The following is a 72,089-nucleotide window of genomic DNA, read 5'->3' on the forward strand; positions in this document are numbered from 1 at the left end:
ATACATGTAACACTATAGGCAATTTCGCATTGCCAATTCGCCTCATCTGCACATGTTGTGGAATGTGCAAGGAAACCAGAGCACCCAGAGGAAACTCACGCAGACAGGGGAGGAACGTGCAAACTCCACACAGACAGTTACCCGAGGCTGGAATGAAACCTGCGTCTCTGGCACTGTGAGGCAGCAGTGCTAAATTGTCCTCATCCATTGTGTCCCTGAAGTATGTGTTGACTTGTTCCTTTAACTTTCAGACTTTGATTGTTCTGATTGCATTGCGAATAATTCAGCAGACAATGCTGGACTAAACATTATTGAATGAAACTGTTTTGACAATCAATGCATGCCACCAAAGTCAATCGCAAATCCTAAAGTCAAACCCATGAGGAACAATTGAAATTCAGATCAACTGTAACATGGGCTGCCATGCGCTTGTCCATGCCAATTTCCATTGATTTGTGTCATTATTCTCGCTGACCGATAGTGGCTGTCGATCTGACAAATGCTTCCAATTTTCCACTGCGTCCACATTCTCACCATTCCAGGCTTGCAACATAGAATCATTGAGGCATGCGGTCATGTAGAAGCCTTTCAGCACATCTAGTTTGTACTGACAAAATATAATAGTACTTGCAAGTGTCCCATTATCCTGCATGAGCTCAAAATACTTGCATGGTATGGCACTTCACGTTTTCCCCCCCAAATATTTTGAGAGATATTGAATTATCCCGGCTCAACTGCTCCCTCGGAGTTCATTTCAGATCTCCAACATCAACTGAGAGAAGAAAGCATTTCCTCAAATGCTGTCGATACTTTAAGTTTACATCCCTGTGATAAAGGAGACAGGTGCTTTATTACCATCCTGTCGATTTTGCTCTTGACCTGATGGACCAGTGCCAGTACTCCATCAATGTTCTCTGCTCTCAGGAAGATAAGAATCCCAGATCATGCAGCCTCTCGACAAAGCTGAAAGGCTGCATTCCAGTCTACATTCTCGTTAACCTCCCTTGTAACACATTGAGAGCAATAGTGTTCTTTATTTTGTGTGGTCACAAGATCTGCACAATGGCAGCTGTGGTGTTGCTAAAGTTTGTGCAACTCCAACATCCCCTCTGTTATCTCATAACCTATGCCACGACTGTTAACATCTCAAGTTTTAGTTTTCTTCCAGTTCGGCCCACTTGCACAGTTCGATCAAGACTCACACCATTAAAGATGGCTATGCCATTCGCTGTCGAAGACCTGGTCAATAAAATGTCATTTCTCCAGGGCCCTATCTCGAAATTCTTTTCAGGAATAATTATACTATAACTCTTTGCTGAAACATTTGATAGCATTTACTAAAATCTGATCATTTTCTTTGGTTTCGGATATATTTTATAAACTTTAGGGGAAAAGGCCAAAAATATGGGCAGTATTAATGGAAGAACTGGGCACAGATTTACCTTGTGAAAAATAACGTGAAGATAAGCAGCCAATGTTAATTTTACAAGGGGGCACTGATTCTGACTAATTAATAAAATTACAGAACGATCTGAAAAATAAAAGGCAAACGTGGAAGACAACCCAAATCCAGATTAAACATGTGAAGCATTTCTTTCTAAATTACAACATTTTCAAATGTTCACGTGATTAATTTCAGGGAGCACATTAGGAATGTTTTTTTTTTCCCCAGTGGGAAGTCATTGTGTTTTAATCATTGCACACTTGGAAAGCTGGAACTTTAAATGCTTAGAATCACTGCATGTTCAGTCTATTTATTTCAGAATTCGCATGATGATTGATGTGAAATATTTTTTGTATCAGACACAGCAATAGTCTCTGTTTACGGACTAATTTTTGTGACACTATGGCATGCTTTTTTCTAGTTAAGGGTAAGACATTAGACTGCATTGGATTAAAATCTAAACTTGTAAAGCTTTCATTTTTTAAGCACCATCGGTGGGATAGTGTTAGACACGGAGAGAAAAGAAAGCTTGAATGGGAGGGAAAATATGGTCATAAGGTCGGGGTATATCAGAATGATTAATGAAATATTCAAGAAACCGAAATAGTGATGAAAACATCAAAGGAACGAGAAATAAGTACTACAGAAAACCAGCAAGACTTTTGAACACAGAGAGTAAGATTTTGTTTTTTAAAAAAGGCATGAATAGTGAACGAGGTAACAATTTTTCCTTTTTTCATCAGTACGGGCTTATTCTCATGTAAATTGAGAAGGTGTAGATATATGATTAAGTATTTTGTATTGGTTTTCACGAGAGAAAGTAGAGAGAATATCCCAGCAAAGCTATGGCTCGGGAATAAAAAGGAGCGTGGAACTCACGAAATTCAAAAGCATCACTGATGTGGAACTGAGCAAGTTGTTGCAGTGGGGGCCAAAATGGACTGATATCATGGTAGACGTCATCCTTGGTTTTGAAAACATGCACCTCGCAGTTGATATCTCTTCTAATTTTCCAAAACTCCTTATATTCAGAGAAGGAGCAATTAGTCTGAAAGTTACCGAATGCATTTTCTTTAATCAAAATGTCAGGAAGACAGAAAACAAGAAATTCCATACCAGTTTGCTGATAAACTGTCAAAGGAGAAACATTAGAAGTTACTTATTTTTAAAAGTAGCCACATCAGGCCACTTGGGAATCTTCAAAGAAATCATATTCAAATCGGTTTTCAGAAAGGAAAATGAGATGTAAATCATGTTTTGGAATTATTTCATCAAGTGCTGCTGTTTCTAGAAACCAACTTAGATTTTCCAGAATGCACTAAATAATGTACCCCAAAATGTTTCGGTGGGAAATAAAGTTTCAGGATGTATTGGATACAGTGAACGCACGGATGCACACTGGCTGGCGGACAGGAAACAGAAGATATGTATATATGGCCACATTGGTCTTGGTGCAGCACAATAAGTCGTGTAAACATAAGTTGTGAAGGGGTCATGGATGGCCACAAAAAATAAGCCAATGCTAAAAGAGTCACGATAGAACGCAAAACTGGTAACATCATGCTTCACTTATGGGCCCTACCGGTGATACCGTATCGAAACCAGTAGATTGCAAATTGATTTAATTGAAATAATGATGTTTATAAACTGGAAGTAGTTCAGGGAATGTTTCCTGGATTTACATCTGGAGTAGACACGTTTCGTTCTGAGGAATGTTTGAAAATTATCGGCATATACGAGCTGCTACTTTGAAGATAAGCTGGTGAAATTGTGTGCACACATGTTCGACTGACATGGTGGGTGTGAAAAGTCTGTTTTGTCTTGCGGCATTATATATTACTAACGGTCACAGTTTTAAAATATGGTGTGACCCACTCAAAACGTACTTTAAGCGTTTTTTTTATTGCCATTGAATCTCTGGTGTTCGATTCTTTTCTTTTGAATATGTAGTGGAGTCAGAGCATTTTAATATTTCCAAAGATTTCAATCTTTGGAAATATTAAAATTTGGAAATATTACAGGTTATTGGAGGTCAGAGTGAATATAGAATAGGGGTTACAGCTATGTCAGTATGATCCCATGAAAAGTTAGAGCAGGCACGAGGTCCAAACAGAACACTCCTGCACCTTATTTGCAGAAGTCCTTCATTAAGAAGTTAATATTCATGCAATGCCACATATTATAATTTACATTTTAGAAAGGCAATAAATGATATAGCACAAAACAACTACAATAAAATTAAATAACATATTGTTAAGTTCCATGATTAATTTTATCACAGTGAGGCAACTTTGGGATAAGCAAAGAAAGATTAAGCAGATCTTGAAAAAGGATCAGTAAAACATGTCTTAAGAAGAAACAGCATCATAGCTATTCTTTACTTACCAGGTGCACCAATAAGAGCGAGAATGGGATAGCAAACGGCAAAAAAGAGCCCATTCGCTGGACCATGCATCGTCTTTGAGAATCTAAACGAATTTCAAATCAACAGAAAATGAATTGTTGTCAGTATCAAATCATCCTTTATTTATTCATCGTAAGAGATCTCAGAGGATCAGCAAAGTTACACCAGCCACTTTAATCAGAGTCGGTGAACAAACAAATGATCTAACTTTCCACGACACAATTACCTATTCGGCACTCGGACAGTGAAATTGAGTAATCAAATTTTCCCTGAGGGTGAACTACTGTCTGCAATTCTGTGATTAAGTGTCAGTAGAATCCATAGCTTTTGTCTCCATCAGTTGAGCTGCTGCTGATAGGGAGTCAGCTAACCACTTTTTCTGAAATGTTACTTTGCAATTTCCATTACATTAAAATAATTTCATGCTTTCACATATCATACTGGAATGATAGAATCCCAATACTCTGGCAGCAGGCCATTCAGTACATTGAGTCCGCACCATCCCTCCAAGGACACTCTTACCAGATCTACTCCCTACTTCGTAGACCAAGACGGCCATCAATTTGACTATGACAATGTAACTACTCCAAGACAAGCGAATTAAAACACACCAGAGAGTAATTGGAAGCCTGGTTTTCACTCAAAAAGGCTATCAGCAAATGCATAGAGATGGAACCAGTGTACAGGCCGCTGCAGGGAAGACCCAGAAGTGACACCACAAAAGGCCGGACCACATAAAATGCAACTGGGACAGAATAAAAGCTGTTCACAGAAACCGCACACTTAATGTTATTCAGCACTGCAAGAGAACGTCTGAATGATAATCTCGTAGCTCGCAAAGGTAACTAACTACCTCAAACAGGCAAGATGTGTGCTGAGCTGATGCTGGGAAAAAATGTTTTAACTTTTCTTTCATTTCCGAGCTGATTGTGGGTTTGAAGAGCCAGAGCTAAATCTGAAATATTTCCGACCGGGATTTGACGTAATGCTGCATCATAATCAGCCTTTCTTCAAATACTCACAGTGACAATAGCTCAAACGTGATTGTCATAACGCTAGTCCCTTTTTCACTCTAAATGCTGTCCCTTGGCTCAAGGATACTCTATCCTTGATTTTTCTCAGAGGGGAAATAAACTGGGTCAGACTCCAATCAGTCTGGTTTGGTCCGGAGTTGAAAATGATTTTGAGAGGCCTTTCGTTAATATGTGATCAGATGAGATAGGCCAAGTGGTCATGCTTTAGAAGTGACCTATATTATGAAATTGTAGTGGTAAGCTCTTTAGCTAGCTGAACTGAGCAGTTTGTAGTTGAGTTTGAACTGGCAAGTTAAAAAGGGAAATGTGCGAAACTCTCTCTCTATCTTTCCTGCCCTTCAACTTCAACCGGTGAGCATGTGTTGCATGTATACTGTGTTTTTTTTTAAAGGGAGATTGGATATTTGGACTTTTGTTTGTATTCGGAGCATCATAATTAATTCTAGCTTGATGGGTTGATTTCTGTCGGTTTCTTTGTGTTTCATTTTGCAATTGGAGGAATAAAGTTTTTTGTCTGTTTTAAAATCTAGTAGTCAACTGAGCGAAATTACTTTGGGTAATATTCATTGTACACTTACCGAAATATATCGCAAAGTTATTCTCTGGGCTGCCAGCTTAAGAATGTTTTGAGTGGTCTGGCCTAGTCCATAATACAATCAGTTTTAATCTTGTTCGTTCTCCAGCTCAGGACATGATGGAGATCATCAATAGAACAGGAGGAACAAGAATTGATGGAGACCATTTGGTCTTTCGAAAGTGTTCTTCTGTTCAATGAATTTGATGTTACCACACACCCATTTTCCTGCACTAACGCCAAATCCAATATTTCATTCATGATGAAGAATTTGTGATATGAGTCTGAAATATTCTTGGCAGCAGAATAATCACTACTATTTGGTGTAATGAATAGTGACATTAAAGGCATAATCTCCACTCCTGGCAAATTAATACAGGCTAGTTTTTTTTCTTATATTTCGGCCAGTTCTGGGTAATAGTAGACTGTTGGATCAGTGCCAGAGTCTACCACAAAAAAAAAAGAGTTACTCGCTGGCATTAAGCAATGCACAGAGAAGTGATAATGGCTACTTCATTTCGAATGACCCACAGACTGATCCAGAATTTTTAAAAAAATCTCTTCGGGCCAAGTGATATTTCTAAAGTTGTTTTGATTATATTCACAATTCATCATACGGATCAGAGATCTGATTCAGTGAAGAGACGTAGAGGTATTTTGGATGGTCTGAGAGGGGTTCTGTATCAGGTTGGATCTCAGTGCACCGTGAATGGCAGAGGTCTCAGAGACATGAGCTCTGGCGATGTATAAATGAACCACTATTTAGTCTTTCTCCATATATTCAGAAGATTGTTTCGTTAAATCTGGAGAATTATTCCCCCCCTCGTTGTTATTTCTCCTCAGTAAATATCTCGGATATACGTGACGAGGCTTGCAGCCAGCCCTTCCTGAAAACTTCATTCAGTCAGGTGGATCCGGTTAAATGGAATTTTGGAGTTTCGTTTCTGGATGAAATACACAGATTTTGTGACTTACTGGAATAAATGAATCACACTTTGGAGATTTTCAGTCGGAGTTTTTCTGTCACGACATTATATAATGTACACAGGGAACACGTTATCAAATTTAATAGCAAGCAACATCAGAACTGCCCCGTACTTTTTTTTTGGACAAACGCAGGGCAGTTCCTTGTCCTGTGCTCAGCTGAATTCTTATATCCATCGACACCAGTAGAAGAAACAATATAATTAGAGACTACATTACACGGGCTCTCTTCAACTTTGGCTCTCGATGTCATTGTCACCTACTTTCAGTTTTCACATTTTCAGGCATCCGGTCTGTTCTTGCTGTAACACATCACTTTCACTTCAGCTTTATTCTATCACCTGGAATGTGGATAATTCTCTCCCCTTGAGATGAAAAGGCAAATATTTTAAGGTTATTCTCATATCCACTTAACAAATCAATACTGGCTGAATACTCACAACGAATGTGTATTGTTAGGTAAAGTCCATAAAAGAATTGATGCATTTTTTTGCCAATTTTCGAACCAACTATGATACTCTTCCCTGAGGTTCCTTTGAGAATAGATAATGTGTGGGATGTGTCAGGCAACAGATCTAAATAATTTAACAACGAAAATTGATTAACAGAATTGCTTCATGTACGTGAATGCGTCAGATAGAATAAGGAAGCAAACCAATTGGTCTTTGGATCCTGCATTGCCGTTAAACAATATCGTAACTCATTTATCATCGACATATGCTCCTTCCTCAGTCTCTGTCATATATTGTCTGTGGGGAAGATCAAACGTTGTCTAACTCATCCGTGAATGAATTTCTGGTGAAGCCTCTGCGGATCTCCTTGAAAATAACTTCTGGGGGTCCTTAAGAGAAAGGTCGTTGCATCATATTTACAGCTAAAATGGAAAATCTGTTGAATTTAAACTTCACTGCAACGTACCTTCCTGAGTCACTTCAGTATATCAAGTGATACATCATACGAGGAATGCTTGAGCACTCTAGTTATGTTCTCGGTGGGTATAGAAGGATGAGAGACAATCTCATTGACACACATGGAATACTGAAAGGTCTGCGTAGAATGGACGTGGAGACTGTTTCTTTCCACTACTAGTCGAGCAACCAAAGGCAAAGACTCAGAACTGTGGTGAGTTATTTCCTCAGCCAGTGGCTGGGGAATCTGTGGAACCGATTGTCTTGTCAGGCCAAGTTCAGAATACTTAAGGCAACGGTAGATAGGTGACTGATTATTAAGGGGAATGTGGAGAATGCAGGAAAATAGAAACGTATCAACTATGACCAAATGGCAGAACACAATCGTTGGACGTACGGCATAATTCAACTCCCATATCCTATTGTCTTATGGTGTCAATATTAAGTACCTAAATGCAATGTGTTCTGAAATAAAAAGTAAACTTTTCTTCTAATAGGATGGTGAGTGAGCAAGGAAGAATTGAGAATAACCTGTTGTGAACCTCCACCCAGCTTTAATAAATTTGACTTTTCTAAGTTTATTTAACATGACTTAGCAGGAGAGGATTAACAGAACAGAATCTCAAGCGACAGCACAGAAACACAGATCTGAGTGCTTTTTTTTCAAATGCCTTTGCTGTGCAATTGACCTGACCAAGTTACAGTTTTGCATACTTTCACACTTATTCGCACTAATGATGTTAGTGTGGACGAGTGTTCAGCTGATCCTTGAAACCTGGAGAATTATAAGTGAATGCACAGCATCGAAGCATCATGCAAATGTAAGGAGCATGTGACTCATGACTCATTGTAATTGTTAGCTCATGAACATTGTCATTCTCGGGAGAGATCATTCTCTTGTCTTGTGTGTTAAAATAGATATAAGGCGTTTTCCATCCTTCACTTAAACCAATGGTTCACACTAATGAGACACCTTTTAAAAGCTCTGACTATGGACACTACTTAAAATATTGGAAGTTTTAATTTTAAAATGTAGCTTGTTCCCCCTGAACAGAGAACGTATGATCGTTCTCGTTGCGAAAATACAATCAGACAATCATCTTGCAACAGTCCACAGGAGCAAGTTGACAACGGTGAGAGGCAATTTACCTGCTCTTCAGATGGGAAGGGATTGACTTCTCATTCCAATCTGCTGCGAAACCTCCCTATTTCACAATGAGGTAGAAGATATTCGCCTGCTTTGCGTCAGGGAAGAGATTTCTTTTCTCAGACATCCAACCTGCTGAGTGCCAACAGGCCTCCACTAAGGAGAGATCATTCACCTATTGAAGATGTGCTAAAAAAGATTCACTTTACTTGTTGAACCACAAGTAGCTTTGCAATTGATTGTAAGTGTTGGATTCTGCTGCAGATGTCTTTTTTTTTCAAGTACTAAATAACTGGCCCTTCATCCTGAGACAGTGCCCAGGATTACCATTCCCCAGACAGAGGAAAATCCCTCTCTGTAACTATCCAGTTAAACTCATGCGCATTCTTACATGTTTCAATAAGACTATTTTTCATACTTTTATGTTCCACATTTTGTATTGAACGAAATCTCATTAATCCCCATAAGTAAGACAGTGAACGTTTACAGTACTATGTTCAATGTAAGTAAACTCATTCTTCAACCATTTTCTGCAACTATGTGCTCATAGTCAAGTCTGAACAATTGCTGCAGCTTCTAACATGAGTACGGCAAGGAATTCTAAAAAATCCCAATCACCTCTAATAGCCTACCCAACCTGCTTTTTATATTTAAAGGTTTTCCACGTGCACAATTCATCCACTGTCACAATCAAAACTCAAACCCTCCAACTCTCTCAACACGTCCGCACGCTCTCAGAGCTCACCTTTTCAGCTCTCAGAGTCCGTTCCTCATGCTGTTATATATCACCACTCCTACTTTCACAGCTGAAGCACACCCATTCTGACATGTGTCATTGAAAATGTATGCAGCAATTTTCTCAGCGATCTATTCTATTGACACACAAAATATTTCATTCACGGAAGAAATTGCCATTTGCGTCACATGACACCAGAACTGTGCAATGTTTATTCTGACAATTGGGTGTTATTTATTCTGATGTTTAAAATCTCCGTAACTAAGATAGGCATTCATATTCAGATAATGCAAATGCTGATAAATGACAGTTTGCATTTTCTTACAAACATCAGTCTTCAGTTGAAGCCGCGTTTTGAGAATATTATCAGATTGGAGACACATAATTCAACAGTGTTTTACTTGCTGTTCTTACAGTTTACTTATCGTTTTCACTGCACAAGAAACTGTCTCTTCTATATTGGAGAGAATGAGCACAGACTGATATGTTTCGGGGCCAAATTATATGCTGTCTGCAAACTACAAAAGAAAACAGTGGAGAAAGATTGAACATTTTCTATTTGGAAGAGAGAAGCAATATATTTCCACCCAGAAGAAAGACAGGTAAATTATAGAATGGGTCTCTGAACTTTGCTTTCATTACTCGCCCCAGTGGCAAAATGTGCATACTGCGCCATCACCTTTAACTTATTTAATCTCACCTACCTTCTAACAATTACAAACTCTCTCTTCTGCTTTGCACTCTTTCTCAAACTGTGCAATTTACAAAATTCTACTGAATATCTAATTTTGTCCACGTTCAAATGCAATTTCTGCAGACTGAAACGTGAACTCTTTTTGTCAAGGCAGAATCTGCACTGTCTGATCTGAACGCCCAGCAGTTTTGCTAATAGCGGAACCATAGATAGCTGTTTATGGTCACCTACTAACTGATGTCACCACTCAACATGCAAGAATGTACTGGACACTGCTTTTCAGATTTCAGGGCGTTTCATATTATTTTGAAGTGTAAAAGTCCCTAACTGGAAAGATAACGTTGAAACGGCTATGAAGGCGTATTCACAACGACTTTGGATTTCGATTTGACAGGTATGAGGCAATGGGCATCCCTTCTTTAAGAATGTGACGAGATTGGTAAAACCGCAACGGTGAATAATTAACTAACAGCTACTTGCAATCCATTCTCTCGCCTCATCTTTACCTTCCCCTTCTACAATGCTTGTCCCATAAAACCTGCCGTATAAGATTTTCCAAAAATCCAAATTTCAAAACCAGCCAGCTGTCGAATCTTCTTTTTGTATTTTCTTCTCTCTACTTTTCTTCTTCTTTGGGATTTCTGTTTTGCAGGTCATTGATCAATAAGGATACCTTTGAGATAGATATTCTCCTGGCAGTCTGCCTGTGGTGGTGGCTTGTCAGCTCTCCTCCACCTGTTCAATATGTCCCGTATTACACTCCAAAGTATCGGGTTGTTTCATTGGTTTTTAATATTGCCAATATACTAAATTCAAACTTGATTGGAGCTTGGTATTTTGGGGTATAATTAAAACATTCGATTTTTTTTGTTATCTCCAGGCAAACAGCTACACTGGCTGCTGGAACAAAGTTTACATTATATCTTGTTCAGACCTCTTGGAGTTCTATCAGGTTTTTCTGCAAGCTTTTAGCTCTCTGAAAGATTCAGTACCCCTTATACCTTCAGAAGACCTCCCGCTTAAGAGAAAAAAAAATGTCAAAATGAAAAGATGGTTTAGTGTTTTTGCCTATTCCTCATCACATGACACTAACAGACAGATAACTTTAATATAAGTTCATCTTAAATTATTCCTAGAAACCGGTATGTATAAAACGGCGACTACATAGAGACTGTATCTAAACTTTATCAGTTAAATCTACGATACCGCATCTGCGATTACATCCTCACTAGCAGCAATATGCATGATTTTTAAATTACATCGGTAACATAAGACTCCAACAAAATCGGCTCATATTGTTGTCTTTAAATGTTCCAAGAATGCAAGAGGATGGTGATCCGAATACACAACCGTTTCCAACACATTGTTTGTGACATAAACATTAACACGTTGTAAGGCCAGTACCAAACTCCATACTTGTTTTCCGATCATGGAGTATTTCCTCTGGTGGATGTTGAGCTTCTTCGAAAAGTAACCAGTTGGCAGTTCAATCAAATCCTCATCATCGTGGAGGAGTACAGTTCCAATTCTTGTGTCACGAACATCGATGATGGCTTAAAAGGTTTTGAAAAGTTTGCTGCTGAACATTGCTTTTAAATGGTCGATTGCCTCCTGACATCGTTCTTTTCACCGATACTTATTCAGCAAATCGGTTAACTGTGCCACTATAGGCCTGGTGTTTGGAACAAATGTCTGATAGTGTCCTTAGGATTGAAGCACCTCGTTATTCGAGGTTGGTCATGTAAATTCCTCGATGGCATTCATGTTTGCATTCCATAAGGACACCTTCCGTGACCGATGATCGATCGCAAGAACATCAATTCTGCTTTTGTATTTTCAGATTTATTTAAAATTATCACCATTTTTGCTTCTCGTAGTCGTTCAAAGAGTTCTGCCAACTGTAGCATGTGACCTTTGCAAGAGTTTCTAAGCATCGCTATATCGTCGAAATAGACTGTACAATTCGTTAACCCAGCACAGCTCTGTCCATGAGTGTTTGGAATGTTCGGGTGTGTTCTTCATTCCAAAGAGCATCACTTTAACCTCAAATAGTCCTTTTCTGATTACAAATACATGAATGTATTTCTCCGTCTCTGATAAAGTTACCTGCCAATAGCCAAGCTTTAAGTCCATATTCTTGATGCAACTGACTTGTCCGAATTTTTCGAAACAGTCATGCATTCTCGAAATTGGATATTAGTCTGACTTTATAAAGCTGTTGACCTTTCGATCATCCACACAGAATCAGTGAGTTCGTCTCGTTTGGGAATGAAGACAATCAACGAACTCCACTCACTCTGGCTTTGTTCGATGGTTACCTCGTAAAGCATGGATTTTTCGTCCATTTGGCCCTGTCTGAGCTTGAAAAGATTAAGCTGATAGGGATTTTGCTTTATCGAGGCAGCATTCCCTACATTTACTTCATGTACAATAGCATTCGTCCGCCCCATCTGATTCTTACATATGTGTTTAGAATGCAGAAACAATTTATTCAACAGTGTTCAATGCTCATGAGATGGATAGTTTACAAAAATATCACACTCCACAATTTACTTTCAGGCCCATCAAAATCCACATCATCTGGATTTGGTTCCTTACACTGTGGAGCAGTAACCACCATCTGTTTCTCCATTTTTTTCTCTGCCACATAATACGCTTTCAACATGTTCACATGACATACCGAGAAATTTTCTTTCTATCTGGCATTTTTCTGAATAGTTCATTGACCCAACTTTTACTCAATTTGATAGGGATCACTAAACCTGGCTTTGCAGGGATCTCCAATCACTGGTAAAAGTACTAACACGTCATCCTCTCGGGAACACGTCCGAGTTTCAGAGTTCTTATCTGCCACCTGTTTTATTCTATGTTGTGGCTTACTTAGGTGCTGTTTCAATAACTCAGTGACTCGATTTGGTCTCTCCGTTACCTATGATACATAATCTAAGCGTGAGATCTCAGACTTTGGTCCAGTCGATTTTGCTTTAATTAAATTCAAAGCTACTCTCACTTCGTGCCCAAATATTAACTTGAAGGGCATCTCGATTGGCAAGCAATACGAATGTCATACCTTTATTCCACTCATTTGGGTAATCCTGATAGTACGCTCTCATCATTGTTTTCTAGGTCTGATGTGACCTTTTTAAAGCTCCATGTGATTCAGTATGATGTGCCCTGGATTTAAAGTGCTGTAGACATCAGCTATCCATAACCATCTTATACATCCTGACAGTAAAATCTGACCCTTGCTCCAAGTCAATCTCACTGAGTAGCCCATAATGGGTGAAGAAAGCTACTAATTCCTCAACTACCTTTTTTACACTAATCCTCTCTCACGGAATTGACTCTATATCTGTGGTAGACACATCCATTATTGGTAAGAGGTACTGGTTTCCACTTTCCATTCTTGTGAGGAGGCCTACACAATTAAGTCTATCCTACATGAAAGGTGCTTCAAATACTGGAATTGGCATGAAAGCTGCTGGCTTTCTTACCACCTTTGGCTTATCTACCAATTGGCACGAATTACACAGAAGGCAAAAGTTAAACAAATCCTTGTGAATTTCAGGCCAATCAAAATGGGCGTGTACATTAGCATGACTCTGTAGTGCCCCTCAGGGACCTCCTACAGGTAGTTCATGTGCTACACATAGCAATTCGTATCTGTATGCTACCAGAAACACAATCTGGTGCACTTCAGCCGATTTCTCCTCTGCACAAACCTTCAGTGGTCTCCATTGCCGGCTGGGGGTTCTAACCTTCAGGTAATAGCCCTCCGTAACATTCTCTGCCTCCTATTCTGAGTACACATCCACGCATGTTTCCTTTGTCACCTTGCCTTGCTGTTGCAAGTCCCTTTGCCTTCAGGACGAACCACGTCTGACTGACGCTCTGCCTGTTCAGTTTTTTTCCTGCAGTATTACGTCAAACAGGGTATTCGCTAACTTAACCTCAACTCCTTCATCTTTATCTTTAGTTTTCGCTTCGTGCTTAGGACAGTGGGATCTGGTTACAAGCATATTTCTGTTTTAACTTCTCATTTCTTTGGTCTTCCTTCGGCTTCTCCACAGCAAGGGACGTCACTCCCACCTTGGATCCTGCTAAATCATTCCCAAGAACGAACTGAATTCCTGGAACGGGCGTTCTTTTAGTCACTCCCACTGTATTTTCTCCAGACTTGATTATGCACTCCAAACTGATCTCACACAGGGGAACGGTAAATTTATGTACATCTATCCAACGACTTCCGACACCATCGGATAACAGATGAGAAAGAGTTGATATTCGCTCATCTCTTACTATTAGTGACTTGTGAGAAATGTATCTCAGATTATTTTAATTTCCTGTCCTTCTCCCCATGTTCTTTGTGCGTAAACTTGACCTATAGACGTAAGTTGATTTTAGGGATTAGGTATTAACGCCATAAGCAGCCCCTTTCGATACTTAACACTCTCCTGCAGCTCCGAGCTCTTCTTTGTGCCCCGTTTACCACTTTAACGAATACCACTGGCTTAGCTTCTTTAACCACATCTTTCCCATAACACCTTTCTTTAACAACCAGCACTGTGAGTTTGTGTCCCACTTTCTGGCAGTTAAAATACCTTTTGCCAGTGTCCTTCTGACACTACAAGAGCTGCAATTTTCTGTGTTCCACGCAATTACAGCGAAAACGCCTGAAGCCTTTCACCTCCTGTCGACCTTCTTGCGCTTTTTTAGCCCGTGAAAAGTTCTTCCCAGTGCTCTCTACTTTAGCTTTCACCGTATAGGATCTCTCCTCCTCCCAATTTCTATCCCTCACAGGAATGAAATTCTGGCCAGAAGCTTTTCTTATGCATGAACATGTATTCATCTACTAATTCGGCTGCCCTTCTCACTTCCTGAAATTTCTGTTCCACCACGTGTATTGTTACCATCTTTGGAAGTGGGTTTTTTATACACCTCCAGCAGAAGAACCTCTCGTAGAGCCGTAAATGTCTTATCTATTTTTAAAGCATGCAACCCTTTCAAAATGATTCTTTTTATTCGATCTTCACTTAAGTGTGACCAGTTCCTTCATTGTGTTTTTGAACCATTGTCTGTGTGCTTCTGGTACCAAATCATAAGCACTTAAAGTAGCCTGTTTAAAGTCTTCATATTCTCTTGTTCCCTCATCTGATACTGCAGCATACCTCACGAGCTGTGACTACCTGTTAAATCTGAACTAACATTACCCAAAAATCTTCATACCCCTCCATCTGCCTAGCCAATTTTTCAAATGTAATAAAGAAGTCTTCAAACTCAGTTTCATCAAAATGTGGCAAACGTTTGACATATTTGTATGGAGCACTACCTTCCCTTTTAATCTCCACCCTCTTAACTGTAATTTGCTGACTGAGTCACAACTTCTCAAGTTCAAAGTGTCTCTTTTTGCTCAGCTAAGGACCTTCTCTCTCCTTTTCCTCTCTCTCTCTCTATCTCTCTGTCTCCCTCTCTCTATCACTTTCTTTCTTCGCTATCCTTCTCTCTGTTTCGCTCTCATTTTCTTCTCTCTGTCCTTGCATAGCTGAGAACATTTTTTCTCTCTCTGCTTGTCATCGAATTCCATTTTCCTCAAATGCAGCTTCTGTTCTTTTTTACTACCTCTCCTGCACTTGTCTGTTTCTCTGACACACCTGAGTGTTTGAGTAACTCGCTTACAATTTCAACTTTGTTTTTGTTGTTGGTTCAACCCAAATCTAATTGATTCGCTAATCGGAAAAGTGTGACCTATTTCTTTCCTGCTACACTTTCTTGGCACTTCTAAGAATCAACCTCAAATCCCAGAATTTGTTTAACAATTTTTATAGCCAATTGTCTCACTTCTAATTTTATCAAAATCAAGGCAGCGAAATTAAACAAATTATATCACCTATGTTTTATTTAAAGATCTTGGACACTAACCTGCAAGTGTTTAAATCTGATGGTATTTTTCATCCCCCCAGAACTCACCAGATCTATCTAAATCATTTCAAACACGCCGAAGAGAGTCTAAGCTGTTATGACACGGAGGAACATCCACCCCGTGCACCCCCGTTTTAAAACAGAAACAAGAAAAGATTTACCCAATGCGGTGGCCTGTGAAAACGCGACAGGCAATGAATTATCCCAAAGGTCACCATTTAAATTCGTAATGAACAAGTTTATTTATAAATTACATCAACGAATAAATAACTAATATCTTTTTAGAACTCCATTCTCTAATCGATCTTGTATTTTCCTCTTCTACATTATGAGTCCAATAAAATCTGCTGATTAAGATTTACGAAAAATTCCAGTTTCTAAATCAGCCAACAGTGGAATCTTCTCTTTACATCTTCCACTGCCTTCTTTTGTTCTTCTTCGGGATTCCTGTTTCAAAAGTCACTGATCGGTAAAGGTGAAGACAGTTGTTCTCCAGGCAGTCTGCATGTGGTGCTGGTTTGGCATGTCTCCTCCAACTGTTCGTTTTTCCAGTCTAATACCCATAGCATCGGATTGTTTCATTGGTTTTCTGATATTGTCAATATACTAAATTCATAATTGATTGATATGTCAATATACTAAATTCATAATTGATTGGTGATTGGTAATTTGGGGTTCAATTTAAACTGATTGGCCGAATTTGAATTTGTATTATCGTCTCCAGGCAACCACTTACGCTAGCTGCTGAACCAAAAGGGTACATTCTCTCTGTTCAGAACACGTGCTTCTGTATCAGCAAGTTCGGCTGGCTTTTTACTTTCTTAAAGATACAGCACTCCTCACATTTCATAAGAATAAAGAGAACCATGTGGTATGAGGAATGCAAAGCAAAGTAATCAAAAATCAAATTCCATCAAATGGAAAGAAAAAAAAACTTCTTGCATTCGGGAATTTGAGGCAGTGTTACAGATCACTCAAATTACATAACTACGTTGGAAAATTTTAGAGACTTTTGCAATTTATTAATTGAAGTGCACAGTTCCAGAATCTTGTGACCTTCTTGATTTTGGGAAGCAATCTATGGGAGTTGCAGTAAGTGTTACAGAATAATGTAAGAGAACTTATGACCAGAGAAAAGCAAAACATATATTTGTGAAATAGGTTAAGAGCTAATGTTACAAACTGATTTTTTAAAATAATGTATCCAGTCATTCGATGGACTTGCAAATGGTGTTCAGTGTATACTTTACTGCATTTTTAGAATGTCTTTGAATTTTCTCTGCTTGACTCCATAAATACACGTGTTTGTGCAACAGCTGAACAGTTTCAACATGTTTCCACATTCCTGCAAATGAAACTTGGGACATTAAACTCGCAAATAGCTAAATAACTGCTCTTTGCAAATAGCCATCGAAAATATTTATATCATAGATTATCCAGAGCAAGTTGAAACTGCCCGAAACTGACGGAAGTAAAATGATGGACATTTTCTTTCTCTCGCCCATTCTCTGGGTCACTCATTCCCTTCGTTGCCTTCGCCGTCCAGTCTCTGACATGCTGTGCTAGCCATTAGAACATCACCAACAGTGAAAACATTCAACAACACAATGAAAATAAAAGGAATATGATAGGTCAGAATACGTGTCAAAATGTCTCATGATGTCCAGCCAGGCGACGTGTAGAAACATACATTTCTGCTCCAAAATCATGACGTTATCTATTATGGAAAATGTCTTAAATATAAAATCAAATGGGATGTTTTTAATACACATCAAAGAGCACACAATTCTTCTGACTACACCAGCTCTTTTTGCAGTACAATAAATTGTTTCAGCTCCTGATAACAAATGACCGCACATCTATCAAAGTTAAATGCGACTGCCTGCCAAGTTGAGCTGTCCACGGCTGCATCAGTGACGACAATGGTACTACTGCAGCTCAGAGCGGTTATCCGGAAACCAATCAGGAAACGTATAGCACGAATCCAATTCAATATCATTGCTGCGATTACAATGCCAAGATTCGCCACTGTCATGAACAACAGGAAGGTAATGACATAGGTACAGAGACCACGTCTCCCTCCGGAAATGATAACAAGAGCCATTACATTCGCTGTATGGGAATGAAAGACCCATTTAGTCTTCTGGACTGCAAAACAATGATAGAGTTGTGCACCACAGCTAACTTCGCAGACTTCCTGCTATAACTTGACACAGTCGGCGAATGATGATAATTAACGTTGTCAGCATGGACGTGGCTTGCCATGAATTCCTATGATATCACTTTAATCCAGGGCAAAATTACCCCTTGTTTCACACGTATTAGCTCAATTAATGGATCCGCCTCCTTCCACGTTGAGCAGAGTTACAAAGATTGCTGATGATGGTATTGCACGCACTCAGAATGGTGCAATTGTCAGGGGATGGGTACAATGTCAGTAGTCCGAACTGAATTGTTGCAAATGGTTTAAGGTAAGTTATAGTAGGCAAACACCTTTTGCACATGTGTAAAAGCGACACCCAAATGGAGAGAACTTTATATATATATATATATATACATATATATATACTGTAAGTAAAATAGGGTCCAAGGACAAAACCTCACTGGTTCCACGTACCCTATGTTCCAATTGACAAAGACAGCAAAACATGATATCTGCTTGCATCTTACCTTATCTATCAACAGTTGCGCGCAACATGAACTCACCGATGTTTGGACTGATTTTGTTTTTTGAATAAGTTTCAAACAAATGTATTGAAGATTTTTGTCCTCATTGTTAAGGTCATGCAAACTTGTATAATGATAGCAATGCAGTGTCCATATGCTTGCTTGAGATAGCTAGCCTATTCAGCAATGTAACATCCAAGGAAGCCATAGGAATATGCAATGCCAGTTGATATCATGGCGTTTCAGATTATGTGAATCAAAACTCATTGAATTTACGAACTAAGCAAATTACTCACGAGTTCATCTTGAAGAGGTCCACATAAGCTCTAATAAAGGTTGCTTCTGCGGGATGTGTTATGATTTGAAGTTGGAATGCAGCTCATGAATGACATCACGTCGGTGAATGTTTGCCAAGATCGAGTGTTCTCCAAATCGTGCAAATCCATGAAAGTGTCAAACATTTTTTTATTAAAGTTTGTCTCATTTACCTTAAGTGACAGTGGAAGGTGAGGGTATCTGAAAGCTTTCAGTGATTATTTAACAGCGTGTATTTATATTATTTCTACTAACATGGATTCTAACACGATGCTGCTGGAATAACATCGAGTCTGGGACACACACGTAACCTAGAAATATCGCCATTTATGTGTCGTGAGAGATGCTTTGCATGCAAGGGTATGGCGGATCGGATCAAACATACCTTTGACAATTCGTGAATGGCAAAGTACAGAGCAGGCTCAAACTTGCAAATTCCAAAATAATAGAGTGCAATATCGGTTGCCATTACAGAGTTGAACAGGAAATGCCGAAAGAAACATGCGTGAAAAGTGCTGCTTTCAATGACGTAGAGATGTTCAGAAAGTAATGCAGTCGTGCTTATTTGATGCTACATTTTTGTCACAGTGCCCTATTACTTTCTCCGAGAAAGAATATGCTTACAATCTGCATCCGTTCTCACTTAACAATGTTTGTGTCTCCTGTCCACTATTTCATTTCTGTGGACAATGCCGTGTCCAATGAAACTTAAGTAGCCCGGTTTAATACTTTATCATGTATGTCAGGTAACATTCAGCTGTCATTGAATCAGTGTGTGATACATGGAGTCGCCTCAAATCAACAGAGACCACCCGTGGACTAATTTAGGACTGTCCTCTCATACAGTGTAACTGCTGCTTTCCAGTGTCAGAGTATTTCGGGAGAATGGTGCTGATTACTTCAAAATGAGAATCTTTGAATTATACCTGCATTTAAAGAGCAAGCTGTGATTTTAGATTGGCTGCCAATCTTGGATAGTAATATTCCACAAACAGCAATTAAAACTTTGAATTATTGAATACTTTAGTTTTCAATTGTATTTGATTAAGAAATAAATCATCCGACTAAAACATGAGAAATACCCAGTTCTCCTGAGCATTAAATGATCACATAGTTTCGTGTCTGAAGCTCTTTTCTGAAATGGCAGTTAGTGGTTATTACAGAAACATCAATAATGTTTTATCAACTTCCTGTTCAATACTCCATATTCATTGACTATGTTCTTTGACATAATAAAATGGAGATTTCGAAACTATGCAGCACCGGGAGTACTTAAGTGAACAGCTTCCGTCCGACGTAAGACCTGTCGTTGGTTTTGATGTCCATGTATGCAAGTTGCATGTGCCATAAATAACAAGGAAGAAAGATAGAGCAGAACGGAGAGAAAAAAGGTTTGATCTTTGCCATTATTTCTGTCTCCTTCTTCTCTCTCTTTGAGACAAAATAAGGTTGAAATCCAAAAAGGTATACCGAAAGAAACTATGTAACTGCAAATCGTGACAAACTCAATCAACCATCGAATTGGAGAATGCCCAGCAGTTGATAGTAAACGGCTTGCCTTCATTGCAAAACTTCAAATGACTGTTAGAAAATAACTTCTGCCATAGTTTAAAATTGTGAATACCTGAATTGCGTTTACCCTGTCTAAATTCCCGTTCTACATTATGTGTGTAAAAATGCTTATTTTTCTTTGTCTTAATCGTGACTGAGCTCGTTTGTATTTGATTAGGTTTGAAACATTACTGTTTACGTTTCAGGGTTGTTAAATGTATATATTTTTGTCTTGTGTACGTCAATATATAGTCATGTTTATAGTACTGATGAAAACTATTGTGAATTCTTCCTTACCTGAACATTAGTCTGACAAATTTATAATTTTGGTCTGCACATGATATTGTATATGTTTCTGCATTTTTGCAGCTTATTAACGAGTGGAGCACGATTTTCACGCACAGATTTGCAATTAAATCCTGACATCACTTTCACGCAAAATTACGAGTTGAGACAGTGAGATATTTCATTTAGATCGTCATTTTTATTTCATTCCTGGCGAAACAGATTCAATATCAGTCCAGCTGCAAGAAACAAAAAGAACGTTGTCCCCGTTTTTATATGGCAGTTTTCAAATCATAACCATTCCGAACTTGGAATCAAAAACAAGAAGGGGCACAAGAAGCAAAATGACACTATTGAAACAGTGAGACCGAAGCTGAAAGTTTAAGTGAATACAACTTGGAATGCTGCAAGAGAATCTCATCAAGCTATTTTGTTCTGAAATGAGGAAACGCTGATGGGATCCTTCGCAATATTAATGAAGGCATCGTCTGCAACGCAATACCTTGATAGTGAATCATGAAAATTACTGTTGAATTAACATTTGAATTAGTCTGCTTAACTCCGTGTGCCATACTTTGGTATAGATATCTGTCTCTCGAAGTGGTTGCGGGCGGCACGGTGGCACAGTGGTTAGCACTGCTGCTTCACAGCGTGAGAAATCAGACTTCCATTCCCACCTCAAAGACTGACTGTGTGGAATTTGCACGTTCTCCCCGTGTCTGCGTGGGTTTCCTCCCACAGTCCAAAGATGTGCAGGTCCGGTGAATTGGCTATGCTAAATTGCCCGTAGTGTTAGGTAAGGGGTAAATGTATGGGTGGGTTGCACTTCGGTGGGGTGGTGTGGTGTGGATCTTTTGGGCTGAAGGGCCTGTTTCCACGCTGTAAGTAATCTAATCTAAAATATTTTCGAGATTGCATCAGAATATGGGATTTTACTCGCGTGGAAATATTCATGAGAAGAAAATGTCCTCCTTCATCATGTTCGATTTTCAAAGATGTATGGAACTTCAGTTGACAAGGAAAGGTTTGGAGAAGGCACAGAAAACAAAAGATTTGTTTTCAGATTGACACAATTTTCAGAGAGACGATCAGTTAGAATAGGATGAAGAACGACTGTCTGAACTGAATGATTCTATAACATGCACCGGTTGGCAGGCGTTATGCATGAAGGATAGAGCTGAAAGTATAGTTATATCTCTATTATTGCTTAACTTGTTTTACGACCTTGGAGTACTCAGAAATGCTGTCTTGAATTCTGGTAATTCAGTCTGTCTGATATACAGTGACTCTCTGAGCATTTATATTTAGATCCAAAATTCTGTTTTCCCACACAATGTGCAGACATTACTTCTCATGATGTAATCATCAAGTCTCCTGTTAAATGTCTGGTTTGAACCTTTCTTGCCACCCCATCTCAGCAGACACAGATTCTCAATATCATGTCATCCAACACCTTGAGTGTGTGTTTTTTTAAAATTCTGTCAAGTCTCAGATCAGCTTTTTGGTCTTCAACGAATACAATCCCAATTTCAGCAGTACATAAATGAACGCTTTTATTTCTTATGTTTGATTTATTCTTTCGCTTTTTCGATAATAAGCAGTCAAAACCGTCTGAGGTTTTCTGGCAGGTTCTCTCCACAGAAAAGAACAACTGCTGCCTATTGGAAACAAGTGCTCACAACATCCACCTGCAAGAAGTGATGGGTGCGAATTACCTCAACAATAACTGGAGGATTGTGGCTGTGAAAATGCACCGTGGTTGACGAAAACACCAACGTACTTTATGGGCATTCTGTGCCTGGCCAAATATCACCAGTTTTCAAGACTTCCTGACGAAACTAGCAGAAGTTGAAGCCACAAGTTTGGAGGCACAAAGATGATCGAATTTGTGCTCAACGGGGAGAGTTGAAGAACCCTTCTCAGGGAATGCTGCGAAAACACATATCGCCAGTCGAACCCCGTGAAGTGTAGTTACCACCATTGGATCAGAGGCAAGGATATCGTCACATTCCCAGCGCCGCTCAGTTCGAAATTACTTGGACATGCTGCGGGATCATTTTCACTGCAAAGTGTCAATGGGAAGTTTGCTGAACAAGTAAGTCAAAATTGATGGTATGTCTGGATTAAACTCTATTTACATCGGCCTTGGTGAAAATCATAAAAATACACAACCTCAAGATGGGGTAACACCTCGTTGTCCTTCTCTTGGTTGTAACAAGTTTCACCGTTCTCAATTACCTAATCTCCATAACCCTATACGCTAAAAATCCTTAGATCCTTAGACAGCAATTTCTCCTCATCTCTGTCTAAATGTACACTGCTTATTTTGAGATGATGTCCTCTGGTTTGAGACTCTGCCATAAGGGGAAACATTTGTCTAAATCTACACGGTCAATTTCTCTAATAATCTTGTATTTTTCAACAAGGTCGCTTCTCGTTCGTTTATATTCCGAAATGTCCAGTTGAAACCTTACTTCCTTTTCAAAACACAGCCTAAATGCTCAGAGTGAGAATTTCCTCATCCATTCTTAAATACCAGCATATATTTCCTAAAATTACTGCTCAGCCACAGCTTCATTGAGGCCTTTATGGATTGTACAAAACTTCTTCAATATTAAACTGTGTTTGCTTGATTTAAATGAAAGGCAAATTTAATTTGCCTTCCCTATTGCCGGCATTTTGTGATGTGCAGACAAGTACTCCCAAATCTATCTGTAGTGTAACTTTCTCGTTTCAACAATTTTGCTTTGCAGTTGGTTTCCTCAATATATTAAAGTACGCTTTTCAAATATTAATTGGAAGCAAACTTGTTATTTCATATTATCCTACGTTTAGTTTAGCGATGGAAAGGGTTATGTACATGCACAAGGCAAAAGTTATAGATGGGAGAAGGACAATTACAATGCGAATAGGCAAGGCACAGGAGGATTCGAATTTGGTCTCAAAATGCAAGGAATGGAAACAATCGAAATGTGGAGTTGATTTCAGGAACAGATATTGCCTGTGTTTGATAACCTATCAGGCAGGGAGGAAACGTTAAAGTAAGTGTTGTTTCAGAAATAATTTGTATCTCTTATTTGGTGGAAGAGGAAGGCTTATGTGATGTTGAGACGAGATGGTTCAGATGAGTCAATGGAGAGTTACAGATTCGTTAGGAAGGATGAGAAAGAGAGAGTTAAGAAGAGCAAATATGGGACAAGAGCAGTCTTTAACAGGTAGAATAAAGGAGAACCCTAAAGCTTTCGACAGGTATGTGAGGAATAAGAGCATGACTCGGGTTGAAATTGGGCCAGAGTTTAGATCAGAGTGGTGCTGGAAAAGCACAGCATGTCAGGCAGAATTCGAGAGCAGGAAAATCGACGTTTCTGGCAAAAGACCTTCATCAAAATTAGAGACAGGAAGCCTTCAGGGTGGAGAGATAAATGGGGAGTGTGGGTGGGGCTGGGGAGAAGGTAGCAAAAAATGAAATAGATGAATGTGGTTGGGGTGGTGGTGATAGGTCAGAGAGGAGGGTGGGGGAAGGTAGCAAAGAGTTCAATAGGTGAATGGGGGTGGGATGGAGGAGAGAGGGGATGGAGTCAGTCCTCACTTTTGCCTTGGAATAGGGAAAGTGAAAGACAGAAGTGGAAAGTTTGGGGTTGACCACGTGGAGATTGGAGAGGTGCTAAACAAATATTTCTCATCTGTTTAGACTCAGGAAAAGGAGAGTATTGTAGAGGAGAAGACAGAGATAAAGGCTATTCGACCAGAAAGGATTGAGGTTTTAAGGAGGAGGTGTTATGCATTCTAGAAGGTATGAAATTAGGTACGTTCCATTGGCTGGATAGGATTTATCCAAGAATTCTCTGGGAAGGTAGGAGGGAGATGTCGGAGCCTTTCGTCTTGATCTTTGAATCGTCACTTTCTACAGGTTTCGTACAGAGGACTGGAGGTTTGTAAATGTTGTGTCTTTGTTAAAGAATGGCAGTAGAGATGAACCACGTAATTATAGACCACTTAGTCTTACGTCTTTTGAAGGAATACTTTTGGAAAGTTATGAGAGGTACGATTTAGAATAATTGAGTAAGCAATCCTTTGACTGGAGGTAGTCAATGGTCTCGTCAAGGGCAAGTCGTGTCTCACAAACCTCAAAGAGATTTGTTTGAAAGGTGACCAAGCATGCGGATGATCGTAGGGCATTTGACGTGGTCGACATGGACTTCAGCACAGCCTTTGATAAGGTTCCACATGGTATGCTTCTGGGTAAAAATTCGGAGGCATGTGATTGAGGATGATTTTGCAATCTGGATTAGAACTCGCTTTCTGTAAGAAGGCAGTGAGTGATGGTTGATGGAAAATATTCAACATGGAGACCGGTTGCTAGTGGTGTGCCACAGGACCTCGTTTGTGACTGTTGCAGTTCATATTTTTATAAATGGCTTCGACATAGGCATAAGTGGACGGGTTCGTCAGTTGTTGGAGTGGTGTACAGTGTGGAAGAATGTTGCAGCTTGCAGGGGGACTTGGATAAACTGCAGAATTGTGCTGAGAGGTTGCAAATGAAGTTCAGTGCAGACAAATGTGAGCTGATTCACTTTGGGAAGAATAACAGTAAGGCAGAATACTGGGTCAATGGAAAAATTATTGGTTGTGTGCGTGCGTTGAGGGATCTTGTTGTCCACGTATATACATCCCTGAAAGTTGCCACGCAGGTTGATAGTGCTGTTAAGAAGGCATACGGTGTGTTAGGTTTTATTGGTAGAGAGATTGAGTTCTGGAGCCGTGATGTCATGCTCCAACTATACAAAACGCTCATGTGGCCTCACTTGGAATATTGTGTACATTTATGATCGCCCCACGACATTAAGGATGTGAAAGCATTGGAAAAGGTGCAGGGAAAATTTGCCAGGATGTTGCCTTGTTTGGCGGGAAGGTGTTATGAGGAAAGGCTGACGGGTTTGGGTCTGTTCTCTTTGGAGAGACGAAGGCTAAAAGGGGCTTTAATAGAGACATACGAGATGATCAGAGGATTAGATAGGGTGGAGTGTGAGAGTCGTTTTCCTCGACAATGAGGTCAGCTTGTTCGAGGGGGGGCAATTTAGGGGTGATAGATTAAAGACAGATGTAAGAGGCAGGTTCTTTACTCTGACAGTGGTAAGGGCATGCGATGTCCTGCCTGCAAATTCTGTTAACTCAGTCACATTAGGAGCATTTAATCAGCCCCTTGGTTAGCATATGGATGATGATGGGATAGTGTAGGGTGATAGGCTTAGATTAGTTCAAAGTTTGGTGCAACATCGAGGTCCGAAAGGCCTGTTCTGTGCTGTAATGTTCGATGTTCTATGGCGCACTGTAGGTAAGCAGCGGAAGTATTTTTTATACAATATGTTCCAGAAAATAATTTAAGATTCTATGTCTATTCTAGTAAATTCTACTTCCTTAATGTTCACATCGACATCACGTGAAATGCAGACTGGTTGCTGTAACGGGCTGAGATAGTCAGAATATAACGTTTTTGTTGAAGGATTCAGGTGAAACTCGTAAATATAAAGTTGTACAGAAGTATTTCTCACAGGGTAAACAATAGTACCTCACAGTCTTGTTTTCCAAAGTAACAAAGTCAGCCATTTTGATAAGTTAAGGAAGTCTAGTGGCATGTATGGAGAATGAAAATAGTCAGTTTCCCCCACCCTTCATTGTGGTGTTTTTTTTAGTGTTTTTTTAATGTGAAATATCCACAGCTTTTTTCATTATGGCGGCAAAGTCACTTGATATTTTATTTACGTCGTGCCTTAATTTATTCGTTTACCTAAATTTATTATATTTGTTTTAATGTGAATCAGAGAAAGGAAAGGGAGAGAAACAAAGAACAGACATTTCCCCATCGTCAAATAGTGTCTTTGGATCTTTAACTAACCTGAGATGATCTACACAGGCAAGACTTTAGCACGTGATCGAAAAGGCTGGATTTTTAATCGTACACCATTCTTTTTGTTTTGGAATAAGGAATTTTCTGAGCTTGCGTGTGGACATTTCATCATTTAATGTGGCCGTTAATACAGAAAACAGTCTGATTTCTTAAATTTTCTACAAATTTAACGATGTCGACGGAAGAGAAGTAACTCTTGTTTTTTTAATGCTTTAATATAACCATTGAGAGTAATGAATGGGCATATGAACAAGTTCTTCAACTCCTCTTGGAACTTTTTCTGTGATAGCGCATAAATGAAGACGTTATTACAGGAACTAAGCAATTGAAGCATGTTCGTCGCTTCTTGAAGGATGTACTCAGGATCATTGAAATCTAGGCTGTTAAAGTAGGTGGTATCAGACACTCGGACGTAAAGAAAATGAGCAACATAAGTAACCCACAGAAGTAGAAAGCTGAGCGAGATAGTGAAGAGCAGTATAACGGACCTCTTTCGGTTCACAATCTCTGGATCTTTGTCCGTCTTGGATCCCCGGAGCCTCAAGCGGGCTCTGCTGGCTGTTAAGATGTGCCTAATAGTTAGTGCATTGAGAAGTAGAATGAGATGGAACGGCAGAAAGGGTGTTAAAATGTGGTCAAGCCAGTCGTAGGCTTTCCAGGCAGGCAAAGTGAAATAAGTGGACTTGAGGTCACAGAACCAGGGCACTCCATCCTGGATATACAACGGCTGACAGACAAAGTACAACGGAGCATTTTTGATGCAGCTCAAGACACAGATCACACCTATGACCAGTGAAGCAGTTTTCTCTGTGCAGTATCTGGTCTTCAGTGTCTGGCTGCAGATGGCTATGAAGCGATCAATGGTGAAGGCGACTGTCAGCCAAACTGAGCCATCCCGTGTGGCGAAACCTAACATTATGGTGATTGCACAAGCAGGGGTGGTGGACAGGATACTATTCAAAAAATAAATGCGGCTAATCCTGTTGAGGATGACAGTGGTAATGATGACAAGGAAGTCATTGACTGCTATTGCGATAAGGTAGAACGTAATGCACCAGGACAGACCGCACCGACCTCGGCTTAGGATAACAATCGCCACAAAATTAGCTACGAGAAATTTAAAGAAAGATGTTGTTGAGAGACTTGCAAAAAATCCCTATTTTCAGATTAAGTCCCCTGCAGTGCGGAAACAGGCCCTTCAAACCAACAAGTCCACACTGATACTCCAAAGAGTAATCCACCAATACACATTTCATTACATTTAACGTAGACTGATACATGTACCTCCATGGGCAATTTCGCATTGCCAATTCACCTCATCTGCACATGTTGTGGAATGTGCAAGGAAACCAGAGCACCCAGAGGAATCTCACGCAGACAGGGGAGGAACGTGCAAACTCCACACAGACAGTTACCCGAGGCTGGAATCAAACCTGGGTCTCTGGCACTGTGAGGCAGCAGTGCTAAATTGTCCTCATTCATTGTGTCCCTGAAGTATGTGCTGACGTGTTCCTTTAACTTTCAGACTTTGATTGTTCTGATTGCATTGCGAATAATTCAGCAGACAATGCTGGACTAAACATTACTGAATGAAACTGTTTTGACAATCAATGCATGTCACCAAAGTCAATCGCAAATCCTAACGTCAAACCCGTGAGGAACATTTCAAATTCAGATCAACAGTAACATGGGATGCAATGCGTTTGTCCATGCCAATTTCCATTGATTTTTGTCATTATTCTCGCTGACCTATAGTGGCTGTCGATCTGACAAATGCTTCCAATTTTCCACTGCGTCCACATTCTCACCATTCCAGGCTTGCAACATAGAATCATTGAGGCATGCGGTCATGTAGAAGCCCTTCAGCACATCTAGTTTGTACTGACAAAATATAATAGCACTTGCAAGTGTCCCATTAACCTGCATGAGCTCAAAATACTTGCATGGTATGGCACTTCACGTTTTCCCCCCCAAATATTTTGAGAGATATTGAATTATCCCGGCTCAACTGCTCCCTCGGAGTTCATTTCAGATCTCCAACATCAACTGAGAGAAGAAAGCATTTCCTCAAATGCTGTCGATACTTTAAGTTTACATCCCTGTGATAAAGGAGACAGGTGCTTTATTACCATCCTGTCGATTTTGCTCTTGACCTGATGGACCAGTGCCAGTACTCCATCAATGTTCTCTGCTCTCAGGAAGATAAGAATCCCAGATCATGCAGCCTCTCGACAAAGCTGAAAGGCTGCATTCCAGTCTACATTCTCGTGAACCTCCCTAGTAACACATTGAGAGCAATAGTGTTCTTTATTTTGTGTGGTCACAAGATCTGCGCAATGGCAGCTGTGGTGTTGCTAAAGTTTGTGCAACTCCAACATCCCCTCTGTTATCTCATAACCTATGCCACGACTGTTAACATCTCAAGTTTTAGTTTTCTTCCAGTTCGGCCCACTTGCACAGTTCGATCAAGACTCACACCATTAAAGATGGCTATGCCATTCGCTGTCGAAGACCTGGTCAATAAAATGTCATTTCTCCAGGGCCCTATCTCGAAATTCTTTTCAGGAATAATTATACTATAACTCTTTGCTGAAACATTTGGTAGCATTTCCTAAAATCTGATCATTTTCTTTGGTTTCGGATATATTTTATAAACTTTAGGGGAAAAGGCCAAAAATATGGGCAGTATTAATGGAAGAACTGGGCACAGATTTACCTTGTGAAAAATAACGTGAAGATAAGCAGCCAATGTTAATTTTACAAGGGGGCACTGATTCTGACTAATTAATAAAATTACAGAACGATCTGAAAAATAAAAGGCAAACGTGGAAGACAACCCAAATCCAGATTAAGCATGTGAAGCATTTCTTTCTAAATTACAACATTTTCAAATGTTCACGTGATTAATTTCAGGGAACACATGAGGAATGTTGTTTTTTCCCAATGGGAAGTCATTGTGTTTTAATCATTGCACACTTGGAAAGCTGGAACTTTAAACGCTTAGAATCACTGCATGTTCACGTCTTTTTATTTCAGAATTCGCATGATGATTGATGTGAAATATTTTTTGTATCAGACACAGCAATAGTTTCTGTTTACGGACTAATTTTTGTGACACTATGGCATGCTTTTTTCTAGTTAACGGTAAGACATTAGACTGCATTGGATTAAAACGTAAACTTGTAAAGCTTTCATTTTTTTAAGCACCATCGGTGGGATAGTGTTAGACACGGAGAGAAAAGAAAGCTTGAATAGGAGGGAAAATATGGTCATAAGGTCGGGGTATAACAGAATGATTGATGAAATATTCAAGAAACCGAAATAGTGATGAAAACATCAAAGGAACGAGAAATAAGTACTACAGAAAACCAGCAAGACTTTTGAGCACAGAGAGTAAGAGTTTGTTTTTTAAAAAAGGCATGAATAGTGAACGAGGTAACAATTTTTCCTTTATACATCAGTACGGGCTTATTCTCATGTAAATTGAGAAGGTGTAGATATATGATTAAGTATTTTGTATTGGTGTTCACGAGAGAAAGTAGATAGAATATCCCAGCAAAGCTATGACTCGGGAATAAAAAGGAGCGTAGAATTCACGAAATTCAAAAGCATCACTGATGTGGAACTGAGCAAGTTGTTGGAGTGGGGGCCAAAATGTACCGAAATCATGGTAGACGTCATCCTTAGTTTTGAAAACATGCACCTCGCAGTTGATATCTCTTCTAATTTTCCAAAACTCCTTATATTCAGAGAAGGAGCAATTAGTCTGAAAGTTACCGAATGCATTTTCTTTAATCAAAATGTCAGGAAGACAGAAAACAAGAAATTCCATACCAGTTTGCTGATAAACTGTCAAATGAGAAACATTAGAAGTTACTTATTTTTAAAAGTAGCCACATCAGGCCACTTGGGAATCTTCAAAGAAATCATATTCAAATCGGTTTTCAGAAAGGAAAATGAGATGTAAATCATGTTTTGGAATTATTTCATCAAGTGCTGCTGTTTCTAGAAACCAACTTAGATTTTTCAGAATGCACTAAATAATGTACCCCAAAATGTTTCGGTGGGAAATAAAGTTTCAGGATGTATTGGATACAGTGAACACACGGATGCACACTGGCTGGCGGAGAGAAAACAGAAGATATGTATATATGGCCACATTGGTCTTGGTGCAGCACAATTAGTCGTGTAAACATAAGTTGTGAAGGGGTCATGGATGGCCACAAAAAATAAGCCAATGCTAAATGAGTCACAATAGAACGCAAAAATGGTAACATCATGCTTCACTTATGGGCCCTACCGGTGATACCTCATCGAAACCAGTAGATTGCAAATTGATTTAATTGAAATAATGATATTTATAAACTGGAAGTAGTCCAGGAAATGTTTCCTGGATTAACATCTGGAGTAGACACGTTTCGTTCTGAGGAATGTTTGAAAATTATCGGCATTTACGAGCTGCTACTTTGAAGATTAGCTGGTGAAATTGTGTGCACACATGTTCGACTGACATGGTGGGTGTGGAAAGTCTGTTTTGTCTTGCGGCATTATATATTACTAACGGTCACAGTTTTAAAATATGGTGTGACCCACTCAAAACGTACTTTAAGCGTTTTTTTTATTGCCATTGAATCTCTGGTGTTCGATTCTTTTATTTTGAATATGTAGTGGAGTCAGAGCATTTTAATATTTCCAAAGATTTCAATCTTTGGAAATATTAAAATTTGGAAATATTACAGGTTATTGGAGGTCAGAGTGAATATAGAATAGGGGTTACGGCGATGTCAGTATGATCCCATAAAAAGTTAGAGCAGGCACGAGGTCCAAACAGAACACTCCTGCACCTTATTTGCAGAAGTCCTTCATTAAGAAGTTAATATTCATGCAATGCCACATATTATAATCTACATATTAGAAAGGCAATAAATGATATAGCACAAAACAACAACAATAAAATTAAATAACATATTGTTAAGTTCCATGATTAATTTTATCACAGTGAGGCAACTTTGGGATAAGCAAAGAAAGATTAAGCAGATCTTGAAAAAGGATCAGTAAAACATCTCTTAAGAAGAAACAGCATCATAGCTATTCTTTACTTACCAGGTGCACCAATAAGAGCGAGAATGGGATAGCAAACGGCAAAAAAGAGCCCATTCGCTGGACCATGCATCGTCTTTGAGAATCTAAACGAATTTCAAATCAACAGAAAATGAATTGTTGTCAGTATCAATCATCCTTTATTTATTCATCGTAAGAGATCTCAGAGGATCAGCAAAGTTACACCAGCCACTTTAATCAGAGTCGGTGAATAAACAAATGATCTAACTTTCCACGACACAATTACCTATTCGGCACTCGGACAGTGAAACTGAGTAATCAAATTTTCCCTGAGGGTGAACTACTGTCTGCAATTCTGTGATTAAGTGTCAGTAGAATCCACTGCTTTTGTCTCCATCAGTTGAGCTGCTGCTGATAGGGAGTCAGCTAACCACTTTTTCTGAAATGTTACTTTGCAATTTCCATTACATTAAAATAATTTCATGCTTTCACATATCATACTGGAATGATAGATTCCCAATACTCTGGCAGCAGGCCATTCAGTACATTGAGTCCGCACCATCCCTCCAAGGACACTCTTACCAGATCTACTCCCTACTTCGTAGACCAAGACGGCCATCAATTTGACTATGACAATGTAACTACTCCAAGACAAGCGAATTAAAACACACCAGAGAGTAATTGGAAGCCTGGTGTTCACTCAAAAAGGCTATCAGCAAATGCATAGAGATGGAACCAGTGTACAGGCCGCTGCAGGGAAGACCCAGTAGTGACACCACAAAAGGCCGGACCACATAAAATGCAACTGGGACAGAATAAAAGCTGTTCACAGAAGCCGCACAGTTAATGTTATTCAGCACTGCAAGAGAACGTCTGAATGATAATCTCGTAGCTCGCAAAGGTAACTAACTACCTCAAACAGGCAAGATGTGTGCTGAGCTGATGCTGGGAAAAAATGTTTTAACTTTTCTTTCATTTCCGAGCTGATTGTGGGTTTGAAGAGCCAGAGCTAAATCTGAAATATTTCCTACCGGGATTTGACGTAATGCTGCATCATAATCAGCCTTTCTTCAAATACTCACAGTGACAATAGCTCAAACGAGATTGTCATAACGCTCGTCCCTTTTTCACTCTAAATGCTGTCCCTTGGCTCAAGGATACTCTATCCTTGATTTTTCTCAGAGGGGAAATAAACTGGGTCAGACTCCAATCAGTCAGGTTTGGTCCGGAGTTGAAAATGATTTTGAGAGGCCTTTCGTTAATATGTGATCAGATGAGATAGGCCAAGTGGTCATGCTTTAGAAGTGACCTATATAATGAAATTATAGTGGTAAGCTCTTTAGCTAGCTGAACTGAGCAGTTTGTAGTTGAGTTTGAACTGGCAAGTTAAAAAGGGAAATGTGCGAAACTCTCTCTCTATCTTCCCTGCCCTTCAACTTCAACCGGTGAGCATGTGTTGCATGTATACTGTGTTTTTTTTTTAAAGGGAGATTGGTTATTTGGACTTTTGTTTGTATTCGGAGCATCATAATTAATTCTAGCTTGATGGGTTGATTTCTGTCGGTTTCTTTGTGTTTCATTTTGCAATTGGAGGAATAAAGTTTTTTGTCTGTTTTAAAATCTAGAAGTCAACTGAGCGAAATTACTTTGGGTAATATTCATTGTACACTTACCGAAACAAATCGCAAAGTTATTCTCTGGGCTGCCAGCTTAAGAATGTTTTGAGTGGTCTGGCCTGGTCCATAATACAATCAGTTTTAATCTTGTTCGTTCTCCAGCTCAGGACATGATGGAGATCATCAATAGAACAGGAGGAACAGGAATTGATGGAGACCATTTGGTCTTTCGAAAGTGTTCTTCTGTTCAATGAATTTGATGTTACCACGCACCCATTTTCCTGCACTAACGCCAAATCCAATATTTCATTCATGATGAAGAATTTGTGATATGAGTCTGAAATATTCTTGGCAGCAGAATAATCACTACTATTTGGTGTAATGAATAGTGACATTAAAGGCATAATCTCCACTCCTGGCAAATTAATACAGGCTAGTTTTTTTCTTGTATTTCGGCCAGTTCTGGGTAATAGTAGACTGTTGTATCAGTGCCAGAGTCTACCACAAAAAAAAGAGTTACTCGTGGCAATGAGCAATGCACAGAGAAGTGATAATGGCTACTTCATTTCGAATGACCCACAGACTGATCCAGAATTTTTAAAAAAATCTCTTCGGGTCAAGTGATATTTCTAAAGTTGTTTTGATTATATTCACAATTCATCATACGGATCAGAGATCTGATTCAGTGAAGAGACGTAGAGGTATTTTGGATGGTCTGACAGGGTTTCTGTATCAGGTTGGATCTCAGTGCACCGTGAATGGCAGAGGTCTCAGAGACATGAGCTCTGGCGATGTATAAATGAACCACTATTTAGTCTTTCTCCATATATTCAGAAGATTGTTTCGTTAAATCTGGAGAATTATTCCCCCCCCCCTCGTTGTTATTTCTCCTCAGTAAATATCTCGGATATACGTGACGAGTTTTGCAGCCAGCCCTTCCTGAAAACTTCATTCAGTCAGGTGGATCCGGTTAAGTGGAATTTTGGAGTTTCGTTTCTGGATGAAATACACAGATTTTGTGACTTACTGGAATAAATGAATCACACTTTGGAGATTTTCAGTCGGAGTTTTTCTGTCACGACATTATATAATTTACACAGGGAACACGTTATCAAATTTAATAGCAAGCAACATCAGAACTGCCCCGTACTTTTTTTTTGGACAAACGCAGGGCAGTTCCTTGTCCTGTGCTCAGCTGAATTCTTATATCCATCGACACCAGTAGAAGAAACAATATAATTAGAGACTACATTACACGGGCTCTCTTTAACTTTGGCTCTCGATGTCATTGTCACCTACTTTCAGTTTTCACATTTTCAGGCATCCGGTCTGTTCTTGCTGTAACACATCACTTTCACTTCAGCTTTATTCTATCACCTGGAATGTGGATAATTCTCTCCCCTTGAGATGAAAAGGCAAATATTTTAAGGTTATTCTCATATCCACGTAACAAATCAATACTGGCTGAATACTCACAACGAATGTGTATTGTTGGGTAAAGTCCATAAAAGAATTGATGCATTTTTTTGCCAATTTTCGAACCAACTATGGTACTCTTCCCTGAGGTTCCTTTGAGAATAGATAATGTGTGGGATGTGTCAGGCAACAGATCTAAATAATTGAACAACGAAAATTGATTAACAGAATTGCTTCATGTACGTGAATGCGTCAGATAGAATAAGGAAGCAAACCAATTGGTCTTTGGATCCTGCATTGCCGTTAAACAATATCGTAACTCATTTATCATCGACATATGCTCTTTCCTCAGTCTCTGTCATATATTGTCTGTGGGGAAGATCAAACGTTGTCTAACTCATCCGTGAATGAATTTCTGGTGAAGCCTCTGCGGATCTCCTTGGAAATAACTTCTGGGGGTCCTTAAGAGAAAGGTCGTTGCATCATATTTACAGCTAAAATGGAAAATCTGTTGAATTTAAACTTCACTGCAAAGTACCTTCCTGAGTCACTTCAGTATATCAAGTGATACATCATACGAGGAATGCTTGAGCACTCTAGTTATGTTCTCGGTGGGTATAGAAGGATGAGAGACAATCTCATTGACACACATGGAATACTGAAAGGTCTGCGTAGAATGGACGTGGAGACTGTTTCTTTCCACTACTAGTCGAGCAACCAAAGGCCAAGACTCAGAACTGTGGTGAGTTATTTCCTCAGCCAGTGGCTGGGAATCTGTGGAACCGATTGTCTTGTCAGGCCAAGTTCAGAATACTTAAGGCAACGGTAGATAGGTGACTGATTATTAAGGGGAATGTGGAGAATGCGGGAAAATAGAAACGCATCAACTATGACCAAATGGCAGAACACAATCGTTGGACGTACGGCATAATTCAACTCCCATATCCTATTGTCTTATGGTGTCAATATTAAGTACCTAAATGCAATGTGTTCTGAAATAAAAAGTAAACTTTTCTTCTAATAGGATGGTGAGTGAGCAAGGAAGAATTGAGAATAACCTGTTGTGAACCTCCACCCAGCTTTAATAAATTTGACTTTTCTAAGTTTATTTAACATGACTTAGCAGGAGAGGATTAACAGAACAGAATCTCAAGCGATAGCACAGAAACACAGATCTGAGTAGTTTTTTTTTCAAATGCCTTTGCTGTGCGATTGACCTGACCAAGTTACAGTTTTGCATACTTTCACACTTATTCGAACTAATGATGTTAGTGTGGACGAGTGTTCAGCTGATCCTTGCAACCTGGAGAATTATAAGCGAATGCACAGCATCATGCAAATGCAAGGAGCATGTGACTCATGACTCGTTGTAATTGGTAGCTCATGAACACTGTCATTCTCGAGAGAGATCATTCTCTTGCCTTGTGTGTTAAAATGGATATATGGCGTTTTCCATCCTTCAATTAAAGCAACGGTTCACACTAATGAGACACCTTTTAAAAGCTCTGAATATGGACACTGCTTAAAACATTGGAAGTTTTAATTTTAAAAAGTAGCTTGTTCACCCTGAACAGAGAACGTTTGATCGTTCTCGTTGCGAAAATACAATCAGACAATTATCTTGCAACAGTCCACAAGAGCAAGTTTACAACGGTGAGAGGCAATTTCCCTGCTCTTCATATGGGAAGGGATTGACTTTTTCATCCAATCTGCTACGAAACCTCCCTATTTCACAATGAGGTAGAAGATATTCGCCTGCTTTTCGTGCGGGAAGAGATTTCTTTTCTCAGACATCCAACCTGCTGAGTGCCAACAGGCCTCCACTAAGGAGAGATCATTCACCTATTGAAGGTGTGCTAAAAAAGATTAACTTTACTTGTTGAACCACAAAGTGGCTTCGCAATTGATTGTAAGTGTTGGATTCTGCTGCAGATGTCTTTTTTTTTCAAGTAACTGGCCCTTCATCCTGAGACAGTGCCCAGGATTACAATTCCCCAGACAGAGGAAAATCCCTCTCTGTATCTATCCAGTTAAACTCATGCGCATTCTTACATGTTTCAATAGGACTATTTTTCATACTTTTATGTTCCACATTTTGTATTGTACGAAATCTCCTTAATCCCCATAAGTAAGACAGTGAACTTTTACAGTACTATGTTCAATGTAAGTAAACTCATTCTTCAACCATTTTCTGCAACTATGTGCTCATAGTCAAGTCTGAACAATTGCTGCAGCTTCTAACATGAGTACGGTAAGGAATTCTAAAAAATCCCAATCACCTGTAACAGCCTACCCAACCTGCTTTTTATATTTAAAGGTTTTCCACGTGCACAATTCATCCACTGTCACAATCAAAACTCAAACCCTCCAACTCTCTCAACACGTCCGCACGCTCTCAGAGCTCACCTTTTCAGCTCTCAGAGTCCGTTCCTCATGCTGTTATATATCACCACTCCTACTTTCACATCTGAACCACACCCATTCTGACATGTGTCATTGAAAATGTGTGCAGCAATTTTCTCAGCGATCTATTCTATTGACACACAAAATAATTCATTCACAGAAGAAATTGCCATTTGCGTCACATTACACCAGAAATGTGCAATGTTTATTCTGACAATTGGGTGTTATTTATTCTGATGTTTAAAATCTCCGTAACTAAGATAGGCATTCATATTCAGATAATGCAAATGCTGATAAATGACAGTTTGCATTTTCTTACAAACATCAGTCTTCAGTTGAAGCCGCGTTTAAAGAATATTATCAGATTGGAGACACATAATTCAACAGTGTTTTACTTGCTGTTCTTACAGTTTACTTATCGTTTTCACTGCACAAGAAACTGTCTCTTCTATATTGGAGAGAATGAGCACAGACTGATATGTTTCGGGGCCAAATTCCATGCTGTCTGCAAACTACAAAAGAAAGCAATGGAGAAAGATTGAACATTTTCTATTTGGAAGAGAGAAGCAATATATTTCCACCCAGAAGAAAGACAGGTTAATTATAGAATGGATCTCTGAACTTTGCTTTCATTACTCGCCCCAGTGGCAAAATTTGCATACTGCAACATCACCTTTAACTTATTTAATCTCACCTACATTCTAACAATCACAAACTCTCTCTTCTGCTTTGCACTCTTTCTCAAACTGTGCAATTTACAAAATTCTACTGAATATCTAATTTTGTCCACGTTCAAATACAATTTCTGTCGACTGAAACATGAAGTATTTTTCTCAAGGCAGAATCTGCACTGTCTGACCTGAACGTCCAGCAGTTTTGCTAATAGCGGAACCATAGCTTGCTGTTTATGGTCACCTACTAACTGATGTCACCACTCAACATGCAAGAATGTACTGGACACTGCTTTTCAGATTTCAGGGCGTTTCATATTATTTTGAAGTGTAAAAGTCCCTAACTGGAAAGATAACGTTGAAACGGCTATGAAGGCGGCATACACAACGACTTTGGATTTCGATTTGACAGTTATGAGGCAATGGGCATCCCTTCTTTAAGAATGTGACGACATTGGTAAAACCGCCTGCTAGTTTAAACCAGCAACACAGAAAAAATTTACCCCGTGCAGTAATCTGTGAAAATTCGAGAGAACAAAGGTAACCATTTAAAGTAAAATTAACAACTTTATTTCTTAACGTACAACGGTGAATAATTAACTAACAGCTACTTGCAATCCTTTCTCTGGCCTAATCTTTACCTTCCCTTTCTACAATGCTTGTCCCATAAAACGTGCCGTATAAGATTTTCCAAAAATCCAAATTTCAAAACCAGCCAGCTGTCGAATCTTCTCTTTATATTTTCTTCTGTCTACTTTTCTTCTTCTTAGGGATTTCTGTTTTGCAGGTCATTGATCAATAAGGATACCTTTGAGATAGATATTCTCCTGGCAGTCTGCCTGTGGTGGTGGCTTGTCAGCTCTCCTCCACCTGTTCAATATGTCCCGTATTACACCCCAAAGTATCGGGTTGTTTCATTGGTTTTTAATATTGCCAATATACTAAATTCAAACTTGATTGGAGGTTGGTATTTTGGGGTATAATTAAAACATTCGATTTTGTTTTTGTTATCTCCAGGCAAACAGCTACACTGGCTGCTGGAACAAAGTTTACATTATATCTTGATCAGTCCTCTTGGAGTTCTACCAGGTTTCTCTGCAAGCTTTTAGCACTCTGAAAGATTCAGTACCCCTTATACCTTCAGAAGACCTCCCCCTTAAGAGAAAAAAAATCGTCAAAATGAAAAGTTGGATTAGTGTTTTTGCCTATTCCTCATCACATGACACTAACAGACAGATAACTTTAATATAAGTTGATCTTAAATTATTCCCAGAAACCGGTATGTATAAAACGGCGAATACATAGAGACTGTATCTAAACTTTATCAGTTAAATCTGCGATACCGCATCTGCGATTACATCGTCACTAACAGCAATATGCATGATTTTTAAATTACATCTGTAACATAAGACTCCAACAAAATCGGCTCATATTGTTGTCTTTAAATGTTCCAAGAGTGCAAGAGGATTGTGATCCGTGTACACAACCGTTTCCAACATATTGTCTGTGACATAAACATCATCTCGTTGTAAGGCCAGTACCAAACTCCATACTTGTTTTCCGATCATGGAGTATTTCCTCTGGTGGATGTTGAGCTTCTTCGAAAAGTAACCAGTTGGCAGTTCAATCAAATCCTCGTCATCGTGGAGGAGTACAGTTCCAACTCTTGTGTCACGACTATCGATGACGGCTTAAAAGGTTTTGAAAAGTTTGCTGCTGAACATTGCTTTTAAATGGTCGATTGCCTCCTGACATCGTTCTTTTCACCGATACTTTGTGTTCGTATTCAGCAAATCGGTAAACGGTGCCACTACAGGCCTGGCGTTTGGAATAAATGTCTGAGAAAGTCCTTAGGATTGAAGCACCTCGTCATTCGAGGTTGGTCATGTAAATTCCTCGATGGCATTCATCTTTGCATTCCATAAGGACACCTTCCGTGACCGATGATCGATCGCAAGAACATCAGTTCTGCTTTTGTGAATTCAGATTTATTTAAAATTATCACCATTTTTGCTTCTCGTAGTCGTTCAAAGAGTTCTGCCAACTGTAGCATGTGACCTTTGCAGGAGTTTCTAAGCATCGCTATATCGTCGAAATAGACTGTACAATTCGTTAACCCAGCACAGCTCTGTCCATGAGTGTTTGGAATGTTCGGGTGGGTTCTTCATTCCAAAGAGCATCGCTTTAACCTCAAATAGTCCTTTTCTGATTACAAATACATGAATGTATTTCCCGGGCTCTGATAAAGTTACCTGCCAATAGCCAAGCTTTAAGTCCATATTCTTGATGCAACTGACTTGTCCGAATTTTTCGAAACAGTCATGCATTCTCGAAATTGGATATTAGTCTGACTTTGTAAAGCTGTTGACCTTTCGATCATCCACACAGAATCAGAGAGTTCGTTAAGTTTGGGAATGAAGACAATCAACGAACTCCACTCCCTCTGGCTTTGTTCGATGGTTACCTAGGAAAGCATGGGTTTTTCGTCCATTTAGACCTATCTGAGCTTGAAACGATTAAGCTGATAGGGATTTTGCTTTATCGAGGCAGCATTCCCCACGTTTTCTTCATGTACAATAGCATTCGTCCTCCCCATCTGATTCTTACATATGTGTTTAGACTGCAGTAACAATTTATTCAACAGCGTTCAATGCTCATGAGATGAATAGTTTACAAAAATATCACACTCCTCAATTTACTTTCAGGCCCATCAAGATCCACATCATCTGGATTTGGTTCCTTACACTGTGGAGCAGTAACCAACATCTGTTTCTCAATTTTTTTCTCTGCCATAGCATACGGTTTGAACATGTTCACATGACATACCGAGAAATTTTCTTTCTATGTGGCATTTTTCTGAAAGTTCGTTGATCCAACTTTTACTCAATTTGATAGGGATCACTAAACCTGGCTTTGCAGGGATCTCCAATCACTGGTAACAGTACTAACACGTCGTCCTCTCGGGAATACGTCCGAGTTTCAGAACTTTTATCTGCCACCTGTTTTATTCTATGTTGTGGCTCCTTTATGCGCTGCTTCACTAACTCAGTGACTCGATTTAGTCTCTTCCTCACCTCTGATACATAATCTAAGCGTGAGATCTCAGCCGTTGGTCCAGTCAATTTTGCATTAATTACATTCAAAGCTACTCTCACTTCTTGTTCAAATATTAACTTGAAGGGCATCTCGAATGGCAAGCAATACGAATGGCATACCTTTATCCCACTCATTCGGGTAATTCTGATAGTATGCTCTCATTATGGTCTTCAAGGTCTGATGTGACCTTTTTAAAGCTCCATGGGATTCAGTATGATGCGCCCTGGATTTAAAGTGCTGTAGACCTCAGCTATCCATAACCACCTTATCGGTCCTGGCAGTAAAATGTGACCTTTGCTCCAACTCAATCTCTCTGAGTAGCCCATAATGGGAGAAGAAAGCTACTAATTCCTCTACTACCTTTTTTGCCCTCATACTCTCTAACGGAATTGACTCCATATATGTGGTAGACACATCCATTGTTGGTAAGAGGTAATGGCTTCCACTTTCCATTCTTGTGAAGAGGCCTACACAATTAATTCTATCCTGCATGAAAGGTTCTTCAAATACTGGAATTGGCATCAAAGCTGCTGGCTTTCTTACCACCTTTGGCTTACCTACCAGTTGGCATGAATGACACAGAAGGCAAAAGTTCAACGAATCCTTGTGCATTTCAGGCCAATCAAAATGGGCGTGTACATTAGCATGACTCTGTAGTGCCCCTAGGGTACGTCCTATAGGTAGTTCATGTGCTACGCATAGCCATTCGTGTCTGAACGCGACTAGAAACAGAATCTGGTGCACTTCAGCCCATTTCACCACTGCACTAACCTTCAGTGGTCTCCATTTCCGTCTGAGGATTCTAACCTTCAGGTAATAGCCCTCCGTAACATTCTCTGCCTCCTATTCTGAGTACACATCCACGCATATTTCCTTTGTCACATTGCCTTGCTGTTGCAAGTCCCTTTGCTTTCAGAATGAACCACGTCTGACTGACGCTCTGCCTGTTCAGTTTTTTCCTGCACTATTACTTCAAACAGGGTATTCGCTAAATTAACCTCAACTCCTTCATCTTTATCTTTAGTTTTCGCTTCGTGCTGTGACGTAGGACAGTGGGATCTGGTTACAAGCATATTTCTGATTTAACTTCTCATTTTTTTGGTCTTCCTTCGGCTTCTCCACAACAAGGGACGTCACTCCCACCTTGGATCTTACTAAATCATTCCCAGGAACGAACTGAATTCCTGGAACGGGCGTTCTTTTAGTCACTCCCACTGTATTTTCTCCAGACTTGATTATGCACTCCAAACTGATCTCACACAGGGGAACGGTAAATTTCTGTACATCGATCCAACGACTTCCAACACCATCGGGTAACAGATGAAAAAGAGTGGATATTCGCTCATCTCTTACTATTAGTGACTTGGGAGATCCTGTATCTCAGATTATTATAATTTCCTGTCCTTCTCCCCATGTTCTTTCTGCGTAAACTTGACCTATAGACGTAAGTTGATTTTAGGGATTAGTTATTAATGACATAACCAGCCCCTTTCGATACTTAACACTCTCCTGCAGCTTCGAGCTCTTCTTTGAGTCTCGTTTACCACTTAACGAATACCACTGGCTCAGCTTCTTTCCCACAACACCTTTCTTTAACGACCAGCACTGTGAGTTTGTGTGCCACTTTCTGACAGTTAAAACACCTTTTCCCAGTGTCCTTCTGACACTACAAGAACTGCAATTTTCTGTGTCCCACCCAATTACAGCGAAAACGCCTGAGGCCTTTCACCTCCTGTCGACCCTCTTGCGCATTTTTAGCCCGTGGTAAGTTCTTCCCAGTGCTCTCTACTTTACGTTTCATCGTGTAGGATCTCCCCTTCTCCCAATTTCGATACCTCACAGAATGAAAATCTGGCCAGAAGCTTTTCTTATGCATGAACATGTATTCATCTACTAATTCGGCTGCCCTTCTCACTTCCTGAAATTTCTGTTCCTCCACGTGTATTGTTACCATCTGCGGAAGTGAGTGTTTTAGACACCTCTAGCAGAAGAACCTCTCGTAGAGCCGTAAATGTCTTACCTATTTTTAAAACATGCAACCATCTTTCAAAATGATTCTTTTTAATCGATCTTCACTTAAGTATGACCTGTTCCTTCTTTGTGTTTTTGAACCGCTGTCTGTATGCTTCTGGTACCAAATCATAAGCACTTAAAATAGCCTGTTTAAACTCTTCATATTCTCTTGTTCCTTCATCTGATACTGCAGCATATCTCACGAGCTGTGACTGAATGTTAAATCTGAACTAACATTACCCAAATATCTTCGTATCACTCCATCTGCCTAGCCAATTTTTCAAATGTAATAAAGAAGTCTTCAAACTCAGTTTCATCAATATGTGGCAAACGTTTGACATATTTGTATGGACCACTACCTTCCCCTTTAATCTCCACCCTCTTAATTGTAATTTGAGTCACAACTTCTCAAGTTCAAAGGGTCTCTCTCCTTTTCCTCTTTCTCTCTCTGTCTCTCTGACTCTCTCATTCTATCTCTTTCTTTCTTCGCTGTCTTTCTCTCTGTTACTTCTGTTTCGAAATCCCTTTCTTCTCTCTGTCCTTGCATAGCTGAGAAGATTTTTTCTCTCTCTCCGTCTCCTCGAATTCGATTTTCCTCAAATGCAGCTTCTGTTCTTCTTTACTGCCTCTCCTGCACTTGTCTGTTTCTCTGACACACCTGAGTGTTTGAGTAACTCGCTTACAATTTCAACTTTGTTTTTGTTGTGGGTTCAACCCAAATCTAACTGATTCGCTAATCGGAAAAGTGTGACCTATTTCTTTCCTGCTACACTTTCTTGGCACGTCTCAGAATCATCCTCAAATCCCAAAAAATGTTTAGCAATTTTTATAGCCAATTGTCTCACTTCTAATTCTTTCAAAATCAAGGCACCGAAATTAAACAAATTATCTCACCTATGTTTTATTTAAAGATCTGGGACACTAACCTGCAAGTGTTTAAATCTGATGGTATTTCCCAGAACTACTCAGATCTATCGAAATCATTTCAAACACGCCGAAGAGAGTCCAAGCTGTTATGACACGGAGTAACATCCACCCCATCCGCCCCCGTTTTAAAACAAAAAAAGGAAAAGATTTACCCCACGCGGTAATCTGTGAAAACGTGACAGGCAAAGAATTATCCCAATGGTCTCCATTTAAATTCGTAATGAACAAGTTTATTTATAAATTATATCAACGAATAAATAACTAATATCTTTTTAGAACTCCATTCTCTAATCGATCTTGTATTTTCCTCTTCTACATTATGAGTCCAATAAAACCTGCTGTTTAAGATTTACCAAAAATTCCAGTTTCTAAATCAGCCAACAGTGGAATCTTCTCTTTACATCTTCCAATGCCTTCTTTTCTTCTTCTTCGGGATTCCTGTTTCAAAAGTCACTGATCGGTAAAGGTACTGTTAAGACAGTTGTTCTCCAGGCAGTCTGCATGTGGTGCTGGTTTGGCATGTCTCCTCCAACTGTTCGTTTTTTCCAGTCTTATACCCATAGCATTGGATTGTTTCATTGGTTTTCTGATATTGTCAATATACTAAATTGATAATTGATTGATATGTCAATATATTATATTCATAATTGATTGGTGATTGGTATTTTGTGGACTAATTCAAACTGATTGGCCGAATTTGAATTTGTATTATCGTCTCCAGGCGACCACTTCCGCGAGCTGCTGAACCAACAGGGTACATTCTATCTGTTCAGAACACTTGTTTCTGTATCAGCAAGTTCGGCTGGCTTTTTACTCTCTTAAAGATACAGCACCCCTCACACCTTCATCAAAATAAAGAGAATCATGCGGTATGAGGAATGCAAAGCAAAGTAATCAAAAATCAAATTCCTGCAAATGGAAAGAGAAAAAAACTTCTTGCATTCGGGAATTTGAGGCAGTGTTTCAGATCACTCAAATTATATAACTACGTTGGAAAATTTTAGAGACTTTTGCAATTTATTAATTGAAGTGCACAGTTCCAGAATCTTGTGATCTTCTTGATCTTGGGAAGCAATCTATGGGAGTTGCAGTAAGTGTTACAGAAAAATGTAAGAGAACTTTTGACCAGAGAAAAGCAAAACATATATTTGTGAAATAGGTTATGCTCATGTTACAAACTGATTTTTAAAAAATAATGTATCCAGTCATTCGATGGACTTGCAAATGGTGTTTAGTGGATACTTTACTGCATCTTTAGCTCCCCTTTGTCTTTTCTCTGCATGACTCCATAAATTTACACGTGTTTGTGCAACAGCTGAACAGTTTCAACATAATTCCACATTCCTGCAAAAGAAACTTGGGACAGTAAACCCGCCAATAGCTAAATAACTGCTCTTTGCAAATCGCCATCGAACATATTTATACCGTAGGTTATCCAGAGCAAGTTGAAACTGCCCAAAACTGATGGAAGTAAAATGATGGACATTTTTTTCTCTCGCCCATTCTCTGGGTGGCTCATTCCCTTCGTTACCTTGGCCGTCCAGTCTCTGACATGCTGTGATAGTCATTAGAACATGTCCGACAGTGAAAACATTCAACAACACAATGAAAATAAAAGGAATATGATAGGTCAGAATACGTGTCAAAATGTCTAATGATGTCCAGCCAGGCGACGTGTAGAAACATACATTTCTGCTCCAAAAGCATGGCGTTATCTATTATGGAAAATGTCTTAAATATAAAATCAAATGGGATGTTTTTAATACACATCAAAGAGCATGCAATTCTTCTCACTACACCAGCTCTTTTTGCAGTGAATTGTTTCAGCTCCTGATAAAAAATGACCACACATCTCTCAACGGTAAATCGACTGCCTGCCAAGTTGAGCTGTCCATGGCTGCATTAGTGACGACAATGGTACTACTGCAGCTCAGAGCGGTTATCAGAAAACCAATCAGGAAACGTATAGCACGAATCCGATTCAATATCATTGCAGTGATTACAACGCCAAGATTCGCCACTGTCATGAACAACAGGAAGGTAATGACATAGGTACAGAGACCACGTCTCCCTCCGGAAATGATAACAAGAGCCATTGCATTCGCTATGTGGGAAAGAAAGAGCCATATAGTCTTCTGGACTGCAAAACAATGATAGAGTTGTGCACCACAGCTAATTTCGCAGACTTCCTGCCATAACTTGACACAGTCGGCGAATGATGATAATTAACGTTGTCAGCATGGACGTGGCTTGCCATGAATTCCTATGATATCACTTTAATCAAGGGCAAAATTACCCTTTGTTTAACACGGAAGAGCTCAGTTAATGGATCTGTCTCCTTCCACGTTGAGCAGAGTTACAAAGATTGCTGATAATGGCATTCCTCGCACTCAGAACAGTGCAATTGTCAGGAGATAAGTACAATGTCAGTTGTCCGAATTGAATTGTTGCAAGTGGTTCAAGGTAAGATATAATAGGCAGAAACGTTTTGTACATGTGTAAAAGCAACACCAAAATGGAGTGAACTTTTTGTGTATATGTATATTCTGGCTGTACAATAGGGTCCAAGGACAAAAACTCACTGATTCCACGTACCCTATGTTCCAATTGCCAAAGACAGCAAAACATGATATCCGCTTGCATCTTACCTTATCTGTCAACAGTTGCGCACAACATGAACTCACCAATGTTTGGACTGATTTTGTTTTTTGAATAAGCTTCACACAAAGGTATTGAAGATTTTTGTCTTCATTCTTAAGGTCATGCAGGACTTGTATAATGATAGCAATGCAGTGTCCATATGCTTGCTTGAGATAGCTCGCCTATTCAACAATGTAACGTCCAAGGAAGCCATAGGAATAGACAATGCCAGTTGATATCATGGCGTTTCAGATTATGTGAATCAAAGTTTATTGATTTTACGAACTCAGCAAATTACTCACGAGTTCATCTTGAAGAGATCCACATAAGCTCCAATAAAGGTTGCTTCTGCGGGATGTGTGTTAAGCTCAGACCTCAAAAACATTTTCATTGGCGTCTGTAAGAAGTGTGTCGTCGCTTGAATGGCACACAACCTTCTCTTCCCTGTAAATTTTCAGTTTCTTGTTTGTAATTTTCTGATAGTTGACTCAAATGCACTTTCGAAATGCCAATGTTAAATGAGATTTCTTTTGTTTATTTTCTGTTTCAGAAATTTACCGGGAAAGCTTTACAGCAGTTTTCAACAAACCTAAATTCATTCGTCATTATGCACATCGCTGAAGTTTCATGGTGCACAAACTTGATCTAGTCGGCAATCTCGGGAGGCAGAACTGTTGTATTAATTCACATTACTTAATTGTGAAAAACAGCAGGTTAATGTTCTGGTAATCAGCCAGATGGTGAAATTTAAATTTAAAAGTATCTTAAAGTACAGTAGCTCAGTTGTGATTGCACTCTATTTTTTGGGAATTTGCAAGTTTGAGCCTGATTTGTACTTTTCCATTCACGAATTGTCAAAGGTATGTTTGATACGATCCGCATGTATACTGTTTTAAAAACCCAGTATTCCTCAGGAGCAACATTTGTGGTTGACATATGTCATTCTTACCTCAAATGGCCTTAACGTGGCTTCTGATGCACATCAATGTGATTAACTCTGAAGTAGTCTTTGCTCATTTATGCCTGGACAATAAATGGTTGGCCACAAAGCGATACCTGCAGCTTTGCTCCGGATTTCTCTTTTTTAAGATACGGTCACAAAATATTTTCCACTGTTATGATTTGAAGTTGGAATGTAGCACATGAAAGACGTCACGTCGGTGAATGTTTGCCATGATTGAGTCTTCTTCAAATCGTACAAATTCATGAAAGTGTCAAACATTTTTTTATTAAAGTTTGTCTCATTTACCTTAAGTGACAGTGGAAGGTGAGGGTATCTGAAAGCTTTCAGTGATTACTTAACAGCGTGTATTTATATTATTTCTACTGACATGGATTCTAACACGATGCTGCTGGAATAACATCGAGTCTGGGACAGACACGTAACCTAGAAATATCGGGATTTATGTGACGTGAGAGATGCTTTGCATGCAAGGGTATGGCGGATCGTATCAAACATACCTTTGACAATTCGTGAATGGCAAAGTACAGATCAGGCTCAAACTTGCAAATTCCCAAAAAATAGAGTGCAATATCGGTTGCCATTACAGAGTTGAACAGAAAATGCCGAAAGAAACATGCGTGAACAGTTCTGCTTTCAATGACGTAGAGATGATCAGAAAGTAATGCAGTCGTGCTTATTTGATGCTACGTTTTTGTCACAGTGCCTTATTACTTTCTCCGAGAAAGAATATGCTTACAATCTGCATCCGTTCTCACTTAACAATGTTTCCTGTCCTCTATTTCATTTCTGTGGACAATGCCGTGTCCAATGAAACTTAAGTAACCCGGTTTAATACTTTATCATGTATGTCAGGTAACATTCAGCTGTCATTGAATCAGTGGAGTCGCCTCAAATCAACTGAGACCACCTGTGGACTAATTTAGGACTGTCCTCTCATACAGTGTAACTGCCGCTTTCCAGTGTAAGAGTATTTCGGGAGAATGGTGCTGATTAGTTCAAAATGAGAATCTTTGAATTATACATGCATTTAAAGAGCAAGCTGTGATTTTAGATTGGCTGCCAATCTTGTATAGTAATATTCCACAAACAGCAATTAAAACTTTGAATTATTGAATACTTTACTTTCCAATTGTATTTGATTAAGAAGTAAATCATCCGACTAAAACATGAGAAATACCCAGTTCTCCTGAGCATTAAACGATCACATAGTTTTGTGTCTGAAATGGCAGGTAGTTGTTATTACAGAAACATCAATAATGTTTTATCAACTTCCTGTTCAATACTCCATATTCATTGACTATATTCTTTGACATAATAAAATGGAGATTTTGAAACTATGCAGCACCGGGAGTACTTAAGTGAACAGCTTCTGTCCGATGTAAGACCTGTCGTTGGTTTTGATGTCCATGTATGCAAGTTGCATGTGTCATAAATAGCAAGGAAGAAAGACAGAGCAGAACGGAGAGAAAAAATGTTTGATCTTTGCCATTATCTCTCTCTCCTTCTTCTCTCTCTTTGAGACAAAATAAGATTGAAATCCAAAAAGGTACACCGAAAGAAACTATATAACTGCAAATCGTGACAAACTCAATCAACCATCGAATTGGAGAATGCCCAGTAGTTGAGAGTAAACGGCTTGCCTTCATTGCAAAACTTCAAATGACTGTTAGAAAATAACTTCTGCCATAGTTTAAAATTGTGAATACCTGAATTGTGTTTACCCTCTCTAAATTTCCGTTCATCTACATTATGTGTGTAAAAATACTTGTTTTTCTTTGTCTTAATCGTGACTGAGCTCGTCTGTATTTGATTAGGTTTGAAACATTACTGTTTACGTTTCAGGGTTGTTAAATGCATATATTTTTGTCTTGTGTACGTCAATAAATAGTCATGTTTATAGTACTGATGAAAACTATTGTGAATTCTTTCTTACCTGAACATTTGTCGAACAATTTACAATATTGGTATGCACATGATATTGTATATGTTTCTGCATTTTTGCAGCTTATTAACGAGTGGAGCACGATTTTCACACACTGATTTGCAATTAAGTCTTGACATCACTTTCACGCAAAATTACGAGTTGAGACAGTGAGATATTTCACTTCGATCGTCATTTTTATTTCATCCCTGGCGAAACAGATTCAATGTCAGTCCAGCTGCAAGAAACAAAAAGAACGTTGTCCCCGTTTTTATATGGCAGTTTTCAAATCATAACCATTCCGAACTTGGAAACAAAAACAAGAAGGGGCACAAGAAGCAAAATGACACGATTTGAAACAGTGAGACCGAAGCTGAAAGTTTAAGTGAATACAACTTGGAATGATGCAAGAGAATCTCATCAAGCTATTTTGTTCTGAAATGAGGAAACGCTGATGGGATCCTTCGCAATATTAATGAAGGCATCGTCTGCAACGCAATACCTTGATATTGAATCATGAAAATTCCTGTTGAATTAACATTTGAATTAGAATGCTTAACTCCGTGTGCCATACTTTGGTATAGATATCTGTCTCTCGAAGTGGTTGCGGGCGGCACGGTGGCACAGTGGTTAGCACTGCTGCTTCACAGTGTGAGAAATCTGAGTTCCATTCCCACCTCAAAGACTGACTGTGTGGAGTTTGCACGTTCTCCCCGTGTCTGCGTGGGTTTCCTCCCACAGTCCAAAGATGTGCAGGTCAGGGGAATTGGCTATGCTAAATTGCCAGTAGTGTTAGGTAAGGGGTAAATGTAGGGGTGGGTTGCACTTCGGTGGGGTGGTGTGGTGTGGATCTTTTGGGCTGAAGGGCCTGTTTCCATGCTGTAAGTAATCTAATCTAAAATAATTTCGAGATTGCATCAGAATATGGGATTTTACTCGCGTAGAAATATTCAAGAGAGGAAAATGCCCTCCTTCATCATGTTCGATTTTCAAAGATGTATGGAACTTTAGTTGACAAGGAAAGGTTTGGAGAAGGCACAGAAAACAAAAGATTTGTTTTCAGATTGACATAATTTTCAGAGAGACGATCAGTTAGAATAGGATGAAGAACGACTGTCTGAACAGAATGATTCTATAACATGCACCGGTTGGCAGGCGTTATGCATGAAGGATAGAGCTGAAAGTATAGTTATATCTCTATTATTGCTTAATTTGTTTTACGACCTTGGAGTACTCAGAAATGCTGTCTTGAATTCTGGTATTTCAGTCTGTCTGATATACAGTGACTCTCTGTGCATTTATATTTAGATCCAAAATTCTGTTTTTCCCACACAATGTGCAGACATTACTTCTCATGATGTAATCATCAAGTCTCCTGTTAAATGTCTGGTTTGAACTTTTCTTGCCACCCCATCTCAGCAGACACAGGTTCTCAATATCATGTCATCCAACACTTTGAGTGTGTGTTTTTTAAAATTCTGTCAAGTCTCAGATCAGCTTTTTGGTCTTCAACGAATACAATCCCAATTTCAGCAGTGCATAAATGAACGCTTTTATTTCTTATGTTTGATTTATTCTTTCGCTTTTTCGATAATAAGCAGTCAAAACCGACTGAGGTTTTCTGGCAGGTTCTCTCCACAGAAAAGAACAACTGCTGCCTATTCGAAACAAGTGCTCACAACATCCACCTGCAGGAAGTGATGGGTGCGAATTACCTCTGCAACAACTGGAGGATTGTGGCTGTGAAAATGCACCGTGGTTGACGAAAACACCAACGTACTTTATGGGCATTCTGTGCCTGGCCAAATATCACCAGTTTTCAAGACTTCCTGACGAAACGAGCAGAAGTTGAAACCACAAGTTTGGAGGCACTAAGATGATCGAATTTGTGCTCAACGGGGAGAGTTGAAGAACTCTTCTCAAGGAATGCTGCGAAAACACATATCGTCAGTCGAATCCCGTGATGTGGCAAGGATATCGTCACATTCCCAGCGCCGGTCAGTTCGAAATTACTTGGACATGCTGCGGGATCATGTTCACTGCAAAGTGTAAATGGGAAGTGTGCTGAACAAGTAAGTCAAAATTGATGGTATGTCTGGATTAAACTCTATTTACATCGGCCTTGGTGAAAATCATACAAATACACAACCTCAAGATGGGGTAACACCTCGTTGTCCTTCTCTTGGTTGTAACAAGTTTCACCGTTCTCAATTACCTAATCTCCATAACCCTATACGCTAAAAATCCTTAGATCCTTAGACAGCAATTTCTCCTCATCTCTGTCTAAATGTACACTGCTTATTTTGAGATGATGTCCTCTGGTTTGAGACTCTGCCATAAGGGGAAACATTTGTCTAAATCTACACGGTCAATTTCTCTAATAATCTTGTATTTTTCAACAAGGTCGCTTCTCGTTCGTTTATATTCCTAAATGTCCAGTTGAAACCTTACTTCCTTTTCAAAACACAGCCTAAATGCTCAGAGTGAGAATTTCCTCATCCATTCTTAAATACCAGCATATATTTCCTAAAATTACTGCTCAGCCACAGCTTCATTGAGGCCTTTATGGATTGTACAAAACTTCTTCAATATTAAACTGTGTTTGCTTGATTTAAATGAAAGGCAAATTTAATTTGCCTTCCCTATTGCCGGCATTTTGTGATGTGCAGACAAGTATTCCCAAATCTACCTGTAGTATAACTTTCTCGTTTCAACAATTTTGCTTTGCAGTTGGTTTCCTCAATATATTAAAGTACGCTTTTCAAATATTAATTGGAAGCAAACTTGTTATTTCATATTATCCTACGTTTAGTTTAGCGATGGAAAGGGTTATGTACATGCACAAAGCAAAAGTTATAGATGGGGGAAGGACAAATACAATGCGAATAGGCAAGGCACAGGAGGATTCGAATGTGCTCTCAAAATGCAGGGAATGGAAACAATCGAAATGTGGAGTTGATTTAAGGAACAGATATTGCCTGTGTTTGATAACCTGTCAGGCAGGGAGGAAATGTTAAGGTAAGTGTTGTTTCAGAAATAATTTGTATCTCTTATTTGGTGGAAGAGGAAGGCTTATGTGATGTTGAGACGAGATGGTTCAGATGAGTCGATGGAGAGTTACAGATTAGTTAGGAAAGATGAGAAAGAGAGAGTTAAGAAGAGCAAAGATGGGAAAAGAGCAGTCTTTAACAGGTAGAATAAAGGAGAACCCTAAAGCTTTCGACAGGTATGTGACGAATAAGAGCATGACTCGGGTTGAAATTGGACCAGAGTTTAGATCAGAGTGGTGCTGGAAAAGCACAGCATGTCAGGCAGCATCCGAGAGCAGGAAAATCGACGTTTCGGGCAAAAGACCTTCATCAAAAATAGAGACAGGAAGCCTTCATTTTGGAGAGATAAATGGGGAGTGGGGGTGGGGCTGGGGAGAAGGTAGCAAAAAATGAAATAGATGAATGGGGTTGGGGTGGTGGTGATAGGTCAGAGAGGAGGGTGGGGGAAGGTAGCAAAGAGTTCAATAGGTGAATGGGGGTGGGGATGGAGGAGAGAGGGGATGAAGTCAGTCCTCACTTTTGCCTTGGAATAGGGAAAGTGAAAGACAGAAGTGGAAAGTTTGGGGTTGACCATGTGGAGATTGGAGAGCTGCTAAACAATTATTTCTCATCTGTTTCGACTCAGGAAAAGGAGAGTATTGTAGAGGAGAAGACTGAGATAAAGGCTATTCGACCAGAAAGGATTGAGGTTTTAAGGAGGAGGTGTTATGCTTTCTAGAAGGTATGAAAGTAGGTATGTTCCATTGGCTGGATAAGATTTATCCAAGAATTCTCTGGGAAGGTAGGAGGGAGATTTCGGAGCCTTTCGTCTTGATCTTTGAATCGTCACTTTCTACAGGTTTCGTACAGAGGACTGGAGGTTTGTAAATGTTGTGTCTTTGTTAAAGAATGGCAGTAGAGATGAACCACGTAATTATAGACCACTTAGTCTTACGTCTTTTGAAGGAATGCTTTTGGAAAGATTATGAGAGGTACGATTTAGAATAATTGAGTAGGCAATCCTTTGACTGGAGGTAGTCAATGGTCTCGTCAAGGGCAAGTCATGTCTCACAAACCTCAAAGAGATTTTTTTGAAAGGTGACCAAGCATGCGGATGATCGTAGGGCAGTTTACGTGGTCGACATGGACTTCAGCACAGCCTTTGATAAGGTTCCACATGGTATGCTTCTGGGTAAAAATTCGGAGGCATGTGATTGAGGATGATTTTGCAATCTGGATTAGAACTCGCTTTCTGTGAGAAGGCAGTGAGTGATGGTTGATGGAAAATATTCAGCATGGAGACCAGTTGCTAGTGGTGTGCTACAGGACCTCGTTTGGGATTGTTGCAGTTCATATTTGTATGAATGGCTTCGACATAGGCATAGGTGGACGGGTTCGTAAGTTGGTGGAGTGGTGTACAGTGTGGAAGAATGTTGCAGCTTGCAGGGGGACTTGGATAAACTGCAGAATTGTGCTGAGAGGTTGCAAATGAAGTTCAGTGCAGACAAATGTGAGTTGATTCACTTTGGGAAGAATAACAGTAAGGCAGAATACTGGGTCAATGGAAAAATTATTGGTTGTGTGCGTGCGTTGAGGGATCTTGTTGTCCACGTATATACATCCCTGAAAGTTACCACGCAGGTTGATAGTGCTGTTAAGAAGGCATACGGTGTGTTAGGTTTTATTGGTAGAGAGATTGAGTTGAGCTCCAACTATACAAAACGTTCATGTGGCCTCACTTGCATCGCCCCACGACATTAAGGATGTGAAAGCATTGGAAAAGGTGCAGGGAAAATTTGCCAGGATGTTGCCTTGTCTGGCGGGAAGGTGTTATGAGGAAAGGCTGACGGGTCTGGGTCTGTTCTCTTTGGAGAGACGAAGGCGAAGAGGGGATTTAATCGAGACATACGAGATGATCAGAGGATTAGATAGGGTGGAGTGTGAGAGTCGTTTTCCTCGACGATGAGGTCAGCTTGTTCGAGGGGGGGCAACTTAGGGGTGATAGATTAAAGACAGATTTAAGAGGCAGGTTCTTTACTCTGACAGTGGTAAGGGCATGCGATGTCCTGCCTGCAAATGCTATTAACTCAGTCGCATTAGGAGCATTTAATCAGCCCCTTGGTTAGCATATGGATGATGATGGGATAGTGTAGCGTGATAGGCTTAGGTTACTTCAAAGTTTGGTGCAACATCGAGGTCCGAAAGGCAGTGGGCTGTAATGTTTTATGTTCTATGTCGCACTGTAGGTAAGCAACGGAAGTATTTTTTATACAAAATGTTCCAGAAAATAATTTAAGATTCTATGTTTATTCTAGTAAATTCTACTTCCTGAATGTTCACATCGACATCACGTGAAATGCAGACTGGTTGCTGTAACGGGCTGAGATAGTCAGAATATAACGCTTTTGTTGAAGGATTCAGGTGAAACTCGTAAATATAAAGTTGTCCAGAAGTATTTCTCACAGGGTAAACAATAGTACATCACAGTCTTGTTTTCCAAAGTAACAAAGTCAGCCATTTTGATAAGTTAAGGAAGTCTAGTGGCACGTGTGGAGAATGAAAATAGTCAGTTTCCCCCACCCTTCATTGTGGTTTTTTTTAGTGTTTTTTTTTAATGTCCAATATCCACAGCTTTTTTCATTATGGCGGCAAAGTCACTTGATATTTTATTTATGTCGTGCCTTAATTTTTTCGTTTACCTAAATTTATTATATTTGTTTTAGTGTGAATCAGAGAAAAGAAAGGGAGAGAAACAAAGAATAGACTTTTCCCCATCGTCAAATAGTGTCTTTGGATCTTTAACTAACCTGAGATGATCTACACAGGCAAGACTTTAGCACGTGATCGAAACGGCTGGATTTTTAATCGTACACCATTCTTTTTGTTTTGGAATAAGTAATATTTCTGAGCTTGCGTGTGGACATTTCATCATTTAATGTGGCCGTTAATACAGAAAACAGTCTGATTTCTTAAATTTTCTACAAATTTAACGATGTCGACGGAAGAGAAGTAACTCTTTTTTTTAATGCTTTAATATAACCATTGAGAGTGATGAATGGGCATATGAACAGGTTCTTCAACTCCTCTTGGAACTTTTTCTGTGATAGCGCATAAATGAAGACGTTATTACAGGAACTAAGCAATTGAAGCATGTTCGCCGCTTCTTGAAGGATGTACACAGGATCATTGAAATCTAGGCTGTTAAAGTAGGTGATATCAGACACTCGGACGTAAAGGAAATGAACAACATAGGTAACCCACAGAAGTAGAAAGCTGAGCGAGATAGTGAAGAGCAGTATAACGGACCTTTTTCGGTTCACAATCTCTGGATCTTTGTCCGTCTTGGATCCCCGGAGCCTCAAGCGGGCTCTGCTGGCTGTTAAGATGTGCCTAATAGTTAGTGCATTGAGAAGTAGAATGAGATGGAACGGCAGAAAGGGTGTTAAAATGTGGTCAAGCCAGTCGTAAGCTTTCCAAGCAGGCAAAGTGAAATAAGTGGACTCGAGGTCACAGAACCAGGGTACTCCATCCTGGATATACAAAGGCTGACAGACAAAGTACAACGGAGCATTTTTGATGCAGCTCAAGACACAGATCACACCTATGACCAGTGAAGCAGTTTTCTCTGTGCAGTATCTGGTCTTCAGTCTCTGGCTGCAGATGGCTATGAAGCGATCAATGGTGAAGGCGACTGTCAGCCAAACTGAGCCATCCCGTGTGGCAAAACCTAACATTATGGAGATTGCACAAGCAGTGGTGGTGGACAGGATACTATCCAAAAAATAAATGCGGCTTATCCTGTTGAGGATGACAGTGGTAATGATGACAAGGAAGTCGTTGACTGCTATTGCGATAAGATAGAACGTGATAATCCAGGAGAGACCGCACCGACCTCGCCTTAGAATAACAATCACCACAAAATTAGCTACGAGAAATTTAAAGAAAGATGTTGTTGAGAGAGTTGCAAAAAATCCCTATTTTTAGATTAAGTCCCTTCCAGTGTGGAAACAGGCCCTTCGACCCAACAAGTCCACACTGACCCTCCAAATAGTAATCCACCAATACTCATTTCAATACATTTAACTTTGACTGATACATGTAACACTATAGGCAATTTCGCATTGCCAATTCGCCTCATCTGCACATGTTGTGGAATGTGCAAGGAAACCAGAGCACCCAGAGGAAACTCATGCAGACAGGGGAGGAACGTGCAAACTCCACACAGACAGTTACCCGAGGCTGGAATCAAACCTGGGTCTCTGGCACTGTGAGGCAGCAGTGCTAAATTGTCCTCATCCATTGTGTCCCTGAAGTATGTGTTGACTTGTTCCTTTAACTTTCAGACTTTGATTGTTCTGATTGCATTGCGAATAATTCAGCAGACAATGCTGGACTAAACATTATTGAATGAAACTGTTTTGACAATCAATGCATGCCACCAAAGTCAATCGCAAATCCTAAAGTCAAACCCGTGAGGAACAATTGAAATTCAGATCAACTGTAACATGGGCTACCATGCGCTTGTCCATGCCAATTTCCATTGATTTTTGTCATTATTCTCGCTGACCGATAGTGGCTGTCGATCTGACAAATGCTTCCAATTTTCCACTGCGTCCACATTCTCACCATTCCAGGCTTGCAACATAGAATCATTGAGGCATGCGGTCATGTAGAAGCCTTTCAGCACATCTAGTTTGTACTGACAAAATATAATAGCACTTGCAAGTGTCCCATTATCCTGCATGAGCTCAAAATACTTGCATGGTATGGTACTTCACGTTTTCCCCCCCAAATATTTTGAGAGATATTGAATTATCCCGGCTCAACTGCTCCCTCGGAGTTCATTTCAGATCTCCAACATCAACTGAGAGAAGAAAGCATTTCCTCAAATGCTGTCGATACTTTAAGTTTACATCCCTGTGATAAAGGAGACAGGTGCTTTATTACCATCCTGTCGATTTTGCTCTTGACCTGATGGACCAGTGCCAGTACTCCATCAATGTTCTCTGCTCTCAGGAAGATAAGAATCCCAGATCATGCAGCCTCTCGACAAAGCTGAAAGGCTGCTTTCCAGTCTACATTCTCGTTAACCTCCCTTGTAACACATTGAGAGCAATAGTGTTCTTTACTTTGTGTGGTCACAAGATCTGCACAATGGCAGCTGTGGTGTTGCTAAAGTTTGTGCAACTCCAACATCCCCTCTGTTATCTCATAACCTATGCCACGACTGTTAACATCTCAAGTTTTAGTTTTCTTCCATTTCGGCCCACTTGCACAGTTCGATCAAGACTCACACCATTAAAGATGGCTATGCCATTCGCTGTCGAAGACCTGGTCAATAAAATGTCATTTCTCCAGGGCCCTATCTCGAAATTCTTTTCAGGAATAATTATACTATAACTCTTTGCTGAAACATTTGGTAGCATTTACTAAAAGCTGATCATTTTCTTTGGTTTCGGATATATTTTATAAACTTTAGGGGAAAAGGCCAAAAATATGGGCAGTATTCATGGAAGAACTGGGCACAGATTTACCTTGTGAAAAATAACGTGAAGATAAGCAGCCAATGTTAATTTTACAAGGGGGCACTGATTCTGACTAATTAATAAAATTACAGAACGATCTGAAAAATAAAAGGCAAACGTGGAAGACAACCCAAATCCAGATTAAACATGTGAAGCATTTCTTTCTAAATTACAACATTTTCAAATGTTCACGTGATTAATTTCAGGGAGCACATTAGGAATGTTTTTTTTTCCCCAGTGGGAAGTCATTGTGTTTTAATCATTGCACACTGGGAAAGCTGGAACTTTAAATGCTTAGAATCACTGCATGTTCACGTCTTTTTATTTCAGAATTCGCATGATGATTGATGTGAAATATTTTTTGTATCAGACACAGCAATAGTCTCTGTTTACGGACTAATTTTTGTGACACTATGGCATGCTTTTTTCTAGTTAAGGGGAAGACATTAGACTGCATTGGATTAAAACGTAAACTTGTAAAGCTTTCATTTTTTAAGCACCATCGGTGGGATAGTGTTAGACACGGAGAGAAAAGAAAGCTTGAATGGGAGGGAAAATATGGTCATAAGGTCGGGGTATATCAGAATGATTAATGAAATATTCAAGAAACCGAAATAGTGATGAAAACATCAAAGGAACGAGAAATAAGTACTACAGAAAACCAGCAAGACTTTTGAACACAGAGAGTAAGAGTTTGTTTTTTAAAAAAGGCATGAATAGTGAACGAGGTAACAATTTTTCCTTTATACATCAGTACGGGCTTATTCTCATGTAAATTGAGAAGGTGTAGATATATGATTAAGTATTTTGTATTGGTTTTCACGAGAGAAAGTAGAGAGAATATCCCAGCAAAGCTATGGCTCGGGAATAAAAAGGAGCTTGGAACTCACGAAATTCAAAAGCATCACTGATGTGGAACTGAGCAAGTTGTTGCAGTGGGGGCCAAAATGTACTGAAATCATGGTAGACGTCATCCTTGGTTTTGAAAACATGCACCTCGCAGTTGATATCTCTTCTAATTTTCCAAAACTCCTTATATTCAGAGAAGGAGCAATTAGTCTGAAAGTTACCGAATGCATTTTCTTTAATCAAAATGTCAGGAAGACAGAAAACAAGAAATTCCATACCAGTTTGCTGATAAACTGTCAAAGGAGAAACATTAGAAGTTACTTATTTTTAAAAGTAGCCACATCAGGCCACTTGGGAATCTTCAAAGAAATCATATTCAAATCGGTTTTCAGAAAGGAAAATGAGATGTAAATCATGTTTTGGAATTATTTCATCAAGTGCTGCTGTTTCTAGAAACCAACTTAGATTTTCCAGAATGTACTAAATAATGTACCCCAAAATGTTTCGGTGGGAAATAAAGTTTCAGGATGTATTGGATACAGTGAACGCACGGATGCACACTGGCTGGCGGACAGGAAACAGAAGATATGTATATATGGCCACATTGGTCTTGGTGCAGCACAATAAGTCGTGTAAACATAAGTTGTGAAGGGGTCATGGATGGCCACAAAAAATAAGCCAATGCTAAAAGAGTCACGATAGAACGCAAAAATGGTAACATCATGCTTCACTTATGGGCCCTACCGGTGATACCGCATCGAAACCAGTAGATTGCAAATTGATTTAATTGAAATAATGATGTTTATAAACTGGAAGTAGTTCAGGGAATGTTTCCTGGATTTACATCTGGAGTAGACACGTTTCGTTCTGAGGAATGTTTGAAAATTATCGGCATATACGAGCTGCTACTTTGAAGATAAGCTGGTGAAATTGTGTGCACACATGTTCGACTGACATGGTGGGTGTGGAAAGTCTGTTTTGTCTTGCGGCATTATATATTACTAACGGTCACAGTTTTAAAATATGGTGTGACCCACTCAAAACGTACTTTAAGCGTTTTTTTTTATTGCCATTGAATCTCTGGTGTTCGATTCTTTTCTTTTGAATATGTAGTGGAGTCAGAGCATTTTAATATTTCCAAAGATTTCAATCTTTGGAAATATTAAAATTTGAAAATATTACAGGTTATTGGATGTCAGAGTGAATATAGAATAGGGGTTACAGCTATGTCAGTATGATCCCATAAAAAGTTAGAGCAGGCACGAGGTCCAAACAGAACACTCCTGCACCTTATTTGCAGAAGTCCTTCATTAAGAAGTTAATATTCATGCAATGCCACATATTATAATCTACATTTTAGAAAGGCAATAAATGATATAGCACAAAACAACAACAATAAAATTAAATAACATATTGTTAAGTTCCATGATTAATTTTATCACAGTGAGGCAACTTTGGGATAAGCAAAGAAAGATTAAGCAGATCTTGAAAAAGGATCAGTAAAACATCTCTTAAGAAGAAACAGCATCATAGCTCTTCTTTACTTACCAGGTGCACCAATAAGAGCGAGAATGGGATAGCAAACGGCAAAAAAGAGCCCATTCGCTGGACCATGCATCGTCTTTGAGAATCTAAACGAATTTCAAATCAACAGAAAATGAATTGTTGTCAGTATCAAATCATCCTTTATTTATTCATCGTAAGAGATCTCAGAGGATCAGCAAAGTTACACCAGCCACTTTAATCAGAGTCGGTGAACAAACAAATGATCTAACTTTCCACGACACAATTACCTATTCGGCACTCGGACAGTGAAATTGAGTAATCAAATTTTCCCTGAGGGTGAACTACTGTCTGCAATTCTGTGATTAAGTGTCAGTAGAATCCATAGCTTTTGTCTCCATCAGTTGAGCTGCTGCTGATAGGGAGTCAGCTAACCACTTTTTCTGAAATGTTACTTTGCAATTTCCATTACATTAAAATAATTTCATGCTTTCACATATCATACTGGAATGATAGAATCCCAATACTCTGGCAGCAGGCCATTCAGTACATTGAGTCCGCACCATCCCTCCAAGGACACTCTTACCAGATCTACTCCCTACTTCGTAGACCAAGACGGCCATCAATTTGACTATGACAATGTAACTACTCCAAGACAAGCGAATTAAAACACACCAGAGAGTAATTGGAAGCCTGGTTTTCACTCAAAAAGGCTATCAGCAAATGCATAGAGATGGAACCAGTGTACAGGCCGCTGCAGGGAAGACCCAGAAGTGACACCACAAAAGGCCGGACCACATAAAATGCAACTGGGACAGAATAAAAGCTGTTCACAGAAACCGCACACTTAATGTTATTCAGCACTGCAAGAGAACGTCTGAATGATAATCTCGTAGCTCGCAAAGGTAACTAACTACCTCAAACAGGCAAGATGTGTGCTGAGCTGATGCTGGGAAAAAATGTTTTAACTTTTCTTTCATTTCCGAGCTGATTGTGGGTTTGAAGAGCCAGAGCTAAATCTGAAATATTTCCTACCGGGATTTGACGTAATGCTGCATCATAATCAGCCTTTCTTCAAATACTCACAGTGACAATAGCTCAAACGTGATTGTCATAACGCTAGTCCCTTTTTCACTCTAAATGCTGTCCCTTGGCTCAAGGATACTCTATCCTTGATTTTTCTCAGAGGGGAAATAAACTGGGTCAGACTCCAATCAGTCTGGTTTGGTCCGGAGTTGAAAATGATTTTGAGGGGCCTTTCGTTAATATGTGATCAGATGAGATAGGCCAAGTGGTCATGCTTTAGAAGTGACCTATATTATGAAATTGTAGTGGTAAGCTCTTTAGCTAGCTGAACTGAGCAGTTTGTAGTGGAGTTTGAACTGAAAAGTTAAAAAGGGAAATGTGCGAAACTCTCTCTCTATCTTTCCTGCCCTTCAACTTCAACCGGTGAGCATGTGTTGCATGTATACTGTGTTTTTTTTTAAAGGGAGATTGGTTATTTGGACTTTTGTTTGTATTCGGAGCATCATAATTAATTCTAGCTGGATGGGTTGATTTCTGTCGGTTTCTTTGTGTTTCATTTTGCAATTGGAGGAATAAAGTTTTTTGTCTGTTTTAAAATCTAGTAGTCAACTGAGCGAAATTACTTTGGGTAATATTCATTGTACACTTACCGAAACAAATCGCAAAGTTATTCTCTGGGCTGCCAGCTTAAGAATGTTTTGAGTGGTCTGGCCTAGTCCATAATACAATCAGTTTTAATCTTGTTCGTTCTCCAGCTCAGGACATGATGGAGATCATCAATAGAACAGGAGGAACAAGAATTGATGGAGACCATTTGGTCTTTCGAAAGTGTTCTTCTGTTCAATGAATTTGATGTTACCACGCACCCATTTTCCTGCACTAACGCCAAATCCAATATTTCATTCATGATGAAGAATTTGTGATATGAGTCTGAAATATTCTTGGCAGCAGAATAATCACTACTATTTGGTGTAATGAATAGTGACATTAAAGGCATAATCTCCACTCCTGGCAAATTAATACAGGCTAGTTTTTTTCTTATATTTCGGCCAGTTCTGGGTAATAGTAGACTGTTGTATCAGTGCCAGAGTCTACCACAAAAAAAAGAGTTACTCGCTGGCATTAAGCAATGCACAGAGAAGTGATAATGGCTACTTCATTTCGAATGACCCACAGACTGATCCAGAATTTTTAAAACAATCTCTTCGGGCCAAGTGATATTTCTATAGTTGTTTTGATTATATTCACAATTCATCATACGGATCAGAGATCTGATTCAGTGAAGAGACGTAGAGGTATTTTGGATGGTCTGAGAGGGTTTCTGTATCAGGTTGGATCTCAGTGCACCGTGAATGGCAGAGGTCTCAGAGACATGAGCTCTGGCGATGTATAAATGAACCACTATTTAGTCTTTCTCCATATATTCAGAAGATTGTTTCGTTAAATCTGGAGAATTATTCCCCCCCTCGTTGTTATTTCTCCTCAGTAAATATCTCGGATATACGTGACGAGTCTTGCAGCCAGCCCTTCCTGAAAACTTCATTCAGTCAGGTGGATCCGGTTAAATGGAATTTTGGAGTTTCGTTTCTGGATGAAATACACAGATTTTGTGACTTACTGGAATAAATGAATCTCACTTTGGAGATTTTCAGTCGGAGTTTTTCTGTCACGACATTATATAATGTACACAGGGAACACGTTATCAAATTTAATAGCAAGCAAGATCAGAACTGCCCCGTACTTTTTTTTTTTGGACAAACGCAGGGCAGTTCCTTGTCCTGTGCTCAGCTGAATTCTTATATCCATCGACACCAGTAGAAGAAACAATATAATTAGAGACTACATTCCACGGGCTCTCTTCAACTTTGGCTCTCGATGTCATTGTCACCTACTTTCAGTTTTCACATTTTCAGGCATCCGGTCTGTTCTTGCTGTAACACATCACTTTCACTTCAGCTTTATTCTATCACCTGGAATGTGGATAATTCTCTCCCTTTGAGATGAAAAGGCAAATATTTTAAGGTTATTCTCATATCCACTAAACAAATCAATACTGGCTGAATACTCACAACGAATGTGTATTGTTGGGTAAAGTCCATAAAAGAAATGATGCATTTTTTTGCCAATTTTCGAACCAACTATGGTACTCTTCCCTGAGGTTCCTTTGAGAATAGATAATGTGTGGGATGAGTCACTTATTGACAGGCAACAGATCTAAATAATTGAACAACGAAAATTGATTAACAGAATTGCTTCATGTACGTGAATGCGTCAGATAGAATAAGGAAGCAAACCAATTGGTCTTTGGATCCTGCATTGCCGTTAAACAATATCGTAACTCATTTATCATCGACATATGCTCTTTCCTCAGTCTCTGTCATATATTGTCTGTGGGGAAGATCAAACGTTGTCTAACTCATCCGTGAATGAATTTCTGGTGAAGCCTCTGCGGATCTCCTTGGAAATAACTTCTGGGGGTCCTTAAGAGAAAGGTCGTTGCATCATATTTACAGCTAAAATGGAAAATCTGTTGAATTTAAACTTCACTGCAAAGTACCTTCCTGAGTCACTTCAGTATATCAAGTGATACAACATACGGGGAATGCTTGAGCACTCTAGTTATGTTCTCGGTGGGTATAGAAGGATGAGAGACAATCTCATTGAAACACATGGAATACTGAAAGGTCTGCGTAGAATGGACGTGGAGACTGTTTCTTTCCACTACTAGTCGAGCAACAAAAGGCAAAGACTCAGAACTGTGGTAAGTTATTTCCTCAGCCAGTGGCTGGGGAATCTGTGGAACCGATTGTCTTGTCAGGCCAAGTTCAGAATACTTAAGGCAACGGTAGATAGGTGAGTGATTATTAAGGGGAATGTGGAGAATGCAGGAAAATAGAAACGTACCAACTATGACCAAATGGCAGAACACAATCGTTGGACGTACGGCATAATTCAACTCCCATATCTGATTGTCTTACGGTGTCAATATTAAGTACCTAAATGCAATGTGTTCTGAAATAAAAAGGTAAACTTTTCTTCTAATAGGATGGTGAGTGAGCAAGGAAGAATTGAGAATAACCTGTTGTGAACCTCCACCCAGCTTTAATAAATTTGACTTTTCTAAGTTTATTTAACATGACTTAGCAGGAGAGGATTAACAGAACAGAATCTCAAGCGATAGCACAGAAACACAGATCTGAGTATTTTTTTTTTCAAATGCCTTTGCTGTGCAATTGACCTGACCAAGTTACAGTTTTGCATACTTTCACACTTATTCGCACGAATGATGTTAGTGTGGACGAGTGTTCAGCTGATCCTTGAAACCTGGAGAATTATAAGTGAATGCACAGCATCGAAGCATCATGCAAATGTAAGGAGCATGTGACTCATGACTCATTGTAATTGTTAGCTCATGAACACTGTCATACTCGGGAGAGATCATTCTCTTGTCTTGTGTGTTAAAATAGATATAAGGCGTTTTCCATCCTTCACTTAAACCAATGGTTCACACTAATGAGACACCTTTTAAAAGCTCTGACCATGGACACTACTTAAAATATTGGAAGTTTTAATTTTAAAATGTAGCTTGTTCCCCCTGAACAGAGAACGTATGATCGTTCTCGTTGCGAAAATACAATCAGACAATCATCTTGCAACAGTCCACAGGAGCAAGTTGACAACGGTGAGAGGCAATTTACCTGCTCTTCAGATGGGAAGGGATTGACTTCTCATTCCAATCTGCTGCGAAACCTCCCTATTTCACAATGAGGTAGAAGATATTCGCCTGCTTTGCGTCAGGGAAGAAATTTCTTTTCTCAGACATCCAACCTGCTGAGTGCCAACAGGCCTCCACTAAGGAGAGATCATTCACCTATTGAAGATGTGCTAAAAAAGATTCACTTTACTTGTTGAACCACAAGTAGCTTTGCAATTGATTGTAAGTGTTGGATTCTGCTGCAGATGTCTTTTTTTTTCAAGTACTAAATAACTGGCCCTTCATCCTGAGACTGTGCCCAGGATTACCATTCCCCAGACAGAGGAAAATCCCTCTCTGTAACTATCCAGTTAAACTCATGCGCATTCTTTCATGTTTCAATAAGACTATTTTTCAGACTTTTATGTTCCACATTTTGTATTGTACGAAATCTCCTTAATCCCCATAAGTAAGACAGTGAACGTTTACAGTACTATGTTCAATGTAAGTAAACTCATTCTTCAACCATTTTCTGCAACTATGTGCTCAGAGTCAAGTCTGAACAATTGCTGCAGCTTCTAACATGAGTACGGCAAGGAATTCTAAAAAATCCCAATCACCTCTAATAGCCTACCCAATCTGCTTTTTATATTTAAAGGTTTTCCACGTGCACAATTCATCCACTGTCACAATCAAAACTCAAACCCTCCAACTCTCTCAACACGTCCGCACGCTCTCAGAACTCACCTTTTCAGCTCTCAGAGTCCGTTCCTCATGCTGTTATATATCACCACTCCTACTTTCACAGCTGAACCACACCCATTCTGACATGTGTCATTGAAAATATGTGCAGCAATTTGCTCAGCGATCTATTCTATTGACATACAAAATAATTAATTCACGGAAGAAATTGCCATTTGCGTCACATGACACCAGAAATGTGCAATGTTTATTCTGACAATTGGGTGTTATTTATTCTGATGTTTAAAATCTCCGTAACTAAGATAGGCATTCATATTCAGATAATGCAAATGCTGATAAATGACAGTTTGCATTTTCTTACAAACATCATTCTTCAGTTGAAGCCACGTTTTGAGAATATTATCAGATTTGAGACACATAATTCAACAGTGTTTTACTTGCTGTTCTTACAGTTTACTTATCGTTTTCACTGCACAAGAAACTGTCTCTTCTATATTGGAGAGAATGAGCACAGACTGATATGTTTCGGGGCCAAATTATACGCTGTCTGCAAACTACAAAAGAAAACAGTGGAGAAAGATTGAACATTTTCTATTTGGAAGAGAGAAGCAATATATTTCCACCCAGAAGAAAGACAGGTTAATTATAGAATGGGTCTCTGAACTTTGCTTTCATTACTCGCCCCAGTGGCAAAATGTGCATACTGCGCCATCACCTTTAACTTATTTAATCTCACCTACCTTCTAACAATCACAAACTCTCTCTTCTGCTTTGCACTCTTTCTCAAACTGTGCAATTTACAAAATTCTACTGAATATCTAATTTTGTCCACGTTCAAATGCAATTTCTGTAGACTGAAACGTGAACTATTTTCACAAGGCAGAATCTGCACTGTCTGACCTGAACGTCCAGCAGTTTTGCTAATAGCGGAACCATAGGTAGCTGTTTATGGTCACCTACTAACTGATGTCACCACTCAACATGCAAGAATGTACTGGACACTGCTTTTCAGATTTCAGGGCGTTTCATATTATTTTGAAGTGTAAAAGTCCCTAACTGGAAAGATAACGTTGAAACGGCTATGAAGGCGGCATTCACAACGACTTTGGATTTCGATTTGACAGGTATGAGGCAATGGGCATCCCGTCTTTAAGAATGTGACGACATTGGTAAAACCGCCTGCTAGTTTAAACCAGCAACACAGAAAAAATTTACCCCGTGCAGTAATCTGTGAAAATTCGAGTAAACAAAGGTAACCATTTAAAGTAAAAATAACAACATTATTTCTTAAAGTACAACGGTGAATAATTAACTAACAGCTACTTGCAATCCTTTCTCTAGCCTAATCTTTACCTTCCCCTTCTACAATGCTTGTCCCATAAAACGTGCCGTATAAGATTTTCCAAAAATCCAAATTTCAAAACCAGCCAGCTGTCGAATCTTCTCTTTATATTTTCTTCTGTCTACTTTTCTTCTTCTTAGGGATTTCTGTTTTGCAGGTCACTGATCAATAAGGATACCTTTGAGATAGATATTCTCCTGGCAGTCTGCCTGTAGTGGTGGCTTGTCAGCTCTCCTCCACCTGTTCAATATGTCCCGGTATTACACCCCAAAGTATCGGGTTGTTTCATTGGTTTTTAATATTGCCAATATACTAAATTCAAACTTGATTGCAGGTTGGTATTTTGGGGTATAATTAAAACATTCGATTTTTTTTGTTATCTCCAGGGAAACAGCTACACTGGCTGCTGGAACAAAGTTTACATTATATCTTGTTCAGACCTCTTGGAGTTCTACCAGTTTTCTCTGCAAGCTTTTAGCTCTCTGAAAGATTCAGTACCCCTTATATCTTCAGAAGATCTCCCCCTTAAGAGAAAAAAATTGTCAAAATGAAAAGTTGGATTAGTTGGAATTTTGCCTATTCCTCATCACATTACACTAACAGACAGATAACTTTAATATAAGTTGATTGTAATTATTCCCAGAAACCGGTATGTATAAAACGGCGAATACATAGAGACTGTATCTAAACTTTATCAGTTAAATCTGCGATACCGCATCTGCGATTACATCCTCACTAGCAGCAATATGCATGATTTTTAAATTACATCTGTAACATAAGACTCCAACAAAATCGGCTCATATTGTTGTCTTTAAATTTTCCAAGAATGCAAGAGGATTGTGATCCGTGTACACAACCGTTTCCAACATATTGTTTGTGACATAAACATCATCTCGTTGTAAGGCCAGTACCAAACTCCATACTTGTTTTCCGATCATGGAGTATTTCCTCTGGTGGATGTTGAGCTTCTTCGAAAAGTAACCAGTTGGCAGTTCAATCAAATCCTCGTCATCGTGGAGGAGTACAGTTCCAACTCTTGTGTCACGAATATCGATGACGGCTTAAAAGGTTTTGAAAAGTTTGCTGCTGAACATTGCTTTTAAATGGTCGATTGCCTCCTGACATCGTTCTTTTCACCGATACTTATTCAGCAAATTGGTTAACTGTGCCACTATAGGCCTGGTGTTTGGAACAAATGTCTGATAGAGTCCTCAGGATTGAAGCACCTCGTTATTCGAGTTTGGTCATGTAAATGCCTCGACGGCATTCATCTTTGCATTCCATAAGGACACCTTCCGTGACTGATGATCGATCGCAAGAACATCAATTCTACTTTTGTGAATTCAGATTTATTTAAAATTATCACCATTTTTGCTTCTCGTAGTCGTTCAAAGAGTTATGCCAACTGTAGCATGTGACCTTTGCAGGAGTTTCTGAGCATCGCTATATCGTCGAAATAGACTGTACAATTCGTTAACCCAGCACAGCTCTGTCCATGAGTGTTTGGAATGTTCGGGTGGGTTCTTCATTCCAAAGAGCATCGCTTTAACCTCAAATAGTCCTTTTCTGATTACAAATACATGAATGTATTTCTCCGTCTCTGATAAAGTTACCTGCCAATAGCCAAGCTATAAGTCCATATTCTTGATGCAACTGACTTGTCCGAATTTTTCGAAACAGTCATGCATTCTCGAAATTGGATATTAGTCTGACTTTGTAAAGCTGTTGACCTTTCGATCATCCACACAGAATCAGAGAGTTCGTCAAGTTTGGGAATGAAGACAATCAACGAACTCCACTCACTCTGGCTTTGTTCGATGGTTACCTCGGAAAGCATGGGTTTTTCGTCCATTTAGACCTATCTGAGCTTGAAATGATTAAGCTGATAGGGATTTTGCTTTATCGAGGCAGCATTCCCCACGTTTACTTCATGTACAATAGCATTCGTCCTCCCCATCTGATTCTTACATATGTGTTTAGAATGCAGTAACAATTTATTCAACAGCGTTCAATGCTCATGAGATGAATAGTTTACAAAAATATCACACTCCTCAATTTACTTTCAGGCCCATCAAGATCCACATCATCTAGATTTGGTTCCTTACACTGTGGAGCAGTAACCACCATCTGTTTCTCAATTTTTTTCTCTGCCATAGCATACGGTTTGAACATGTTCACATGACATACCGAGAAATTTTCTTTCTATGTGGCATTTTTCTGAATAGTTCGTTGATCCAACTTTTACTCAATTTGATAGGGATCACTAAACCTGGCTTTGCAGGGATCTCCAATCACTGGTAACAGTACTAACACGTCGTCCTCTCGGGAACACGTCCGAGTTTCAGAGCTTTTATCTGCCACCTGTTTTATTCTATGTTGTGGCTTCTTTATGCGCTGTTTCACTAACTCAGTGACTCGATTTAGTCTCTTCCTCACCTCTGATACATAATCTAAGCGTGAGATCTCAGCCGTTGGTCCAGTCAATTTTGCATTAATTACATTCAAAGCTACTCTCACTTCGTGTTCAAATATTAACTTGAAGGGCATCTCGAATGGCAAGCAATACGAATGGCATACTTTTATCCCACTCATTCGGGTAATTCTGATAGTATGCTCTCATTATGGTCTTCAAGGTCTGATGTGACCTTTTTAAAGCTCCATGGTATTCAGTATGATGCGCCCTGGATTTAAAGTGCTGTAGACCTCAGCTATCCATAACCACCTTATAGGTCCTGGCAGTAAAATGTGACCTTTGCCCCAACTCAATCTCTCTGAGTAGCCCATAATGGGTGAAGAAAGCTACTAATTCCTCTACTACCTTTTTTGCCCTCATACTCTCTAACGGAATTGACTCCATATATGTGGTAGACACATCCATTATTGGTAAAAGGTAATGGCTTCCACTTTCCATTCTTGTGAGGAGGCCTACACAATTAATTCTATCCTGCATGAAAGGTTCTTCAAATACTGGAATTGGCATCAAAGCTGCTGGCTTTCTTACCACCTTTGGCTTACCTACCAGTTGGCATGAATGACACAGAAGGCAAAAGTTCAACGAATCCTTGTGCATTTCAGGCCAATCAAAATGGGCGTGTACATTAGCATGACTCTGTAGTGCCCCTAGGGTACGTCCTATAGGTAGTTCATGTGCTACGCATAGCCATTCGTGTCTGAACGCTACTAGAAACAGAATCTGGTGCACTTCAGCCCATTTCACCACTGCGCTAACCTTCAGTGGTCTCCATTTCCGTCTGAGGATTCTAACCTTCAGGTAATAGCCCTCCGTAACATTCTCTGCCTCCTATTCTGAGTACACATCCACGCATATTTCCTTTGTCACATTGCCTTGCTGTTGCAAGTCCCTTTGCTTTCAGAATGAACCACGTCTGACTGACGCTCTGCCTGTTCAGTTTTTTCCTGCACTATTACGTCAAACAGGGTATTCGCTAATTTAACCTCAACTCCTTCATCTTTATCTTTAGTTTTCGCTTCGTGCTGTGACTTAGGACAGTGGGATCTGGTTACAATCATATTTCTGATTTAACTTCTCATTTTTTTGGTCTTCCTTCGGCTTCTCCACAACAAGGGACGTCCACCTTGGATCTTACTAAATCATTCCCAAGAACAAACTGAATTCCTGGAACGGGCGTTCTTTTAGTCACTCCCACTGTATTTTCTCCAGACTTGATTATGCACTCCAAACTGATCTCACACAGGGGAACGGTAAATTTCTGTACATCTATCCAACGACTTCCAACACCATCGGGTAACAGATGAAAAAGAGTGGATATTCGCTCATCTCTTACTATTAGTGACTTGGGAGATCCTGTATCTCAGATTATTATAATTTCCTGTCCTTCTCCCCATGTTCTTTCTGCGTAAACTTGACCTATAGACGTAAGTTGATTTTAGGGATTAGTTATTAATGACATAACCAGCCCCTTTCTATACTTAACACTCTCCTGCAGCTTCGAGCTCTTCTTTGTGTCTCGTTTACCACTTAACGAATACCACTGGCTTAGCTTCTTTCCCACAACACCTTTCTTTAACGACCAGCACTGTGAGTTTGTGTGCCACTTTCTGACAGTTAAAACACCTTTTCCCAGTGTCCTTCTGACACTACAAGAACTGCAATTTTCTGTGTCCCACCCAATTACAGCGAAAACGCCTGAGGCCTTTCACCTCCTGTCGACCCTCTTGCGCATTTTTAGCCCGTGGTAAGTTCTTCCCAGTGCTCTCTACTTTACGTTTCATCGTGTAGGATCTCCCCTTCTCCCAATTTCGATACCTCACAGAATGAAAATCTGGCCAGAAGCTTTTCTTATGCATGAACATGTATTCATCTACTAATTCGGCTGCCCTTCTCACTTCCTGAAATTTCTGTTCCTCCACGTGTATTGTTACCATCTGCGGAAGTGAGTGTTTTAGACACCTCTAGCAGAAGAACCTCTCGTAGAGCCGTAAATGTCTTACCTATTTTTAAAACATGCAACCATCTTTCAAAATGATTCTTTCTAATCGATCTTCACTTAAGTATGACCTGTTCCTTCTTTGTGTTTTTGAACCGCTGTCTGTATGCTTCTGGTACCAAATCATAAGCACTTAAAATAGCCTGTTTAAACTCTTCATATTCTCTTGTTCCTTCATCTGATACTGCAGCATATCTCACGAGCTGTGACTAAATGTTAAATCTGAACTAACATTACCCAAATATCTTCGTATCACTCCATCTGCCAAGCCAATTTTTCAAATGTAATAAAAAAGTCTTCAAACTCAGTTTCATCAATATGTGGCAAACGTTTGACATATTTGTATGGACCACTACCTTCCCTTTTAATCTCCACCCTCTTAATTGTAATTTGAGTCACAACTTCTCAAGTTCAAAGGGTCTATCTCCTTTTCCTCTTTCTCTCTCTGTCTCTCTGACTCTCTCTCTCTATCTCTTTCTTTCTTCGCTGTCTTTCTCTCTGTTACTTCTGTTTCGAAATCCCTTTCTTCTCTCTGTCCTTGCATAGCTGAGAAGATTTTTTCTCTCTCTCCGTCTCCTCGAATTCGATTTTCCTCAAATGCAGCTTCTGTTCTTTTTTACTACCTCTCCTGCACTTGTCTGTTTCTCTGACA

The 72,089-nt window shown here is 39.5% G+C and overlaps 1 protein-coding gene across 1 annotated transcript; it reads right to left on the reverse strand.

Annotated features, from left to right (window-relative positions):
- Positions 1 to 26,736: 26,736 nt before the first annotated feature.
- Positions 26,737 to 31,743, reverse strand: LOC148144536 (putative G protein-coupled receptor 139). Its single transcript, XM_087975386.1, has 2 exons — positions 31,674 to 31,743; positions 26,737 to 27,677 (listed from the first exon to the last, which is right to left on the reverse strand). The coding sequence occupies exons 1-2, from the start codon at positions 31,741 to 31,743 to the stop codon at positions 26,737 to 26,739; spliced, it is 1,011 nt and encodes a 336-aa protein (XP_087831512.1).
- Positions 31,744 to 72,089: the final 40,346 nt, after the last annotated feature.

Source organism: Chiloscyllium plagiosum, unplaced genomic scaffold (genome assembly GCF_037043375.1).
Source record: "Chiloscyllium plagiosum isolate Xiang-an unplaced genomic scaffold, Cpla_swu_hap1 HiC_scaffold_27, whole genome shotgun sequence".
NCBI classification, from domain to species: domain Eukaryota; kingdom Metazoa; phylum Chordata; class Chondrichthyes; order Orectolobiformes; family Hemiscylliidae; genus Chiloscyllium; species Chiloscyllium plagiosum.

Coding starts and splice junctions, on each gene's coding strand:
- LOC148144536 (XM_087975386.1), bottom strand. CDS start 31,743: ATGCATGGTCCAGCGAATGGGCTCTTTTTTGCCGTTTGCTATCCCATT. Junction 27,678..31,673: donor CGCTCTTATTGGTGCACCTG/GTAAGTAAAGAA, acceptor AATTTCTCGTAG/CTAATTTTGTGGCGATTGTT.